The sequence below is a fragment of the Solanum dulcamara genome, chromosome 5, assembly GCF_947179165.1.
Source record: "Solanum dulcamara chromosome 5, daSolDulc1.2, whole genome shotgun sequence".
NCBI classification, from domain to species: domain Eukaryota; kingdom Viridiplantae; phylum Streptophyta; class Magnoliopsida; order Solanales; family Solanaceae; genus Solanum; species Solanum dulcamara.
In genome coordinates this window covers 3,268,464-3,340,552 of record NC_077241.1, presented here as the reverse complement: position 1 = coordinate 3,340,552, position 72,089 = coordinate 3,268,464, and the positions used below count along the sequence as shown (strand labels likewise).

General features: G+C 34.1%; 5 protein-coding genes across 6 annotated transcripts; 2 read left to right on the top strand and 3 right to left on the bottom strand.

The window, feature by feature from the left end:
- Positions 1-1,598: 1,598 nt before the first annotated feature.
- Positions 1,599-7,501, bottom strand: LOC129888802 (growth-regulating factor 4-like). 2 transcript variants are annotated; one of them, XM_055963815.1, is made up of 5 exons: positions 7,224-7,501; positions 6,751-7,051; positions 3,634-4,012; positions 2,126-2,563; positions 1,599-2,024 (listed from the first exon to the last, which is right to left on the bottom strand). In XM_055963815.1, coding segments are annotated over exons 2-5 (1,047 nt in total). In that variant the 5' UTR covers positions 6,980-7,051; positions 7,224-7,501; the 3' UTR covers positions 1,599-2,023. The 2 variants fall into 2 exon arrangements, with proteins under 2 accessions (XP_055819790.1, XP_055819791.1); XM_055963816.1 differs by lacking the exon at positions 7,224-7,501 and having other exon boundaries at positions 6,771-6,871.
- An 828-nt stretch (positions 7,502-8,329) lies between these two features.
- On the bottom strand, positions 8,330-11,399 carry LOC129890336 (cell division cycle 20.2, cofactor of APC complex-like). Its single transcript, XM_055965901.1, has 5 exons — positions 11,139-11,399; positions 9,890-10,159; positions 9,476-9,751; positions 8,762-9,340; positions 8,330-8,661 (listed from the first exon to the last, which is right to left on the bottom strand). The coding sequence occupies exons 1-5, from the start codon at positions 11,220-11,222 to the stop codon at positions 8,521-8,523; spliced, it is 1,350 nt and encodes a 449-aa protein (XP_055821876.1). The 5' UTR covers positions 11,223-11,399; the 3' UTR covers positions 8,330-8,520.
- Positions 11,400-19,949: 8,550 nt separating this feature from the next.
- LOC129889854 (protein ENHANCED DISEASE RESISTANCE 2-like) lies at positions 19,950-28,272 on the top strand. Its single transcript, XM_055965320.1, has 22 exons — positions 19,950-20,087; positions 20,530-20,604; positions 20,748-20,801; positions 21,743-21,808; positions 21,918-22,012; positions 22,560-22,627; positions 22,676-22,792; positions 22,935-22,975; positions 23,201-23,301; positions 23,520-23,615; positions 24,170-24,234; positions 24,337-24,408; positions 24,487-24,642; positions 25,325-25,548; positions 25,629-25,668; positions 25,749-25,903; positions 26,135-26,236; positions 26,499-26,543; positions 26,641-26,781; positions 27,442-27,537; positions 27,781-27,882; positions 28,022-28,272. The coding sequence occupies exons 1-22, from the start codon at positions 19,950-19,952 to the stop codon at positions 28,133-28,135; spliced, it is 2,163 nt and encodes a 720-aa protein (XP_055821295.1). The 3' UTR covers positions 28,136-28,272.
- A 1,470-nt stretch (positions 28,273-29,742) lies between these two features.
- LOC129888801 (DNA (cytosine-5)-methyltransferase CMT2-like) lies at positions 29,743-50,978 on the bottom strand. The gene is made up of 21 exons (XM_055963814.1): positions 49,850-50,978; positions 47,186-47,220; positions 46,964-47,066; positions 39,096-39,200; positions 38,869-38,988; positions 38,644-38,737; positions 37,513-37,703; positions 37,364-37,429; positions 37,037-37,285; positions 34,366-34,424; positions 33,688-33,754; positions 33,258-33,587; positions 32,969-33,037; positions 32,757-32,843; positions 32,552-32,639; positions 31,321-31,442; positions 31,146-31,247; positions 30,975-31,018; positions 30,801-30,870; positions 30,619-30,722; positions 29,743-30,107 (listed from the first exon to the last, which is right to left on the bottom strand). Exons 1-21 carry the CDS (start codon positions 50,870-50,872, stop codon positions 29,939-29,941), a joined length of 3,297 nt encoding a protein of 1,098 aa, XP_055819789.1. The 5' UTR covers positions 50,873-50,978; the 3' UTR covers positions 29,743-29,938.
- A 3,895-nt stretch (positions 50,979-54,873) lies between these two features.
- Positions 54,874-58,336, top strand: LOC129888800 (pentatricopeptide repeat-containing protein At2g22410, mitochondrial-like). The gene has a single exon (XM_055963813.1). It carries the CDS (start codon positions 54,897-54,899, stop codon positions 56,874-56,876), a length of 1,980 nt encoding a protein of 659 aa, XP_055819788.1. The 5' UTR covers positions 54,874-54,896; the 3' UTR covers positions 56,877-58,336.
- Positions 58,337-72,089: the final 13,753 nt, after the last annotated feature.

Here is a 72,089-nt window from a genome sequence, read left to right as displayed (position 1 = left end):
CCATCCAAACAGGCTCTTAGTGTGTCAGTTGAATACTCGAACTTATAAATTGATCATCTAGAAGTTTTCCATTAGACAGAAGACGAATTGAAATGTTTAGTTGTCAGTTGAAATGTGTAAATATGCACTCTCAAAATTATAATGTTTACTTGTCATTTGAAGCTAACTTTGAGTGTCCGTTCATATGTGCTTTAGGTCCCTTTATGTAGGAAATATGTTATACGTATTGTTTGTCTATGTGTGCCTTTGGTCCTGTAAACACCTAAACTTGAAAATAAATATCTAGAAACCTTTAAGGAGTGCATTCTCAAAGTTGGGATATTTATGCGGCAACTTAAATCAAGTTAAATATTTAGATGTTCATTTTTAAAATTAAGATGTTTAGTTATCAGTTGATATCAAGTTAAGATAAATATATATTATGCCGTATTGATTATTCAAAAAAAAAAAATACCATTGAATATTAAATATCAAATGTCGTAATTATTAAAATCAGACTTTACCAATAATTATCTAAAGGAACAAAAATGCTATTAACCCCACAAAAAAAGAAACCAAATTTAGAAGAAAGTGAGAAAAAAAAACAGAGAGAGAGAAAGACGTCAAAAAAGGGAAACCATTATTGCAAGTTTGACAAACTAAAAAAATAAATAAGAGTTTAACACATACATAGACATTATAAAAAATTATTGCACTGACCGATCACTCAAATTTTTTTTTATAAATAACCGTTTATAAAAATAAAATAAATCATAATCTTGATATCTATAAATAACCGTTCATAAAAAATATTATAATCTTAAAAATAAAATAGATTACATATTATATACCTGAGAGTACATTTTTTTTTATATTATCCGTATATTATAAGTTAAATTCGAAAAAATAAAATAAAGTCAGAGTTAGAAAATTTGCAAGCCATACGTACAAATAGAAAAGCATTATGAGAAGTTAGTAATCTTTTGGACTTTGCATCACATGGTGAATGATTGATTCTTTATTTGTTATTACTAGAATTTCCATATATGAAATATCTTATTTTTTTCCTTTTTATTTAAAAATGAAAAAATTGTTGTTCCGGACAATATTAATTTACTATAGTTAAGTAATAAATCGAAATGGTGCTGAAAGTACTGAATTCGAATGAATTTGGCACTGACATGCTACCTCCCACCAATACAAGTACTTCTCATAGTATCTTAATAAGCTTGCACACATTTCAACTAATTTTATAGGGTTTTTGCTGCCTCCCACCAACACAAGTACCAAGTATCTTCGTCCACCAAAGCTTAGACAGAAATAAAAAATCAACCAGTTTTTTTTCCTTCTGATAATGACATTCAGACCAACGTGCACGTACCTCGACAAATTCCACACGGTACCTGCTAACACTCACTAGCACAAGTACTTCTTAAACTCGACTTGCTTTCCATCTATTTCTATTATGCACTGATATAACAAAGACTAGGGCAATGCAAAACATGTATGCAGCAAGAGTACTCCATGCAACTAAACATCTTACATTTAACCTATGTAGCTCTGACTCTTTCAAAATGTCTATGACTATCTTTGGAAGAACCAACATGGATGCATCAACATTTTCGAAGAGTGCAAGTAACAAAACATTTAACCACAAACTCCATGAGATGATTTCCAACACAAAATTGGTGACTCCCACAGCAGGAGCACACAAATTGATCATCCCACCCAGCAACTTACTTGAATAAATACATTATTTTTTATGGCAAACTTGTGAAGAACACTTGCCATGTAAGCCATATATTTTTTGCTTAAAAGAGTATTGAAATTGAAGCACAACTACAAACACAATGCAAGGACTAAATGTACCAGTAATATAAAAAGTACATGTAGCTCATACAAGAAGAGGGTACAACTTGATGAGTCGATCCACCTACACTTCTTTCTTTTACTGTTATGTCGGGAGTTTAGCACTAGGCCAACCGTTACTCTGCATAGCACCAGAGATTGCTTAGAGTTAGCACAGCAGCAGCTTCCTCAAGCATCTGCACCCAGGGAAAAACAAAGAGTAAGAATAAGCTTGCTAGGAACACTTACTTGCAACTATAATGGGACAAAAAGGTAGATAAAGATGCTAAAATTTCACCATTTGGGGGAAGAAGCACTCCTTGAAGAGTATCCAGAAGGAGCATTTGGGATGGATATGGACAGCTGAGTGGTAGAGAAATTATTTTTGCTGGATCCCTCGTCAAGATTGGACCATGATTCTTTGGATGTAGGCCACTCGTCAAAGAATGAGCGCATTGGATGTTGCGGCTCCTGCTTTACTGTACTAGGTGAACCTATGTCGCTGCTGAAGAAGCAATGTTGGGGTTGCTGTTTTGATTCAATCACAGACTCAAATGGATTAGGTGAACTACCCAACAGCTGGGAATCATTTTTCAGATTAGGCTTCGACAGAACTTGTGATGGCATCAGACGCCACATGTTGTCTGTGTTAGAACCCGTCCCTCCTAGACCCCTCACACTCGCGGAAGCTTCTGGCAAGAAATTGTGGTCATCAGCATCAGGAGTCATTCCATACCTGTGTAGCATTTCATGAAACTGGATTTTATGCCATTTACACCAAATGCAAGACCAACAATACACCATATCAGACATATTCACTGAGCAGTAACAAGAAAACATACATGGAACTTCAAACAGTACCCAACCCCCTAACACTAAATGTGAAGAGTGAACATTGTCTTAAGAAAGGGCTCAAAAGAACAAGATATAGTTTCGTTAAATTAATGAGATTTTATTGACAACCATCAGTTCTTTCTTTTTTGATAAAGATTAACAATATCATGCTTGTATTAAGAAGGGGATCGCAGGGGAAACTTAGTCATATTTTGCCCTCTTGCATAACATTCTTGTCCTCCTTATAAGAATCTGACAAATATTAAAGGATTCTAACTATGCAAGTGGATGATGAGATAAGATTTGAGATAATATCATGATTCACTAGTCTTTCACCATTCTATGTAAGATAATTTGGACCTCAACTAATTTTACAAAGGGAAGATGGTAACTGAATATAGGAGAAGAATAGCTTCCCTACTTGACAGTTTAAGTTTCAAACAACTGGGGAAAAAAAGGAGGATTGACAGTCACCCGTGTCGTATTTAGCATCTGTCCAAATGTAAAAGATTTGAGCCAGCAACTCTATCTTTCATCAGCAACCGAAAACACAGAATATAGGAGCAGAAGACTTGCCACTTGAAAACAATATTAAACAGCTATGCGGCAAAACACCAAGATTTTATGCAAAGCTGCGCGAGAATTTAGATGAAAGTAACAAAAATGACATGCCAACTACTTGAGAACTCTTTATAGTGTCACGTAATCAAGGTGCACTACCAGTGAAGGGCAGGCCAATGCAGAAAGCATCCCACGACCCACGTTTACGCAAGGTCCGGGAAAAGGGCTGCACCCCAAGGGGATGTAATGTAGGCTGCCTATCCTAACACAAGTACCACTGTTTGAACCCGTGACCTATAGGTCACACAGAGACAACTTTACCATTGTTCTGAGGTTCCAAGTTGCATTGACAGTATAAGAAAAAAATCTATTTAACGAGAACATGAGCCATAGAGGACAAAGTGGATGTACCTATACTCCTTATTATTTATCCCATAGGAGGAGGGCTCCATCTGCAGTTTCGTGGTGGTGCTTCCATAACTCATTCCATCTGAATTAGCAACGGAATATAATGGCATATTTTGGAAGCTTCCACTGCTATTGCTTTGGAAACTTCCGCTTCTATTGCTGCTCCCAGTAGCAATGTGTGATATACTTGTCGACAAGGACTGGGAAGTAGTTTGAGATTCCACAGGCTTTCTTGAACGGTTACGGCCTCGATGCATGTGTCGTTCACAATATTTGGAGTCAGGATGAGCATCTTTGGAGCACCTCCACTTCTTTCCATCTGTCCTTCTACATCTTCCTGGCTCAGGGTCAAACTTCTTCCCATAATAGGAACAATAACCCACTGCACATGTAAAATACATTACCACATTTACATAACAAGCCCCTCATTCACCAATTAAAAAGAAAAGACCTTTATCATGCAAAATATATATTATTATTTTTGGAATTTCAGTGGCAGTGTAGCCATTTAAATCTAGCAATTTATAGTTTTGCAAAAAAAATAAAAAAAATAAATATATATTTGAACGGCTACACTACCATCAAAACTCTATGAGACTGGAATTTGTGTAACAGACATTGACATTGAGGCACAACCTTCATAGAGTATATGAGGAAGCATTGAGATTTAATACAGATGTAAGCTATGAAATTATTTGTAAAAGAAAAGAGAGAAGCAAGAGCATGCCAACCCTGGGTTTACCGCCATAATGAAACACAAAGCTATAGCCCACCAGATGTCAAGGCGGTGGATATATGTTAAAGTAAGCATTTTGGCCAAAAATTGAACTATTTATATGTGCAAATGACATTTTTACAAAATAACCTACAATTTCAAACCAAATAACAAATCCACCTGACAGAAACTATTGGATTTATTACACTGATGAAGGCTAGTATCCTTTTCGATAAGGTCAAGGTTGGTCCGAATCACAAAACCCGGGGTATTCTCATTTTATCCAAGACAATGTTACTTTCACCCAGCATCTTTTTAGGAAGTGAGCATGGATCATTTTGCCCATTCTATTCAAATGAAAAAAGAAAAGGAGCACATGTTCAAGTAAAATCAAACCCATGATCTTAACCTATAAGTTCACTCCTTTGTGATGCACCAGCGTTTAACTTCCGTTTTAGGTATTGCATGAAAAAAAATATTTCTTAAACTCCATGCCCAATCAAACACCATCACATGAAATGCGACAAAGGAAGTTACTTTTTGTTGCTGTTTGTTTTATTTACTCTACAGATTTTGTAATCTTCTATTATGTAATCTTGTTTATTTATATAAATCACAAAATATTGATGTATTTGAATACTAAAAATAACAAAAAATAAGAAATTGAGAACTTTCAAGCAAAGTATGGAACTTGAAACTGTGTATAGATTGAAAGTTTACAGTAAATAGTTAAATTCATTAAGTTATTAGTGTGTCGATATACACATTTGACTAGTTACTATGGAATATAAATTTGTCAATGACTCCGTCAAATTTAACATATCTTGGTTCTCTGCTTTACTGTTGGCCTGTCATTAGCCATCGAACCCTCTTGTGCAAAATCCCAAGTAGGCCACAGAATGCCACCCTCAACTAGATTACATAAGATTTATTCAATACCAAAATCAATTCATGTGACAAATATTTTTAGAAAAACTAAAAGAAAAATGCTTTTTTCTATAACAGAGAAACCCATGAGGGACGCACGATTCGGAACTAGATGGATAATGAGCCAGACCCTCTATCCTTCTCTGCTGAAATACCAAGCTTTTGCACGGCAAGGTTCGATCTTGTGATGAGCACCTAAGCCACACATCATCATGCATTGCACTCTTACAACCAGACTTCAGGGCTAATAGATGAATCATGAATGCTTCTAGACTGATAGAAATACTTTTAAAAACAAATACATGATATACTTCCTAGATGGATAATGAGCCCGACTGTCTATCCTTCTCCACTTAAATACCAAACTTTTGTACAGCAAGGTTCGATCCCGTGGTGAGCACCTAAGCCACACAACATTACGTGTTGTTCTCTTACCACTAGACAACATGGCTAATAAGATGAATCATGAATGCTTCTAGCATGGATAGAAACACTCCTAAAATCGAATGCATGATATACTTCCAACCAAGATTTTAGAATCAAAACAAAAGAATGACAGTTCAATATTATGCTGCCATAACAAAAAAAATTCTTTTTTTCTTTAAAAAAGATTAAATATAAAGGGAAAAAAGCTATGAGAAACAATGTCACTAGATCTGCATGATCCAATTTCACCATCAAATTATGGTAAGCTTCCCATTCTCATAAATGCAAACACTAAAAAGTGCTCAACTACAATAAATTACAATTAAGAAAGCAAAAGAAAAAAGAACAATGTTTTCTTGTAACCAAGAAATCCCCAAGGGTAGTGGCAGCCGGTTTGAAACCAGTTGGATAGTCTCCTCTATCCTTCTCTACTCTAATCCCAAGCTTTTGTACCGTAAGGTTCGATCCCCTGATGAACACCAAGTCACACATCATGCATTTACGCTCTTACCACTAGACAGCAGCACTACAAAGATGAATGCTTCTAGTGCTTACAGAAATACCTCTAAAAACGAATGGATAATATACTTCCACCCAAGATTTTAGAATCAAAAACAAAGGGATGACAGTTCATTATTTTTTCATCATCTTAAAAGGTATTACTCCTTCCATTTCAATTTGTTTGTCTTAGTTTCCTTTTCAGTCCATCTCAAAAAGAATGTCTCTTTCCCTTTTTGACAATTCTTTAATTTCAACTTTCCACATATCATGTTTAAGACACATTTTGGTACATTCTATTCTTCTTTAGTTTCTTAAATTCCATGTCATGTAAAAACCAGAAAAATAAATTGAAACAGAGAGAGTTACAGAAAAAAGCCTAGATCTGCATGCTCAATTTTCACCATCAAATTACAGTAAGCTTCCCATTCACAAATGCAAGTACACCATAAAATGCTCTATAACTACAACAAATCAATCTAATTAACAAACAAACCAAACAACAAAAAACTTAAAACTGAAAAAAGTGGGGAAAAAAGAAAGAAGAAACATACAGCTAGGATGATTGAAGAACCTGGCTGAGATAGCATCAAAACTCCGGCGAATAGGTACTACTAGGTCCGGTGGCACAGGTAGCCCAGCTACTAAATACTTATAAATCATCGCTTGATGCTCCAATTCCTGCCACTGCACCGCCGTAAACGGTGCCCTGAATCCATAATCATTATACCCCACCTCCCCCCCACCTCCCCCCATCACCGATGTTGTCGAGGTCCCACTCATCTCGTCCAAGAACCAAAAAAAAATTCACCTTTTTGCTTAATTTACACACCCTTTTCCTTTTTCTTCCAAAAGCTGCACCCAAAAAATGAATACAAACATCAGTTAATATACAAACATATTGTAAATGCTCAAACAGAAATAGAAAAAAAAAATCAAGAACAGCTTTTTTTCTTGTGTTTCTTGTGTGTGTGTGTGTGGTGGGGGGGCGGGGGGAAGAAAAGAGAGCAGAGGTTGTTGGGGTTACCCAAAAGGGGGACAGATCTAGGGTTTTGGATAAACCTGCAAGAAGAACAGAGAGGAAAAAAAGTGAAGAGAGAAAGTGTACTAGTACTGCTTGTTAATGGGGTTTTATGATTAAGTGGTGATTAAGGACTAATCAAATGGAGATTTGAAGGTTGACATTGTGTATTAGCAATGGAAGAATGGGGAGTTTAAGGAAGGGGGAAGTTAATGAAGAGTGTTTTATGAGTGTTGAGGTTAAGGGAAGCATTGGGACATGGGAATAAGGATGTAGGGGACCTTGGGGTATGGGGGGCCATGTCTTTGTTTTTGTTGTGGTCCAATTGATGTAAGAATATCTTCTCCTCTTTTATCTTTCCAATTTTTTTTTTTAATAATAATGATAAAGTTAGTTTTGTTATAAAATAATAATAAAATATATAGACTATAAAAAGTCACCTTACTAGGAACAATTCACTTTTAAAATATTCTTCGTCAAATAATTTACAATCACATAAATATCAAAAAATTATTTTAGATCATAAATTTGAAGTGTTTTTTTTTTAAAATATCGTATTAAATTAAATAGTGTCATATAAAATGGGACGAAAGAAGTAAGAAATATAGTCAAAGAAGCTGAAGTAAGAAAGGAATTTTATTTATGTCCAAACTTTTCTTCTTGTAAAATGAACTGAGTTAAGTTCCTATTTGTTAAAAAAAAAACAGTAGTAGTTAACAAAATTACTTACAAGGTGCTTGTAGAAAGCTATCTGCAGAAAATTGCTTACAAGAAGTGTAAGAGCCTGGCTTAAAAAAAGTAGTTTATAAGTCAAAAATAAAAAAATCATAACTTAAATGATTTTTAAGTCAAAGAATAAAAAGTAGGGGAAATCTACTTTTGATTTTTAACTTATTTTAAATCATTTTAATTTATTTTAAGTTATTTTATATTTGTCAAACACTTTCAAAAATCAAAAACTGACAAGTAAATTTGATCAAATTTTAAGCCAATTCATGCGCATCTTGGTTAATTCATTACATACTTTATTAAATTTTAAAGAGTACTTAAGGCAAAGTTGTGAACGCATAGGTTAAGCAAAAAAGGGAGGTAAATCACTTTTTGAATCAAGATTTTCACTCCATAATATGTATTGACTGTTAAATTATCAAATACCTAACTCCTGTAAAAGAGTAAATACACAATTCAGTTTATTAACTTTCATAAGATCATACTATAATACATTTAAATGGCTTCCCACAAACTGTCTTTCTATATATATAACAAAAATACATTTTCTACTTTCTCTGTAATAACTCAGCACTTATCTAATCTGAGCCAAGTCAAAAAATGGCTCTAGCTTTCTCTTTAGCACAGGCTTTGTTTCTTTTGGATTCCCAAAAACATTCCATAATCTTAGTGTCTCATCAGCTGCTGCAGTCGCCACGGTATAGCCATCCGGGCTCTGAAATATGTCAAGACGAAAAGTCAGTAAACTGTGAAAGCACCGTGAAAACATGAGCATAAACGAACATAATGTGATATTTTTGGTTAACCAATCATACTTGAGCCATATGAAGAACTCTTGATGTGTGACCGAAAAGTTCTGAAATTTTTGTCATAGAAGGATATTTCCAAACAGTAAGCTGGTTGTCAGTAAAGCCATGAGAACTCAAAAGCTCACGGTCGTGTCTGTTCCAAAGCAAGGAACAGACTTGTGAACCTGTATTGACAGAGTTCAAGCATGCCCCGGTATTGGTGTTCCAAAACTTTATGCACTGATCTCCAACGCCACCACCCGAGGCAACCATGTTACTCTGGAAAGGACACCAGGAAAGAGCCTTTACAGCAGCTGTGTGATCTGTCATACGGTGAACCCATTGGTGTGTAGTGTTAGCAGACCCCATCGATATGCTCCATATATGCACCAAATTGTCATTCCCTCCACTAGCCAATTGCTGGCCTGAAGCAGACCACTTCAATCCACATATCTCCTGATTGTGTCCCCTGTATGTTCCAACTACATGGGATCTTACACGCACGTCATTGTTGATGATCATACTGTCCATGCCTCCAGTTGTCAGTATGTGGCCATTCCAATCAAGTGAGCCAACCCTTAATCTGTGTCCTCGTAAAGTCCTCATCTGTGTATAAAGGCAAGATGTTAGACTTCTGACGAAGTATAGTAAAAGATAAACTCTCTGCATAACTTGGATTTCCATGTAACTTGCTGTATAATAATTAGACTAGAAGAAGGAAGAAGAAAAAAAACTACTCACCAATCGGCTAGACCCCTGCAAGATGTCCCACAGCTGAACGTGCGAATTATTCAAGGCCACTGCAAGGTGTTTTCCATCTGGTGACCAGCTAACAGCAGTCACCGGCCCAAAATCATCATCAACCGTGAGAAGCTCAGTAGCAGACCCATCAGAAGCATCCCACAGATAGACAGAATTTCCTAAGGCAATGGCAATAATGTTATTGCTTCCCCAGTCTACCAAATTGAGATAAAAATCATCTACGATGTCAGGAGCATCCAGGGTCCTCTCCGAAGACTGTTAACAAGCAAGAAATTCTGTAAGTTGTGAACAAAAGCCAAGATGAAACATTTATTTACACTAATACAATAAGTATGGTTAGCATGGGCACACACAAAAAAAAAATAGTAAAAGGGGGGGGAAATAAAAACTCACTTGGGGAATATATCTCCTCTTTTTAATGGTTTTTGACTGTTGAATAGGTGATGGAGATTCAGAAATTCTATCAGCCGAATGTGGAGGCTTATTCTTAAAAGCAAGGATCCTCGCTCTATTCATGTTGAAAACTTCTGCTAACTGCTTCGAGTAAGCTTCTTTAGATGAAGAATTTACTCCATTGTGTTCCTTTTTAACCTTCCCACCACTCAGCATGTAATGTGCATAGTCAAAATCCATCGCAGAACGATTGGGAATAAACCTGTCCAGCTGCATTTCACAAACGTATCATTTAAAAGCCAACCTTGCAACAAATTTCATATATATATATATCAAAAACACAACTCAATGCTGCCACGTTAAAAACAATGAAAACAATCACTAAAAATACAACAAAAAGCAGGATGACGTGATGCAAAGAGCTGACATCCGTACATGTTAAAACACCTAATCCAAAATTTTCTCTATTTTGACTAATGAAAGCTCAAAAGTAAAATCGTAGCCTTTTACCAATCTTCCCTGTTTCAATTTCCTAAGTTTAATCAAAATATTACAAATAAATTTTCAACAGCTTAGTCACCTAGCCTCTTTCTGTTAACAACAACAACATCATACCCGATGCAACCTCTTTCTCTTAATCAAGAAGTAAAATCATCATCAAAATTTGGTACCCGAAAGTAGAAGTCATCAATTAACCACATTGACCATACCATTTAAGATGTATAACAAATAAAACTGGAAAATATATAGTGAAAACCGATCAAAAGACACTATATTCGTAACTAAGTGGAAACCTAAGTTGCTCAGACTTTCCAAAAATGTTGTCACACCCGTATTGGATCCTCAAAAAATGCACTACTTTTGAAGGATCCAACACACCCGATAACATTTTTTAAAGAGTCCGAACAACATAGGTGTAAACCCCCAATTTGCAAAATTTAAGTGAAAATCAAAACCCACACAAACAAAAATTCAAAAAGAGAATATATTAATCAATCAATCATCATTTACACCTCAATTTGGCTCGATTATAAAAACCCCAATTTACAAAATTTAAACAAAAAGCAAAACCCACCAAAACCCACATACAAAAAAATCAAAATGAGACACTAATTCACCGAAATTCAAAATCTATCAATTAATCACACCTCAATTTGGCTCGACTATAAGAATCCTATAAACCCAGTCCAAGAAATTACTACACAGAATGAAAAAAAACAGCAAAATAGAAAAGAAAAAAAAAACGTACATCCTCTCGAGTTCTTTTCTTGTGAGACATCTGATTATTAATGAGAGGAGGTCGAAACTTGTTGTATCTACTTCCTGCATCCATAGATACAGAAAATGGGAATTACTGTGTCAAATACAAAACGGCAAAATTGCGAAACAAGAACAGAGAGAAATTAAAGAATAGCGTTAATGGCGGAGGCGGCGTCTTTAGCAGATCAATTTGAGAATTTCTTGATAAAAAAGCATCAATGGCGTATTGAATTTCTTCAGTGAGTTGCTACTGAATATTTTGAGAGAAAAAAAGGGGAAACTACAACGGCTATATATATACATTTCGGAGTCGGGTTATTGGACCACAAGAAACGGGTTCTAATTCGGGTCCGTTTTTGTGCTCTGGTGGGAAAGGGATGCTATTTGATTTATTTATTTATTTCTCTTTTCTTTTTTCTTTCTCTAAATTTTTTTATTTTTATTCATAAAAAACTACGGTGTGTTTGGTATAGAAGGAAAATATTTTCTGGAAAAATAAGTGAGTTTCTAATTTCTATTTACTTTTTAGTATTTGGTGAGGTGGGTGGCCTAGGTTCGAATTCCAGCGAAGACAAAAAATAGTAGGCGATTTATGTCATCTAAACTAGTCTTGGTGGACAGAGTTATCTAGTACCTGTTTCTGGTGGGAGATGATAGATATCTCGTGAAATTAGTTAAGGTGCGCAAAAATTGACACGAACACCATGATTATAAAAAAAAAGGTATATATGAGAGTAGGATGTGGGTGTGAATGGGGGTTCAGGGGCGACGGAGAGTAGGATGGTCAAGAAGCGAGAGTGGGAGCAGTGGGTGGATGGGAGGAAACAATAAACTTCCTGATAGGAAGAGCCTTATAATGGAAATAAGAATGATACTAATTATTTTGATATTACATAGCTCAACGAGCTAAGTACTTTAATCAACTAGAATAGGTTTCACTCAACGGATGGTATTGGCTGGGTGTCAATCACACTCTTATCTCAATTAAAGAGTCGATAATTGTGATTTTTATTAATTGAATATAAATATATTGAAATGCATGTTAAAAATTCATGACCCACCAATTTAACCTTAATAGTCAAATAAATATAATAAAGCATAAGAGATAGATAAACTATAGCATAAACTCAAAAAATTCTACATTTTCTCTTATATAAAAAGAAAAAGAAAAATGTTCAAATTTGTGTCTAAACTTTTCAAAATTATTCATTCATGCCCTCCATTAAAAGTTCACAAGAAATTAAAGGATCTAATCATTAAACATGTCATATGTATCCTTATTTCTAATTTACTATCTTCAAATAAGTAACAGTGGTTAAATCAGAAATTTTAATCTATATGTTATGTTTTGGATCCTTTTTTTGTTGTTACTTTGTGGATTCTGGATAAATTATTCGTGCATATTAAATAATCTTTTAACACACATATATATGTATATATAAATATATACAAGATTTGACCAAAGACCAAAGTTAGTAAATTATGTCGAATTATTGGCAAATTCTCGTATGGTAAACCTGACATGATGAAGTTTAGGCAAACAATACCGAGTCAATGTGAAATTAAAAGTGAGAGTACGATTGGCGTTTTGGACACAAGACATATCTTAATCAGACTCACAAGTTTGGAGGACTATGTGCATCTGTTTTCAACATCAGCCTTCTATGTGAAAGCGAGAGAGAATTATTGGCAGATGAGAACACTAAAATGGGACTCTTGGTTTGAACCAGATGTTGAAACAACGATAGAAGTAGCATGGATATCCTTTCCAGATCTTCCACCTAACTTTTTTGCAAAGGAGACAATTTTCTCTATAGCTGCAGTAATAGGTAATCCACTAACGGTAGACATGGAAACAAGGAATCAGACGAGACCTAGTTATGCTAAAGCCAAAATAGAGGTAGATCTGACTATGAAGTAACACAAAGGGTTAGAATAAAAGAAGAAGATGATATGACAGGGGTTATAAAGTTTAAGTGGATTAAAGTGCAATATGACTACATGCCCAAATACTATAAGGAATGTTGCTTACAAGGACATGACGAACACAGTTATTGGGCAATCCATCCAGAACTGTATGAGTCAAGGATTGAAGAAGAGCAGGATCAGGAGAAAAAAGAACTCAAAAATAAGCAAGGAACGAAAGGGGAAGAAAGAAGAATGTTGACGAGTGGAAAGATTGTAGAGCCAAAACACAACAAACAGGAGTGGATGATTCGAAGGAGGAACAAATATAAGAGAGATAAATATGGGCATATAGAAGGGAGGAAGGAAGTACAAGATGACAATTCTTTTGCTGCATTGATAAAAGAGGAAGAACAGCATGACCAAACTGATAATACAAATAAGTTTGACGGAAGCATGAAAGAATGGGTGATAAGGAATTTTAGGAGACAAGAAGAGGGGCATCAGGTGATAATTGTAAGGAACAAGAGGAAGGGGAATCTGATACAAGGCAAACTGAGACACAACCAGAAAACCAAAATGACAAGGAGACAATTGCAGAAGAATAAGAGGAAGGGAAAGTTGATGCAAAACAAAATAAAGAAGAACAAGATGTAAAAGAAAGACATAACAACGGAAAAGAGGAAAAGACTAGAACCATGGTGATTTATGAACAAAGTAATGAGGAAGTAATGCCCCTAGCAATCTAGAAGGAATATCAGGAGGGACATATTGAATCAACAGGGTTGAATAATGAAAAGGAAGATATGGCACAAAACATAAAGAAGGTAGATATAGAAGGGGATTTATCCCCTAAACAAATAAGCAGGCTAAAAGGATCACATACCAAGCCAAAAAAGAAAGGGGGAAGAGAACTCAATGCGACACAAACTTCTTCAAGGTCTAAGAGAACGATTATCAAAAATATTAAATATCAATGAGAGCTCTAATTTAGAATATTATATCAGTAAACACTCAAAAGGCATTTACTAGGCTTATTAATCTTAATAAAAGAAATCAATTTTACTTTGTGGATCTTTCAGAACTGTTTGAAGAGAAGCAAGAACTAGAGGTTTTCAGAAAGAAGCTAGGGATGAAACATGCAGTGGCAAATGTGAATGGCAAAATTTGGGCATTCATTGATGAAGCATTGGAATACTCTATAGAAGAAGATGAAGAGCAGATGCTAACACTTAAACTTTAGAATCAAGGGCTGGGCACAGAAGTTGTGGTATCAATTATATATGCTAAATATACTCAAGGTTAAAGACAAAGGCTATGGAAATTCATGAAGGAGTTGGCAGATAGTATCAATGCCCCTTGACTGATAGGAGGAGATTTCAATGTAATAAGCAATGAAGAGGAGAAGCTAGGGGGTCTACCAGTATTCGAAAGGAAAGTCGGGGACTTTAATAACTGTATTAATGTGTGTAATCTGGAGGATAAGGGATTTAAAGGAGGAAATATACTTAGTGGAATGGTAGAACAAATGCAAAGTGCATTTTTAAAAGGTTAGATAGGGTGATGGGCAATGACAAATTACAAGATTTTTTCCCAGTACTAGAGGTAGAGCACTTAGTGAGAAACAAATCAGATCATACACCTCTTCCAATTACCTTCAAAACCACTAAGGAGATAATAGTGAGACCGTTTAAATTTTAATTTCTAGTTAAGAGAAAGTTCTTTTAAGGAGGTGGTAAAGCAACACTGGAAAGCAGATTTTGAAGGGGATCCTTTTATCTTATTCCATCATAAGCTAAAAAGATTAAATAAAGCTTTGGCCAAATGGAGTAAAGATACTTTTGGAAATATATTTCAGGAGATAATCACTTTGGAGGAAGTCATTAAAGTTCAGAAAACTCAATTTGAAATAGACCCATCAAAAGCCAACAGGGAAAAGCTTTACAAAACTCAAGCAGAGCTTAAAAAATAACTTTCTAGGGATGAGGAATTCTGAAAATAGAAAGCAGGGATAGAATGGTTCAAGGACGGGGAGAGAAACACAAAGTTCTTCCATATAATAGTCAAGGGGAGAAGAAACAGACTTAGAGTGAACAAAATCTAGAATGATGATGGGGAATGATTAGAGGATCAAGAATACATTGCAAAGGCAACTGAAGAGTTCTTCATAAAGCAGTTTACAAAACAAGTAGATAGGGATGAATTTGAAATGCTAAATGAACTATCAGTCATGATTAGTAAGGAAGAAAAAGAGCAAATTCAGGAAATGCCTTTAGTAGATGAAGTCATGGGACTAAATAAGGATAGTGCAGGAGGGCCGGATGGAATGACAGGAGCTTTCTATCAACAAACATGAGACATCACTGGAGAGGACATTTACAGTATGGTCAGATCTTTCTTTAGAGGGGCAGAGCTTCTGAGGTTTATAACTCATACAAACTTAGTGCTCATTCCTAAGAAAGTTAATGTGAATACTTTCTCAGATCTTAGATCTATCTCTTTAAGTAATTTCGTGAATAAAATCTTTTTAAGAATTATTCATGAACGCCTTAAGACAGTGTTACCTAAGATTATTTCTCCGAAACAAGCAGAATTTGTGCAAGAAAAGAGTATAGCAGAGAATATGCTATTAGTGCAAGAAATCATTGCTAAAATCAGAATGAGAGGAAAGCCACCAAATCATATCCAGTTATAAAACTGGATATGATGAAAGCTTATGACAGGGTAGAATGGATATTCATGACAAAGGTATTAAGAAGAATAGGTTTTGGGGAAAGGGTTATTGATATGGTGTTCAGACTAATCAGTAACAATTGATACTCGATTCTACTAAATGGACAACCAAAGGGATTCTTTAAATCATCTAGAGGACTTAAACAGGGTGATCCTCTCTCACCTACCCTGTTCATATTGGTAGTTGAAGTTATGTCTAGATCCCTAAATGCTCTTATGGAGAAGAAGTACTTTAAAAGGTTTGGAATGCCAAGAAGTAGTCTCAAAGTGAATTATTTAGCATTTGCAGATGATATGATTATAATGTGCAAGGCAGAAGTGAGAATAATGCAGATGATTACATATACTTTGAAGAGATATGAAGATACTTTTAGGCAAAAAATAAACAAGGAAAAGAGTGTTATTTATATGCATCATTCTGTAGAAGAAGGAGAAGCAGTGATAGCTGAGGTAGCAACAGGAATCCTAAGAAAGGAATTTCCTTTCACTTACTTGGGATGCCCTATGTTCTATAAAAGAAAGCAGAAAGCATATTATCAGCAGATTTTACAAAGGATTTGTTCAAAAATTCAGGTATGGAAAGGAAAATTACTATCCTATAGAGGAAGAGCTATTCTAATAATGTGCTCCAAAGCACTCCTATTCATTTCCTGTCAATCATGAATCCTCCCATGAATGTACTGAATCAAGCTCAAAAAATGATAGCATAATTTTTTTTAGAGCAATTGTGTTGGGGGGAGAGGAAGACATTGGACAAAGTGGAGCAATTTATGCTTATCAGAGAAGGAAGGGGGACTAGGAATCAGACTAATGGAAGATGTATCAATGACCCTATTTTGTAAACTATGGTGGAATTTTTGAACAAAGACATCACTATGGAGTGAGTATATGAGGAATAAGTATTTTTGAAAGGAGCATGCAAATGAAGTGGTGTGGAGAATAGGAAATGGAGGATCACAAGTATGGAATAAAATGCTACAGGCCTAAGATCTTATTGAGCATTAAATCTTTTGGCTTCTAAGAAAGGGATCAGCATCAGTGTGTCATGATAACTGAACGAGAATGGAGAACTTGTATACCATTACAGGAGAAGACTATGAATGGGAAGACAATTACAAAAGAGTTGATGAATTAGTAAAGAGGGAAAAATGGGACATAGAAGTTTTGAATGATATACTATCACAGGAGCTAGTAGAGTATATCAATCATAATATTCAACCTCCTGGACAAATGATTGAGTCTGATAAGATAGTATGGATGATGGAAAATAAAAGAACCTTTTCTGTAAAATCAGTTTGGCAGTATATAAGGTATAAAGAAGGAAAAAACAAAATTTATAAATAGATCTGGACAAAAGGCATCCTTTTTAAAGTGGCATTTACTATGTGGAGATTATGGAAATTCAAACTACCTGTAGATGACAGAGCGAGAAGATGGGGACTGGAAGGTCCATCTAGGTGTTGGTGTTGTGAAAAACCTACTCAAGAGACACTTGCTCATGTGTTCCTGAGATCTTTTTTAGCTAACAGGACTTGGTCCTATTTTTGTTCTTTTGCAGGTTTTAACATTGAAGGACTGCACTTGAGGGAAGTGATGATATGTTATGGTGGGAGACAGGTGTTAAAAAAGGTATGAGACCATATTATAGAGCTATCCCTAGCTTTATAATATGGGAACTTTGAAGAATGAGGAATAGAATGAAACATGAGGGAAAGAAGACATCAATTCAGAGAGTTATTCATAATATTACCAAGAACATTTTTATGATGATACAAATGAGGAAGCCTAATATGAAATGTCCTAGTAATTGGCCCGATATGATTAAAGAATTGGAAGGTTACAATCCAAAGATGAATGTAACAAGAGTATTGTGGGATTTTCCACTAGTAGGCTAGCTAAAATACAATACAGATGGGGCTTCGCAGGAAAATCCAGGTATAAGCTCCTATATTTTTTGTTTGAGGAATGAAAGAGGAGATTTACTATATGCAGAGGGAGCTACTATTGAAAATACCACTAACACTGTAGCAAAGGCAAAGACGATTCTAGAAGCGTGTAAACATAGCAGGCAAGAACATCACAATAATATAATCATTCAAATAAATTTTATGCTATTGTACATGATTCTAGAAGGAAAATGGTCATGTCCCTGGATAATCACAGAGCTGGTGACAGAAATCAAAACATCCTTACAAGACAAACAACATACATTCCATCACATTCTCAGGGAAGGAAATCAACTAGCAGACTACTTGACAAATATTGCAATCGATAAAGGAGGGTGCAACTATCAAAATTTCAGCAGTTTGGAAGTAGCAGAAAGAAAGATCATTAATAGTGATAAACTAAAATGTCCCTATTTGAAAGTAACTCCAGCAAAGGGATAGAGAGGACATGGAGGTTCAAAGTGTTAGGTGTTTTGTTTTTTGGTTGTTTGTTTATTTCTTTCCTAGTCGATTGGGTCATGTAGGGAATGAGATTTGCCCGGGGTGGTGTTAGGTGGTGTTTATACTCATTAATTCATCAATAAAATATCAAAATTTAACAAAAAAAAACTATACTTTTGGTAAGCTGACACATGTAATTAATGAGCCACGTCAGCGAGCACGTGAAAAAACAAAAAAGGAAAAGAAATTACTAAAATTTGTCGTCACTTTGTTAAAGAAGAAAAACAAGAATTTTAAAATTGTTATTTTTATTTATTTTATTTTATTTTTAAAAAAAAGACAACAAACTTGTTATTGAATCTAGTGGCCATAGTTTCTCTCATATTATTCACCAACCATTTTCCCGGCAATTTAATGGCACAAATGTTTCTACTTCACACCTCTTCCTTCTCTATACCTATACATACGTATTTATTATATTTCACACATGCATGCATGTGGTTACGTTAATTTACGTTCTTGGGAGCTCTTACGAGGACATGTATAGCAGAAGATTCAAGTTTGAAATTACTGATGAAAATATAATGGATATGGTCGCATAGTAATGTTATTCTAGTAAGTATTTAATTTCACTCTGAGCTTTTTTTGGATGATTTTCTGAAAAGATAATGTATAGAGGGAGAGAATTATGAGAGATTTTGAAGCAAACACGAGCTTAATCTTATAACATATGAAGAATTAATAGCATTGTGTTTTTATTAATAAACAAGCTAATAAGGAAATGTATGGAAGATCGAGTTTTCTTTTGTGGCATTTGAATTTACTAAAAGTATAATGGATATCATCGCGTAATGTTATTTGAGTAAGTATATTACTCTGAGCTTTTTTGGATAATTTTATGAAAAGATAATGTATGTTTGTTATTAGATAGTATAGAGGGAGAGAGATTTGAGAGATTTTGAAGCGAACAAGCTTAATTTTCTTACATATGAAGAATTAATAACCTAATGTTTTTTAATTAATTAATAAACAAGGACATGTATGGAAGATTATTCGAGTTTTCTTTCGTTGGCATTTGAATTACTAAAAATGTAATGGATATAGTCGAATAATGTTTGTCAAGTAAGTATATTTCAGTTTTGAGCTTTTTTTCGTATTTTCTGAAAAGATAATGCATGTTCATTATTGGGATAGTACATATGGAAAGAAATAGGAGAGCTTTTGAAGCGAAAAAAAGAGGTTAAATTATGTACATATATTAAGAATTAATAACCTAGTGTATTTAATTTCTTTTGGATGTGCTCATGAGGTATCGAGATTTCTTTCGTTGGTTTTTAAATTTATGAAAAATATAATGGATATAGTCGTGTAATGTTCAATCAAGTAATATGATTTTTTGAAAAGATAATGTATGTTCGTGTTGGATAGTATGGATGGAGAGAAATAGGAAAGCTTTTGAGGCGAATGAGCTTAATTTTGTACATATGAAGAATATATAGCCTCATTATTTAAATATCTTTTGTATTCGTTCATGACGTTACTATCTGACTATCTGAATAGAAGATTGGTGTCTTTTGTATATCTTTCAAGAGATTCTCTTTTATTTTGTATACGTCTTGTATACAGGAGCTTTCTTATTATCAATAAAATTACACTTCACTTGATTAAAAAAATACTTGTATGTATGTTCGTGTTGGTGCAGTATAGTTGGTGAATTTTTGAGGATCAAAAGAGCATATTATTAGAGACGTATACGAAGGAAAAAGGTAGGAACCATGTCGAAGGTGGTGCACGAGGGATGGATGGTGAGGTACGGGAGGAGGAAGATAGGAAAATCATTCCTTCATATGCGTTATTTCGTTCTGGAGACTAGGTTGTTGGCCTACTTCAAGACGAAACCTCAGGGAAACGCGGTGAGTACAATTTATAATGCATTTTCAAGAAATATATTTTCGAGAATTTTTTTCCAAGAACATAATGTTTAATTTTTACGGGGTTGATGTTCTTTTGTATGGAAATTATCTAAGCTCAGTGGGGGGATTCGAAACGTGAGTCAAGAAGCAATGATTCATCAGTTGTTTGTGGTAGTGCAAGCAGAGCCAGAGCCAGAATTTGAAACTAATGGGTTCAGGATTCTAGTTTTGTAAAGTTACTTGGTTCTAAATGATTAATTTTGTACATATTTAATGAATTTCACAAGACAAATACAGAATTTGGACTAAAACAACTAAGTTCGACTAAATTAACTCATAACTTAAACTCTAGCTCCGCCCTTGAGTGCATGACTGATGGAAAAATGATACTATGTTAGTAACTTTAATGCCCTTTAACTTATGATGTTACAATAATTGCTAGACTCCAATCAAGACTCTTGAAATTGATGGTAATTTTCGAGTGGAGGATCGAGGCTTGAAGACTCATCACGGACAGGTGAATTGTTCTTATTGTTCATAGTTGAAGTAATATCTTACATAAATCTTCTTGAATGTGCAATGAGATAAGCTTGATGAACATTCATTTAACATATTTTTTCTGTTGAGAAATTGATGTTATGTACGCTTAGCAATTTGCAGATGGTTTACGTTCTATCAGTCTATAACATGAAAGAGAAGCATGATCAAATCACGGTACACGATCTTCTTTATTCCTTCTTATTTGTTCTCTTGCCTCAAAGATTTGATTCACAAGTTTTCAGATGCATTCTTGCTAGGCATAATATATAAACAGACACTCGAACTTGGACTCAGTTGGCAAGTAAGCACTCCAACTTTGAAAATTAACATCTAGACACTTCAACTTGGTGTCAACTCATAACTAAAAACTCCAACTCGTCCTCATTGTGTCTCGTGGACACTCAAAACACTGAAGTGATACATAAATATTGGAGTTGTCTAAATAATCATTTGTAAGTTGGAGTGTTCAACTGACACAAGTGGAGAGGAGTTGAGGTATCTAGATGTGCACTCTCAAAGTTAGAATGCTTACTTGTCAGCTGAGGTCAAAGACATGTTAGTTTTGAGACTTTTGTCCATAAAAGGACATGTTATGCAAATTTTTCGAGAGGTTTCACCGTCAAATCGATATAACTTACCATATACAAAGTTAAAAAATGAAAAAAGAAGAAGATAGATATATGACACGAGAGACACTTCCGCGTAGTTTCTGGAAGACTTTTAAATATATAACTGCAAATTTTCAACAAGTTCAAGTTTTCTTCAGGTTTGGCATTTTTAATTTGAGTTTCATTGGCTGGACGAAGAACTAGTTAGTCATTTTGGGAGATTAGTCCACATTTGGATATATTATTTTGGCAAAGTGAGAAAAATTTTGGTTGCTTGTTGCTGCCAGGGCGGATCTAGTGGGAACGAACCAGAAAAAAAAACATTGTTATATATAGTGGATGTTGTATCGACTTAACTTCTTCTTCGTATGTTTACTTCTTTGTGTTTTTGAAATCTCCTTAGTCAAAATTATGGCTCTTCCACTTGCGACTGTGCTTTGCTGCCTGCTCTGAGTTTCTTGTTTTGTGAGAGAGAAATTATTCGTGTTAATCAGAATGTTCTTCCAGATGGCAGCTTTCAACATTCAGGAAGCACTAATTTGGAAAGAAAAAATCGAATCCGTGATTGATCAGGTTCTTTTCCCCCTTGTGTGTGATAAATATATTTCTTGTTATTCTCTTCTTCCCTCCTCGTACCTAGACACCGATGAAGGTACTAATTAACATGTTAACTGCTATGCAGCATCAAGAGTCACAAAGTGGCACTCGTAACAAATACAACGATTTCAAATCTGGGACGGAGAGTACTGGGAGGACTACTTCAGATCAGGAAAGCCCGTAAGTATTGTGCTTTCCCACTCGAAATATAGAAAGATGAGAGCATTGCACTTGATCTCTAACTCTTGACTAGTACTTCTTAGACTGGGGACGAGCATATCACACTATAAATTAAACATTTCTCTAGTCAAAGATAGTATAGTATTGTTATCGTCTCCACAGGATAGTTATCGTCTTCACACTATATAGCAAGAGAATAAAGTATGCTCTTCATCATAAAAGAGTAGAAAAGCTTAATACTATACTTATATTGAGTGTGACGTAGAGATTAAAAAAAACTCTGTGTACTAAGTATGATGGACCATAAAAACATAAGCGGAGCCAGGGTTTCAACTTTAGGGGTTCTGGATTTTAAAACGATGACTTCAAGTACCACAAATACATTGTTTGAATAAAAACTACTTGGTTACTTGTATGTGGGCTTCTACCTCCTCCCCTGACCATAAATTGTAGCTATTACTTATATAGGCTAAACTTCATAGTGCAAGTATAGGAAATTTTTATTATAGGTACAAGCATTTTATTTAGCTACTCCATCATTTTATAGATTCAGTGCTGCTGAGGATGAAGAAGATTCTCAACAGAACATGCTACAAGGAACAACAATCGCAAATGGTTTGCTAATTTACCTTGTGCTTATTTGATTTCTATACATGTTTTAAGTTGTCCTTATTTCTTCTTCAGCGGTAGGTCCTCCGGAGTCTGTGGTAGACTGGACAAAGGAATCAGAGTCAGATTTGGCAAACCCGAAGTATAGGCGTTTACTTTACTGCCAAAATGGTGAGTCTAATTCTCGATATTTCTTCTTTTTTGTTTCCTCCGTCATAGCAATTGTTTGGATTTTAGGCAGTAGAATATGTGATTACAGACATTTTCCTGGACCAGTATTGACGATATTTCTCCACTTAACGGGTGTTTGCAGGGCTTCGCATTTTTGAGGAGCTACTCAATGTTGATTTACTAGTATGAGCTCATTCTTATGCTATGTTGCTCGGACTCTCCAAAAATGTTGCTACATCTATGCCGGATCCTTGAAAAATACATAGCATTTTTAAGATCCGTCACATATTGACAGTATTTTTGAATAGTCCGAGCAACATAACTATTTTGTTACAAGCTTAGCCTAATTTATTAAAGTAGGTTGCTTTCGGGTATTTTGAATGACGAATTTTATCGTTGTTCCTGTAGCCAAAGGGCTGTAGTAGAGCTATGAAGGCGGTTGGCGTAGTGGAGGCTACTTGTGAAGAAATATTTGAGCTTGTAATGAGCATGGACGCAACACGTTTTGAGTAAGTTTCGTCCACTTTAGCCAGAGGTGGAGTCATAATTTTCACCAAGGAATTAAGCATCTATAATATATACATAAATTAAAAAAATTGACCTTGTATATACTGTATGATCCTCTCATGACCCTTCCTCCCCTCTAGCTCCGCCTCTGACTCTAGGCTTTACTTTTCCATCGCAATGCTTTGATTGCACGAAAAACATTCTTTTTTTGGCGTAATAGGTGGGATTGTAGCTTCCAGTATGGTAGTTTGGTTGAGGAGGTAGATGGACATACAGCAATACTCTATCACAGACTTCAACTCGACTGGTTTCCGAGGTAATATTTTATCCTAATCACAAACTTTCTTTGCTTAAATGTCTAAATGTTTATCTGAACTATTTTGTAGTTATCATTTGACTTTTGTTTTAGTTGGTTAAATAGCTCCATTAGCAACATTGGTTGAGTCACAATAGCAAAGGCAGGATTTTTCCCGAGGGAGTTCAACATCTAGTATATATACAGTGCGATTTTCCCAGGAACCCCAATCCTCCCCTCTAGCTCTTCCCTCGGTTGAGTGGGCACCTAAATGCAAGTTTGCTTGTTTGGTGCTCCCAAAATGTTGTTTCTTCTCAACCATAATTCTAGAAGTGATATAAAAAAGTTATTATGTACTCGGGACTTAAAATGCACTCTGCTATATAAAGTGAACGGTGGTCAGTTGAACACCCGTCATCGAAAAATTATACTGCGTATATGAGTCAAAAATTACTTTTTATACATAATATTAAACCTTGAATTGTTGACCCCCTTAGTGAAATTCCTGGTTTTGCTACTACCTACTATGGAAATACCTGATTTTAGTCACAAAATCTCTGGTTTACGCTGTGCAGGTTTATTTGGCCTCGTGATCTTTGTTATGTACGATACTGGCGTAGAAATGATGATGGGAGTTACGGTAAGTATAACCAGAGATTCCTGTTTATTCTTGTCGATAATCGTTTCTCTTTATCTAATTAAAATTCTACTTGTTTTTTCCTCCATCATATTATGGTTGCAGTTGTGTTATTTCGTTCTAGGGAGCATAAGAATTGTAATCCGCTACCTGGATATGTTCGAGCTCATATTGAGAGTAACTTCTGTTTTCCTTTATAGCTTTTACAGAATGCATTTACATTTGCACAAACTAATCGATCTTTTACGTGCACAGGTGGTGGATTCAATATTTCACCCCTCAAACCACGTAACGGGAGGCCAAGAACTCAAGTACAGCAACTTATGCAGATAGATTTGAAAGGGTGGGGTGTGGGCTTCATTGCGTCATTTCAGCAGCATTGTCTGTTTCAGATGTTAAATAGTGTTGCTGGTATGCTTCTTCTTATGTTAAGCTAAAGTTACATTCCTGTTAAACACTCCTCGAGCTTATTGTATCATATCTTTTTTAATTGCATCAACTTCTCATCGAACGATCCATTTAATATGCTGAAGCATCGGAGTAATTTCTTTTATATCAATGGCATGTTGTGACTTCATAGGAAGCGTATGCTTTCCTTTGTGTGCGAAATAGTGGTCGTATTTAGTGGCTATTTGGTCCTCTTTTATGTTAAAGTGATAAATAGCAAAGCAAAGAGGAAAAGATGGTTACTGTTGAAAATATAATTAAGTAAATAAATGGTACGTTCTTTCTAATAACCGAAGATTTAGATGATGGTCACACAATTTATCATGGCACGTAACAGAGTCATACCCGTTGCAATTCACTGTTTACTCGACGTTGGGCCCATAATTTTTAATGTCCACACTCCAGATGTCCAGTCCTGGGCGTGCAGGGGTTGTTGAGTCCCAAATCGTCTGTGGGAAACGAAATTTGACTCTTTATGTATTCTCGGACAATCCTTAGTTCATTAGCTAGATTTTGGTGTTAAGTTCAGCCGAAGGTTCATTTCTTATCAGTAACTAAGTTAATAAGGCAACCTAATGCTTTCTTTCACGATGATTCATCGATTGATGCTCGATGTGGAACTTATGTCTACAAAATCCTACATTAGGACTTCGTGAATACTTTTCTCAAACTGATGAGAGGGCAGCTGCTCCGAGAATTCCAGTTATGGTTAATATGACTCCGCCATCTATCTCCTCCAAGAAGAGCCAAAAACAGTCTCATCATCGTACTCCGTCTTTAGATCAAATACGTGCTGCAAATAGAAATGCAGTATCGATGCTAGACGAGTACTCTGATGAGGACGAAGATTTTCAAGGCACTGATCAAGAGGTATGAACTATATATATACTTTTTTCGTATTATTTTCTCATCATCTCCTTCTGAGCATGTGCTTGGAATCCTCCTTGTAGGTATCATCACCCAGTCTTGAACACGAAACGATTAAAACTGGTAGGTGTTGGACCATAGTTTTATTTGTTATTGGTGTTTCACGATTTCTTTTACAGAAAATGTTTTCTATACTTGTGAAGTCCTTGAAGAAGAACCTATGGAGCATATTGATATGTCAACTTTTTCGGGTAATCTACGACACGATAACAGTGATAATGGCCGTGACTGCTGGACAATATCTGATGGAAATAACTTCAGAGTTCGTGGCAAGAACTTTTGCAGTGACAAAACAAAGGTCCTTATCTCTTTGTTTCTTTAATATGTCTTTGGTTTTAGCCCTAGTTGCTCGGACTCTAAAAAAATGTCATCAGGTGGTGTTCATGTAGAATCCTCCAAAAGTAGTGCTTTTTAGGTGGATGATCTAACATGAATGCGGAAACATTTTTGTAGAGTCCAAGCAACATAGATTTTAGGTGGATGGTCTGTGTCATTTGGTCTGATATCACTTTGTAAATTGTATATGAAGGTTCCAGCTGGTAAATCTCTCATGGATCTTGTCGCGGTCGACTGGTTCAAGGATACTAAACGAATGGACCATGTCGCTAGACGCCCTGGTTGTGCAGCACAGGTAAATAATACGTTCGGATAGTTTCAAGGGAATGTCAAATCATTTAGGATATTTCTCCCTCCGTGTGTTTTATATGACACTCTTTGACTGGACATGGAATTTGAGAATCAAAGAAAGACTTATTGAAAAGTGTCATTCTTTTTGGAACAGACTAAGAAAGTAAGTGTATCACATAAAATGGGACAGAGGCAGTACTAGTTTCTAGTTTGTCTTATTTAGTAGTGGCACCTTTTCACTTGTCTTTATACATCTTTTTTTTTAGGTTGCTTCAGAAAAAGGACTTTTTACTTTGGTTATAAATTTGCAAGTAAGTTAATTCCTCCCCTGCTTTGAATTTTTTTATTCAAATGTTTAAAGTTCTACAGAAAATGTATAAGTAGACAATTTTTTTTGTCTTTCTGAAGGTACCTGGATCAACACACTACAGCATGATTTTCTATTTCGTCATGAAAAAGTTGATACCTGGTTCTCTCTTGCAACGGTTTGTTGATGGAGATGACGAGTTCCGGAATAGTAGAATGAAGCTAATCCCATCAGTGCCAAAGGTATCTTTTTTTATTTCTTAAACTATATATCTCGATGAGCGATTTCTGTTTTGTAAAATGTTAGTTGTCATAATACATGAACAATTACTCGAACTTGGCCTCAGCTAGCAAGTAAACACTCCAACTTTGCGTATACACATTTAGACACCTCAACTCATCTCCATTATGTTAGTTAAACACTCCAACTTACAAAATGATCACTAGAACCTCCAAAATTTATGTGTTATGTTAGCATCAGGTGTTCATGAGACACAATAAGCATGAGTTGGAGTGTTTAGTTATCAGTTGAGACCAAGTTGAGGTGTCTAGACGTGCATTCTCAAAGTTGGAGTGCTTAAATGTCAGCTGAAGGGAAGTTTGAGTGTATGTTTATGTATTATGTCATGTTAATTAGACAACTGTTGTATTATGAACAAACTCAAAATGTACATCTTTATCATCCAAACTTCCTTTGCTGGAAAATTACATTATGCATACAAAATCAGAATTATTTTTTTATGTATATATATAATAGATATTGAATCCCCTTAGCTTCTCCGGGTGTTCACCTTTTTTCCACCAGTGGTAACCATCTGCTATGTAGTCATTTGTCTTCCTTCGGTAACTCTCTGGCTGTTTGCATTTGTGTAAAATCTTTACCATTTTTCATGTATCATACAGGGTTCGTGGATTGTGCGTCAGAGTGTTGGAAGTTCCCCGTGTTTACTGGGAAAGGCAGTCGATTGCAACTATATCCGCGGTCCAAAGTATTTAGAGGTGAAGACTCATATCCGTTTTCCTTCCAAGAATAGCAAATAGAGATACAATACATATAACAAGGACTATACCTCAATCCCGAGCAAGTTGGGGTCTGCTACATGAATCATCATTGTCCATGTCGCTCCATATAAGCCCATCTTAGTTCAACATCATAAAAAATGAAATCTGTCTTACACTTAGCAGTTCTCATGCCATACATATATATATTTATTTGATTCTTGTGTTGCTTGCACTCTGTAGATTGATGTTGATGTTGGTTCTTCCACTGTTGCAAATGGAGTTATGGGACTTGTCATCGGTGTAATCACAACACTAGTCGTTGACATGGCTTTCGTTGTACAGGTACATGGATATACCTTCATCCATAAGATTACTATGGACAGTCACATGTAGTCTTTTAGTAGACAATATAGTATAAAAATTGTTATACATTGTTTGTATATGTCACAATGAATGATGTATTTGTAAAATTTTCTACTAGGGAAACACCCCTGATGAGTTACCGGAGCCACTTATAGGCGCTGCACGCGTTTGTCATATAGAACTGTCATCTGCTGTTGTACCAAAGCTGGAACCCGAGGCATCGCCAGAGTAGGTCATATCATGAATTGTCAATTTTGCAGATGGTGGTTTTTTGAAGATATGTATAATTATACTTACATCTATTTTTACATTCTTTAGTCTCTTTTTGAGTATTTCTTAAGCTCTGAGAAAAGTTAAAAGGAGCCAAGTTTTGTATAGTGGTTGTAAAGACTTGATGATTTTGTATTTCTATGGTCTTTCACTTTTCTGATTAAAGTTATGATTCTTTTGTGTTCCTTCTGTGTATTTATAAGTTGAGTTATGGTGTGCAGTTTTTACCAAACATAGGTGTTTAGTTGGTAAAAATTTCACGGGGTACCCCAGTGTTTTGGATGGCGAAAGGCAACAAAAGGCGACTAGGGTCTGCCACAAGGCGAGGCGCTCGCCTTTTTGAAGTGCGGTGCCAATTAACACCAAAAAATTAAAATATTTAATTGCATATACAAATAATCATAATCTCAATAGCAATAACATATTAGCAATTTTTTTCAATTGAAAAAGTGAAAATAGATAGTCATACTAAAAGTTTAGAACTCGAATGAGAAAAAAAAATGGAACAAAAGTCAAAACAATGAGGAAAAAAAGAAGAGGTAGAAGTAACTCTGAAGTGTGAAGAAGAATAAGTAAAAACAAACCAAGGAAGATCTGAAGAAGAAGAAATACATATTGGTTGGACTTTGGAGTCGCCGGAAAAGTCTGAGTGATCACCGGAGAACTCGAGTCGAGTCGATTGGTTGGAGTCTCATTCACAATCTAAGAGTGCAACTGTGCAAATTTGGAAAGAAAACCCTAAAATTACCTTTTAACTTTCAAAACGGTCGCCTATTGTTAAGAAAATACAAAAGGTGACGCCTTTCTTGCCTTTGTCGCCTCTCGCCTTTGTCGCCATTATTGCCATGGCGTCGCCTTTTGAAGATCGCCTTGCCACAAAGCTAATAGGCGATGAAAGGTCGCCTCGCCTCTCGCCATTGGCGACGAGGCGATCGCCTTTCACAACACTAGGATACCCTATTTGAACGTAACTAGTTAACCTCTATCTAACCTAATAACAAGTATTGCCTCCTCACCCAGCCTCTATCAGCGGACCTTTTCTTTTTCCATACTATAAGAGTCTCCACTTATTAGACTTTAGATACCGCATGTTTGTGTTGTTTTGAAGTGGGTAAACTTGCAATTTTTCGCCCACTGTGGATATGGCTTAAATGATGGTCCCAAATCGGATATTTGTACACTTTGGTTGAGATAAATCTAAGTCCGGAGTGGACTTAACAATAATCGAGGAATTCCTGAGGGTCAATGGCTCTTCTTGACTTAATACCTATTTTTTGTTTGCAGCAAGGCTTGAGCTTTGAACTCATGACTTACGTCTAACCTACACATCATAAGTTGCACTCTTACAATTAGACCAAAAATCTAGGGCAGTAGGGAGGGGGAGGGCATGTTTGAAACCTTGTGCTAGTAGTAATGTTCAATTATGTATTAAGCCTTTCATTTAATAGAGAATGAAGTGTAGACATGCAGTCTCAAAGTTAGAATATTTACTTGTCAGTTGAAGCCAAATTTGAGTACATATACACATATTATGCCAATAAACTAATACTGCAAACTCCAAAAACAAGCTGTTCAGAAAGGAACATTTATAAATGTATGAAAACAGGTTCACATCAAAGGAATGCCAGTTCATTGATCAATAAGTTAATCAACTGTGTATCTGTTCTGTTCAATGACAATTCATCCTAAAAAATGGAATAATCTGATAATGATCAACAGTAGCTCCAAAATCGCCAATAGAGAAAAAAAAATGATGAATTTGCTCTCAATTTTGCAAGACAACAATGTCATCAATTGGAGGCGTTAAGAATGAGAAATTTGGTGGCAATTTAATAAGAGGCTCATTTCCAGCTAGCCTCTGATAGGCAAGTCCAAGAGCGTACCCAAGCGCTCGCCCAACAGGAACTGCTACAGCATTCCCAACTTGGCAATATCTACAGCAAAGTGAACAACACTATGTAAACCAATTTATAAAGGCAGAAGATACAAGGAATATCTTGAGTAGTTTTGACTCGTAAGATCATGTAAATGGCATCAAATCAACATGTGTTAGTAGAAATTAATCACTAGTTTTCTTAAAATGGTGACTACAGTAACATCATTACAACTTTCGAGATGTACATGTACGAGGAAGACAATGGCTTCAACTACTTCAAAGAGATTCAAAACAGATGTGAAGAATACTCCACAATTTAAGGTTAGTGCATTTACTGCAAGGGTATATATGCACCATTGTTAAACAACGAGGGTATATATGCACCCCTTTTTTAACGAGGGGGTATATTTACTCTAAATCGCAAAGTTGAGGGGTATATTTGCCCCTTTCCCTATAATCAAAGATCACAAAGATATTTTCTCCTTTTCCCAATCCTGGTCTTTAAGATCTTTAATTAGTGATCAAAATCAACAAGCTACTAGAACTATTTTCATCAGAAAGCGAGATACCTTTCCTTGAGAGTACCAGTAAACCTATAGAAATCTGGAAAACCTTGCAATCTTGCATACTCTCGTATGGTCAGAACTCGATCTTGCTCTGGGTGTAAGATAGCCTGAAAAACTATCGAAAGCTTAGAAAAGCCTAAAGTTCTTACCGCATAATTGATTGTAAGATCAACACAACAAAGTACCTGGGCACGATGATTAGGAAATGTCACTAATGTTGCTACTGTTTCATCCCACCACAATCTCCCAAATGGCCTAAAATTTTAAAAAAGGAATTAATTGTCTATTGGATATTATCAATTAAAAGGAGAAACAAGAACAGAGTATGATAAGCTTATAATAAAACATGTATAACCAACCTCTTAGACTTTCCTTGCTCAAAGTTGAAGGCACACTCAGGAACCTATATTGCAGAAGAATGATTCCGATTAGCAAGAATGATACATTATTTGTCTAAGTATCATAGGATACAAAACTCATCATTATAAGTCAAGTACTTTTTAACAGAGCAACAGTAACAAATTGCCTACCATGGGCTTTCCATTTGGTAGGACCTTTGGATCTTTAGTATCACGACGAGCCACATTATCCCCTCCGACAATTACACCGGGGAGGTCCCTGAAATTTGCTCCCTACAGTGGAAATATGTTACAAGGGGAAAACATCTGCAAAACTCAATTTTCAGCAATGTTACAGCCGTCAGACCTTTCTATGTGGGACTAGACAAACTCGCAAGTAATCGTCCTCGTTTAGTTGGCAAGGCCGATGATCAGACAAAATAGGTTCTTTTGTTTCCTTAACTCCAGTTGATGAACAACTCATTATCTCTGAAGGAATTAGAAGGAATCATTAAGGATAAGCATTCAGCTCATAGAGTCTAGCATAAACTTAAAATGCACACTTCTCATGTGTTTAAATAGCAAAAATACAAGAAAAAAAGAGGTACAAAATATATGATCTATTTTACATTAGGCAAAATTTACCCCATTTTTTGGTTAGGGTGAGGAGAAAGATAGGAGAAGACGTAAAAGGGATGACAAGGTTATTTCTCTCCTTTGTTAAGTAATAGAGGACAATGCGAAAGCCTTTGATTAATTTTCAATGCCAAGCTAGAAAATTGGCATGGCAAACATGTATAAAATGATAGTCTTTGACGAAAGAGTAATATAAACACACAAACACATAAGAAGAAATTGATTTAGAAGCCAACGCGACCAAATCAAAGTTCTTAGAAAAAAATTAGACACTAAGTAATATGAAGAACTACATCCATTCTAGTTAGCGGCAAGCAAGTTACAGAGTCCCTTATGGTTGAACAATAGATTTCTTGTACAGGATTCTTCTTGCTTCTCAGTTCTCATTTAGTCTCATTAAGTTTTGTTAATTCCCGCACCCAAGGGTATATGGCCTAGTGGTCAACGAAATGGATTGAGAACCATTAGGTTCAAATTTCGGCGGAGGCAAAAACACTAGGTAATTTTTTCTCATCTGTCCAAGCTTCGGTGGATAGAGTTACATGGTACTTGTGCTAGTGGAAGATAGCATACTCATGTAATTAGTCGAGTTGTGCGCAAGCTGGCCCGTACACTAAGGTTATCCCAAAAAAAAAGTTTTGTTAATTCCCGAGAAAAGACTTTGATATATTAAGTGGCAAGGTTTGATTTTTACCAATGCATGCAAATTTGTACTGATCTGGAAATGCAGTAAATTTGTTAAACGAAAATCCTCTCTGTCTTGTTACATTGATAAGAACAGTTTCTCTTTACCAAAGACTAATAACCACTTATCACTCTATGTTTCTCGAACTTTCAGAACAAATCCCAAGATTGGCAAATGCAGCTTTTGATTACAAATTAATACAAACAGATATAACAAGAGAAAAGAGCCGTAGTCCAACAAAAAAAGTCTTTAGAATTAGTGTGCAGAGAGAAAGTACCATGTTTAGATAATCTTATGTATTTCTGAAACTCGGTTTCGGGGGGCATCTCATATGGCATTTCTTCACGAGTTTCATGCCATGTCACCTATAAAAAAGCATATCAATTATTCCGTCCAAAAAAATAATTTTTAATAATTTTTAAATAAACACATAACATATACCAAAATTGAAAAAGGGTCTTTAATAAAAACAACAATCATACAGCTGGCATATCAGATATAGCATCACGAAGAACAAGAGCTTCCTCAAGGTCACGTGGTTGTCCTTCCTCATAAGCAACAGTATTCCGCTGCAAGAAGAAAATTAACTGTAATAAATGCAGACCAGCAGTATAGAAAGCCTATAACTTAGAGAAAATAGAAAGAATGTCACAAGTTCTCAGGTAGTAAAGGCAGTGTAAATGTAAAAGGGTACCTCAAATTCAGGTGAGGGCCAATATTTGACAATCACGTCATGCGAAGGAAGTGGAAATGGGGGCAACCTCTGAACAAAAGAGGGAATGATTGAGATTAATTGGACATCACAAAGATATAATCACCAAGTATGCCCCGCAATATCAGCGTGAATTGAAATTTTTCTACCACATCCATTTTAAGATCTTTAATATTCTTTTAGAGAAGAAATAACGTTCCTCCTATTCAGTAACTCTGATAATAATAGGCAACACACCAATCCTTTTTTAACGTTTAGTGAATATACTCACCTCACTTGGAAGTGCACCCCAAAAGAAAACTCGCAATCGAAATTGGGGGAGACCATAACAACCAGCTGCCATAGTTCCAAGTCTTGCTTGGTATCTCATATGTACCAAACGACTTAAAGCATATCTTCCAAGAGATGCTTTATCAAACCTCAATATGTCAGCAACATTTTCCATCAACACATATTTAGGCCGTAGGAATTCCACAACATCCATAAAGATAATAATTTGACGATTTTTCTCATCAGATAATGGGTCATCAACATTTCTGTGGCGATTATATCCACTGATGCCCTGGCAAGGAGGACCCCCACATATCATATCAACATCACCCTGCAAACATAATTAGTCAGGACCGGAATTAAACAGGGATGATGATTCCAATGTCATTTAGTGATAATCATTGCAAATGCAATGGGGAGAAGTAACTTACAGGTAGAGGCAGAATTTTCAATTGTTGCCCCCTTCGAACAAAATCTTTTATGCTGTCTCCGCAATTTCTGAGACAAAATAATTATTGCAAATGTAATTGAGGATGTGATGAAAATACAATGTTAAGATCTTCTGAATTTTCCCAATCTCAGAAAAACTCCTTCTTTTTCAGTATTCGCAACCATAGCTAGTTGACACTCAAAACATGCTGTTGTCAAAATTCCACAGGTATATTGCATTATGTCAATACCTAGAATTAGTTTCGTAAAATCAGAAATCCTTTAAGTTCTTTAATGTCAAGAATTACACTTCCTGCTTGCTCTAAACAAGATGATTCGCCAGCAAGTGGCCCTCCAAGGAAGGGCTAAAGAAGGTAACGTAATTTCTGGCACTTTTATCCACTGAACCATCTCGTTTCAAAAATTAACTAATTTTTCATGGTTTCCAACATTTTGTGAACATCAGTGTGAAAATCAACTTGTCTGCTTGTTATCTTTCAAAAGCTAATGGTACTTGTAAGATTCTTCGAAAACCAAATATGATAAAGGAGAGTGTTAAGAACCTTGATATTCAGAAAGAGAAATAGTGCTTCTAATTTTAGCTAATAAAATTTTTTGAGCAACCAAAACTGAAAGATACTATTAAAAGACGGAAGGAGCAGCATTTAGCAAATACTTACTCTAAGTTCTCAATTGGCTCCCAAGTATCTTCATTTGGACTATAACCTTTCCATCGCACCTATAAGAGTACCGACAAGAAGAAAGCATCATCCCCAATATCAAAACTAAGATCAAGAATCAAGTTTGTAAAATAAAGCCGTCAAAACATAAACAATACACAAAATCAAGAATTAAACGTCACTTCTCCAACAGTTAAATCTCATAACTTCTGACGAAATCACTTCACCACATTAACATACTTCCACTATGGAAACTTCTAGCGATGGCTTTTGGTTGTTCGGATAAATCAATTTGTTTCATTGATGATACACCAAGGTGGTGCCAAATTTTGTATAAGTGAATGAGTGGCCCAACCACATGTAACAAATAGGTCATCCCAAAGATATTGGTGTCCTCTTTTTACACCAAAAATAAATGAAACGGAAAAGGACTTCTTAATACATCTAATCTCCTTCGCTATGGAGAAGTTTGTTGTTCCTTTCACTCCATATTTGCCAAAAAAAAGCAGATAGTATTATTTTCAACTGCACTCTTCTCCTAGTTAATTCACCTCATGTCCAACAAAAACGAGGAGATAGCCAGATTCCAATGCTGAGCTATGTTGCTCGGACTCTCCAAAAATGCAGTCGTACCCGTGTCGGATTCTCCAAAAATGCACTACTTTTGACGAATCCGATAAGCACCCAGTGACATTTTAAAAAGAGTCTGAGCAACATAGATGCTGAGATGTGTACCTGCAATGCAGAAGAATAGGATCTGCATCTGATCTCCACCCCTTGCACAAGCAACACCAGATTTACTGCAGCTCTCTTTCTCTTCCTCTTCCTCTTCCTCAGTTTGTCTGTCGTTAAGAACTTAAGATAGAAACCTTCACCATGCACCAGGTAAAAAGAAAAACTCTTTTTTGGTACTTTGGTATCAACCATACTCTCCTGCATATCTTCATCCTAGCTAACTTTTCCAATATTTTATGTAAAATTCAAAGCTGTGGCAAAACTGGGGGCAGCTTTCTAACCTTTTTGATCAACCTGCCTCTTCGTTTCAGAGTACAAACTTCAAGATTCTCTTGATAAGTCCATCAGAACGCGTTCCACACTGCTTGGGTCAAACCCCGACTCACATTCCTAGAACTTAAGAGTCCATGTGCCATTTTTTTAAGTCCTCCAAAACAAATTAAAAGTTTACAACCTTGTAGTCCGACAGAATTTGAGTCCACATCAGCTTCTCAACATTTTCGAAATTCCCTATGGCAAATTTACATAAGAAGAGTGAAGTTCTTCTCTTTTTTTTAGAAGGAAAGAAGAGTGAATTTTAGGTGAGATTAGATAGATTGGGCCCATGGTTTTTGATGGATTGTTATATTCTTCTAGCACAATATGTTGTAGATAGCCGAGAGAGTAACTCTTGATGTGTAATTGCTACATCACTTGTCCTTCCAGAAATTGATTCTATATCTGTCCCTAACTTCTAACATGATATTGCCACTTAACTCTTCATATTCCTTAAACATATTTCTCCTAGGTCAAAATCTATAAGATAATGTAATACTTCCGGATCTCCATCCCCAACCTGTTTACCGTACTTGTTTCCGACCACTGTCCTCCACAAATTCTATATTTAACTACCTGCCAAACCTCCAAAGCTACTTTCCTAAGAGTGCTTTATTGACTCTCAGATCTTTCACTTTGAGCATCCACACTTTATTGGGGAGGTGACCACCTCCCAATAAACTAGGATTCTATATTTTTCCTTTAAATTGTATCCTACAAAAAATTTCATTGAAAGCCCTTCCGTTTTTTCACAGAACGTGCATGCACAAGAGATAATTAATAGTTTTTAAATGGTAAAAAGAGTAACTTTTATTTATGTAGACCCAACAAAAAGTTAAGACTGACGCAGTTAGAACCAAAAAGCACAGTAACCATCACAAGTTATATAGTGTGGTAATGAAGTCAATCAAGGCACAAGAGATGTAATAAGGATGCTTGGAAACGTGTTCTTAACCAGTACATCCTTGACCCCTTTTTGTGGCACTAGCTTGCACATGCAAATGTTCTTTCTCTTACAAGTTATGATACTCAGCTTACAAGATGTGAAGGACGAACCATGTCAGATTTACTCTGGTAAGGAGTATAATTTTGAACATAAAAAATTTTGTCCAGACTAAATGTTTGGCTAGAATAAACATTTAGGCAGGATAATGGCTGGAAAAGTGAAACTAGAAAAACAAAAGAAATGAAACTTTAACCGGACAAGGCTGCCTGTAGGGAGTAGCGACTTTAAATTAGTAGAGAGAACAAATGGATTTTGTACCATAATGAAAATCTTAAGTGATGGAAGAGAAGTAGAGAACTAAATTTGTATTACTAGGAACTTAATACATGTTCGTACAAGATAGGTGAGAAAATATTCTGAAAAATACAAATACATGGGTGACATTATGAATAAAAAAATGCAGTGCATTTACTGCACCACTTTTGCCCAGTTTGTTAGGTCAGTAGTGAACGTTGATCCGCAAAACCTAAAGAGTTCAATTTTGTCAAAATGTAACCTTTATTCATCAATTTGGGTTCATTTCTCTTTAAGCAACTCATGGTTTTTAACTCTAGGATTTAATTATTAGTGCATTAAACTAGGACAACCAACATAATATGAAAGAAAAGCTTATACCTTAAAATGAAGTCCAGATTTTCCTTCGTTGTTGGGATCCCCGTAACATATGTCAACTAATCTTAATACCTCATATTCTCCAGAAGATGCATTGGAACCAGCCTGGGAATCATCATTGTTTTCACCTTCATCTCTATCGTCTAGCTCACCATTTGAGCTAGTTTTGATATCACTACAGCCGTACGACTCAATTAGCTTCTCCCATCTTTTCAGTAGCTCCAGAAAATCCTCAACACCTTCATTCCTAACCTAAGAAAAATGTTAACTATGATTGAATATTACACACCGATAGAATATATCATGCCTTCCACAAAAATAAAAGCTTACATGTGTCTGAGGATGATTCAGTTTCAGGCTATCACAGGCAGATCTATTAAAATCAACTGCCCATTTCTAGAAGAAGAAGAAACAAATGAAATTTTAGACGCATAACTTAAAAAGATAACTAGACATGAATAGGATTTTTATAAAATTACCGTCACAAGATTAAGACCAGAGAGTTTGGTACCAAGGCACAATCCCATTGACATGCCGCCACAACCAGCGTATAGATCCAATAATGACAACTCCACTTTCATAGGTTCACAACTTGGTGATACCTCCAGAGGATATGTCGTGATAGGCTTATATGACGCATCAACTAGCGAAGGGGAAACGGAACTTTTGACTGAATAGGCCAAAAAAGATAAAGTGAAGTATTAACAAATATTGGTACAGAAAATGTAGAATCAGATTAGGTACCATTACAAGCTTCATGTAACAAACTGCTACAAGAAGTCCATTAATGATAACAACATGGTACCCATATGAACGGCAATGAAAACTACAAAATTTGGACTTGTTTTAGTGGAAAATATAGATTACCAGCCATAGATACATGTGGAAAATAGGATGTTTGAAATTTCTTATGTCACCTACAAGTAAGCTACAAAAGGTAACTATTTTTCTTGAAATTGGTAACATGATAAGCCACAAAAGACAACTTCATGTTCAAGATACAACTCAAATATCATAAGAAAGAAAAACTTGACAATCATGGACACTTTGAAATGCTCCTTTTGCACAAGAGTAGCAACTTGCAATGACAGTAACTCCTTAAATTGTAGAGAGTCTGCCCAATTTAACTAGCCACCACATGGCATCAACTAATGCCATCCATTCTCTGGATCAACTATAGCAGATATTTTTATGTCGTCTCTAAATAAGCCCAAATACACACAACGTCTCAATCTGACTTGTTCTGACTGAATATGTTCTTTGTAAATCTAAGATACGATTCTCTCTTTCTCATAGAACTTGTTCTTACTCATTATGTCAGAAACAAATGGCATTTATGCAGCTCACGTCTCATCCTTAACCAATAAATTAAAGTATAAATAGATCCATGTCAATAGAAATTTTCTTATGAAAGCGTAAGTTTAAAAGCAAAATAATGGATAGAACGGTCATGTTCCTGAACAACTGGAAATAGAAGTCTTGAGCATTGTATGCTGCCTATTTTAATAAGAGTTACTACAGAAGTATATGTCATCAGGTGTTTTCTCCAGAAACTACGTTGTTTGAACACACAGGGCCGTTACAAGATTATCTGTAACAATATAACTTACCATTGTGCAACGTACGGAATGTGGAATAATCAACACAGTATTCCATGTCGTAATAAAAGTGAGCAGGTGGAACATCCTTTTTATTTAAATCACGCTGCAGAGGTAACAAAATTGCAGAAGAAACAGTAAGAGCACAGTAAATCAATATAGTGAACAATGGAACAAACAAGAGTAATCACAAGCAATTTTAACAACATTTGAAAAGAATATCAAGATGGAGCATACCCTGGTTGGTAATTCTACCACATTGACTTTGGAAACTATGCAGTCTAGCAAATTATCATTCTCTAAAGTAGAATAAAATATGCGCTTTGGGTCATGGAAAGAAGCAGCACCTTTCAACACCTGCAAATATATTGTAGACAGAATATCCAAATGAATAAATTAGAAAAAGGGGCTTCAAAGTACACAATACAAAGTGAAAAAAAAAACACTCTAGCAATAGTACAAACCGTATCTTCAGCTCTGAAGAACCATTGTACCCTAAAATAATCTTCCCCCTCTGTTGTCTTGAAAAACTCCAAGATCCTGCCGATATGTTTTTTCTTGCCTTCACCCTAAAGGAAGTGCTCAACATTTTTCAAGACATAGCCAGATGAGTGATTCATAAAGGTCACATAGCTGGCAACGAAATTTCATGTTTTGCATCAGTTATGAAAATAATTTTTTTCTTAGACGAAAACTTTAAAACCTGACCCTAATTGCCCTGTGAGACGTATTGGAGATAGATCCACATTGAAGAAACGATTTGAGTTCATACATCAGGTTGTTTGATCAAATTTAACATCACGGAGCATAATAATACCAAGTTATATCTGCTCATATCCAACTTCTCATTCTAACTATGTTGCATGAATCCTTTTGTATTATAAAAAGAGAGGATCGGATAAGTTGAATTAGTCAGCGACAAAATCACATTATGAGCAGCAGCAAGAACTTCCAGAGTATGAACTTCAAATGAGGAAACACTCGAAAATAGTATAGATCCCAAGTCATGTATGTTTTGCTTATGCACCTAAGTTTACTGTTGTGCATTTTCACTGACTATTACATTAAAATACACAAAAAGATCAGTAGCACTTTCCATTTAGCTCTTCCCTACAAATTTCAGTAGCTACAAGACTGAAACTTGTGTACAATCCAATGTGATGCCTATTTGGTACAAATTGCTGAAGATAAGCATGTTCCATAGACCATTGGCAAAAATAGTGGTTATGATTCAATAAAAAAACCTAACCTAAATCAAATAAAGAATTCCCTGAGTAAGAATCCTCAGATCATCACCTATTCCCTAAATAAATAGAATGACTAAAAATTCAAAGAAAGGTTTTGCTTTTGGTCAAAATATAAATTGGGGTTGAAAGAAAAGAATCTTTCGTATTTTCTCGAAAAAGTGATTCTATTGATGGCATTTGGTATGAGATCGATGATCTCGATGAGATTGATATTCCAATCTTTCTTCTTAGAACGTATTGATTTGACCCCATAAGCGGGACCAAGCATGTTGCCGCCAGAAGCAAAACCCCGTATAGAATATCCTAATATTCTAGAGCTACTAGAAAGGGGAATTCAATTCAGATGGAGGATACCTATCCAGTTTTCGCAACTCAAGCATAGATGATAGAATCATTAAAGATTTGACCTTTTCGAACTCTATCTCTAACTCACTAGAGGCACGGAAAACAAAGAGAAAATGTGTACGAACGAGAGTTGTTAAAAATAGCAAATTGAAAGATCAATCGCCCAAAATAAGCATGAGCGGCTACGACATTCTAAGTTTCTTCCTCTTGCCCGAATCGGTAACCTTCATTAGCAGATTCATTTATGTGATTTCCCTGATCAAACTAGAAGTTACCAAGGAATCATGCATAGCACTAAATAGGGGGGCGCCTTTTACACCAGCTAGGCCTAAGATGTGAAATGGGTGCATAAGGACGTTGTTCTCAGTCTGGAATACAATCATGAAATTGAAAGTACGAGCTTTACGTTTAAAACTTCAACACAGTCATTCCTTAGTAGCTAGTTGCTACAACTTCTATTTAGCTCGTTCCGTGCTTACTCACTTCACTCGCTCTCGTTTAGTAGCGGTTCTCAGCACACTAAAATCTAGTGGATGGGGTTCCATATTCATGTAAGAACATGTTTAAACCATGCTATGAAACCAAGATACTAATAAAAATAGGGTTACAAATAAAATAATAAATGAGAAAAGGCTTCCAACATCTATAAATAGAAGTCATTTTCTCTATTTGGCAAAGCAAAGGGAGATATGGATCCAACTACTACTGAAAGACTTACTCAAATAATTCTAAATACTAAAAATGCAATGCGCGAACGACAACAAACTCTGCATGCCTTTTTGGAACACGTGCCTACTATTTTTCCAGAGCTGGTGGAACAACGCATTCAATAACTCTTAAACCAAATTAAAACTTTGGAAGAAGAGGGGAGTACCCTTTCCCAAGAATGGGAAGATATTATTGTCAGGATGGCCTCCCGCATCAGCGGTGGAAACAACTAAAAGTCAGTCGACTCTTTGGAGTTTAAGAAGGTTTAAATAAGTGTTTGCAGACGCTTTGTAATGTGTTTTTATTTTTTGGTATTCTTTTTCTTTGTTTAGTGGAGATCTACTCTAATGCCTACGAGAGATAGGCTCTTATCTATGCTAACTATCTTTGCTTGACTTTATTTATTATGTTTGCATGTATGGCAAAAATCCTAGTTGAAAATGTTGACTACTTATGCTAGTATAATAATAAAGACTTATTCGTATAAATATGTTGAAAATGTAGTTCTTTACTTTTTTTCTTTCTATAGTGGAGATAGTCAAACGTAAGGACAGACATACTCCACCTTTGCTTCCTTATCCTTGCTAACTAGAAATGAACCTTCATGAGTTGAGTAAAAACACCTAGCTCATCTTACTCCCCCATGCAAAATAGAAGTTCGTCCAACCGTTTTCTAGCTTCGACCAACCAAAAGGATTTCTTATTTAAATATAAAGGAAGAAAGTTTCTAGATTGATCCTGCACACTCCAACCATTCAAGTCTATAGCCATCGAGATCTTTTTCCCACGTTGACTTACTTTGGATCTGCAACTTTTAGATATTCATATAGGCATAGGTAAAGGTATGGTCAAAGGCAATCGCAGTGATTCTTTCACCCTAGAGTAGATTCACTCATAGTAGATACAAAGGCTGGAGCAAACAGCTAAGTAAAAGCAAGAGAGAGTCGCTATAACGCACGAATGAGGAGAGAGCTTCCAATATGAGAGAAAGACTTCAGAAATCCCTTCCATTACCAATAGTGAGATAGCTAGCATACCCTAAACCCACATTATAGTCATATACTTTCTGTTCTAGTCCTGCCTTCTTCCCGAATGGGTAGATACTTTCTCTGGGACAGAGGTGGCACCAATGCCTACGTGCAAACATAATAAATAAAACCAAACAAAGATAGAGGTTTTGGGTATGCTAGCTTAGTAATTATATTAGCATAAGTAGTCAACATTTTCAACTAGGATTTTTGTCATATATGCAAACATAATAAATAAAACCAACAAAAATAGTTACCATAGATAGGAGTCTATCTCCAGTAGACATCAGAGTAGATCTCCACTAAACAAAGAAAAAGAACACAAAAAAATAAAAACACATTAGAAAGTGACTACAAACACTTATGTAAACCTTCTTAAACTCTAAAGAGTCGACTCACTCTTAGTTGTTTCTGCCACCGGTACGCGGGGGCACCCTGACAATAATATCTTCCCGTTATCGGGAAGGGTTCCTCCCCTCTTCTTCAAAGTTTTAATTTGGTTTAAGAGCTATTGAATGTGTTGTTCCACCAGCTTCGGAAGAACAGCAAGCACGTGTTCCAAAAAGACATGTAGAGTTTGTTGTCATTCGTGCTTTGCATTTTCAATATTTAGAATTACTAGATTAATTTAAGAAAGTCTTCCAGTGGTAGTTGGATCCATATCTCCCTTTTTTGCCAAATAGAGATAGCGGCTTCTATTTATAGACATTGGAAGCCCTTTCTCTTTCTTATTATATTACTTGAAACCCTATTTTTATTAGGTTGTCTTGGTTCTATAACATGGTTTAAACCTGGCTTTTCATGAATATCGAACTCCATCCACTAGATTTTAGGGCGTTGAATAATTGTCTTTTCCTCGTACACATTTGAGTACTCGAGGCTCCCTTCTTTCGGTGGGAATCGGCATGTGGCTTAGTCCCGAATCACTCCTTAAGGAATAGCACACAATAATATAGCGCACATCTTATTATAAGACAAGCCCCCCGCATCCTTTCTTACCAGTACAAAACCATATGATCAGTCCTCATTTACGTACCCCACTGGCACAAGCCTAATGCCCTGCCTACTCATCTTCAATTGGCTTATTTGTACCCAGCTACATGATGAAAGTTCCCTCGGCCAATCAGCACTTGACAACTCAAAGTTGACAGGTACAACCCGCATGCTCGCCTACTCGTCTTTTATCGGCGTATTTGTACCCAACTACAATCTCTACCCTTATAAAAGAAAAAAGGGTCCCTTGGCCAATCCTCAATCGATAGCAGACCAATCCTCGCATGAATTGCTAAGGATCCAATAAGTCAAACATTGATTCCTTCATATGTGTCAATTGGGAAAATATGTCCATAGTGACTAGGATGGATATCTCATATCTGAAAACTAGCAGTGCGACCTATCAGTCCTCCAGGGTCCAAATAACTTAATTTTCTCCATGAACTATTTGGGTCAATGGATTTATACGATCCAAAAATTGAGATAATGGGTGTAAACCGAAAAAGGATTGATATGTAGTTGTTGATGGGGAACCACACAAGTGGAGCATGTGGTTTAATTCAATGCAAAGCAAAGAACCTTACTAGGGCTTAACATGCAGTGAATCCTCTTGAAAGAGAGGGGTGCCTTCGAGAACGCGATTTATTCTAGGGATAGCAGGTTGATCTTCCTCAAGAGCTTGAATCTACAGGAAGGTTTGGCACCTCGATGTTGGCTCTTCACCACCTGGGTTGTAGTATGTTCCAAGGGTTAAAAGACAATAATAGAAAAATTTGAGTCTTAATTTTAATTTTAATTTTGATTTAGTTTTCTAGATTTTGTGTTTCAAATCTTAGTCAAAATATATGCAATAGAATCTTAGTTGAATTCGGCTTAATCCTTTTAGTAAAAGATTGGGCCGAGTTTAATTACAATTCAATTAAGAGAACGACAGATAATTAAGTTATTTCTCCTTATCCTTCTTAATTTCCTACTAATTTATCTGCTAATGTCTATTGTTTTTACTTATCCAAAACATCCACAAGTACAAAAATTAAATGCAATCTCTTTCTATACCTCAGAAGTAGCAACTAGTTTCGGGCTATATTTGCAAGCCTTTTGAATAATCTCATTACCTTCTCAAGCAAGATCGTTGCCATCCGACTATATCGAAATTCAATGTATGAATAAAGGGGTTTTTACATCTTAGAGAAAAAAGTGAGAAGGATTTGTTGTCGTTTAGAAGCACAGCATGATGTATATCCGCTCATAGTACAAAGACGTGCAAGACTTTTGCCACAAAGAGTCCTCTAGGCTAGAAGGCGACAATCTAGCTTCTATTGAAATAAAACGAAGGAACTTCCGAAGGGAAGGTTCAGACTTGACGCTAAGGCAGCGAGTGAGCTGAGGAGAGATTAAGTGAAATCAGCAACTTGCCTTTTTGGAATAGGAATGCCCGATGTTCTTGCACTGGGCTGTCAAGAACGGGAGGAAGTAGGATGTGCAGTTAGTCAGATCTAGTATGGATCATACATGGACGGTAGTAACTTATATATTTCATGTTGTGTTGTTTCTTAACTTTTCTATAATTCATATTATTCAAGCTTAAAGAATATTTCAAGTTAACCACTTGTGAGCCTTTCTTTCAGGTATTACCAATAGAGGTGGGACATTCCAAATTGCTCTTTACATCCATTGACTGAATAGGAACTCAAACACTATGATTTTGAGGTCATCTCTGACAGCCTCCATTTGTGCTCCTTCTTGGCATTAGCATTCTTGTTGTTGTTCCATTGCATGTTAAAGATTAGTCATGTCAGCAACCCAGCACTCCAAAGCATCTACTATAAACTGTTTAAAGTAATTTTTTGTAATAAAGACATTGATTATCCTTCCAAATACTTGTACAGTTTGTTCATGTGATTTGTATTTTTTTTGAGAACAGGTAATATCAAGTTCGTGTCAAATAGTTCATGAACAAATTGTTAAAATTAACAAGATTCTAGATAGTCTTAATGTAGCAACTTGGTAGGTAAAAGCTTGGTAAACTTGGTAGGTGAAAGTTTGGTAAACTTTGATATCTTGACAAAATATGATGTCATGGATGACATCAAGAGCAAGAATTTATTCCTATAAATAGGTAGCTCTTGATTCATTTGAAACACACCTCAAAAACATTTCTCTCTTGTCTTCTCATATTCTAAGGCATTTGCAAAATACATTAGAAGAGTAGAGAATTGATAGAGAAATTCTCTTAGTTGTATTTGGGATCTCTCCCCTTTATTTGTTAATATATAGGCAGTTGTTCTCTGGTGGACGTAGGATCATTTTAATCCGAACCATGTTAAATATTGTTGTTCTTCCTTGTTCATTATATTTTCACGTTTCCGCTAGTTGTTACAAAGAAACCTTCAATGTTGTCGCAGACCTAAATACAACTACTACTACGTCTCAGTCCTAAACACGTTAGGTTCAGCAATATGAATCCTCAACAACCATGCTCTCAATTTAAATTCATCTTATGCCAACATTTACGGGGAAAAATGAAATGTACTAGAAGTTCTTTATATTTCCTACTTGTATAAGAATCTCTAAAAGGGCTTAAAGATCCTAGAAAGCATGACTAAAATAAATTCCTAACTAATTAGTATTGCCTGTATAAATCTTTTCCCTTTCAACACCTTCACTTATTATGGTTACACTTCTATGAAACAGTGCATCTGGAGGTCGACGCAGAACATGATCAAACCATCTCAAGCGACCTTCTCTAACTTTATTCGCAATGTTGCTACTTGCACCTTCTGGCGAATATGGTCATTTTTAATACTGTCTAATCTTGTATGACCATATTTGCATCTCCTGAGACTCATCTTTTGGAATTGATGTACTTTAGCAGCCGAACATTCATTCTCATATAATATTGGGCTTATAACTATTCTATAGAAATTACCTTTTCACGTTGGTAGGCATCCTATTATATAATACCTGGTAGCACTTCTCTATTTCGAGCATCCTATTTTGATTCTCTCTGTAATATTTTGAGCAGCCTAGATTACCACATATATTCAGTCTTATTCTGCTTATCCGAAAACCTTGCTCTCAAGAGAGTTTCTCCATTGTTCAAGCTTTTGGTTGACAGCATAGTTAATTTCGTCAATTAGCATAATATTGTCAGCAAATGCATAAACCATGGGACCTCATCTCGTATTTGTGTAGGTTAGCTCATCCATAACAAGGGTAAATAAGTATGGGCTCAATGTTGATCCCTAGTCTAAAACCACAATTATGAGAAACTCTGTTGTGTCACTTACTAACAATGATGGCTCCTTCGTCTTTTATGATATTTATAATAATTTAACATGAATTCCCTTTTTCTTCAACACCCACCAAAAGATTTTTCTTGGTACTGTATCACATGCTTTCTCTAGGTCAATAAACACCATGTGTCAATCTTTCTTCCTCTCACGATAAAATTCCATTGATCTTCTTAGTATAATCTGTTACAAAATCTACTGGCCATAAATCAAAACTGATACTTAGTCATCCTAGCAGTGTCCCTACGCTTACATTTAATCACTCCTTCACATAGTTTCATCATATGACATAAGTTTAATACAAACTTAGCAAGTTTAATACCACAATTGCTCATAGACCTAAAGAAGAAACAAAATTCTCCTTTAATGAGTTTTACCTTTAGATAACTTTTAGATGAGATAGTCACACAATTGAACATAATTTTCAAGTAGACAGAAGTTCTCAGTACAAATCTCACTATCACTCATCGACAATATTTTCAAATGCTTAGCCACAAAACGAGAATAGTCTCATACATGATAAATAAATAGAAGTATTCCTTCTCTAACAGTTTTTAGATTTTAGATGATCCCACAATTTCAATTTCAACCGATGTCATGTTAGCCACCTTGATCTAAAATATAAGTTTTGATAAAAAGCATAAACCAAAATATAATTGTTGAGACTAATTTCTTATAAACGGAAGAAGAAGCTATATAGAGAGAGTTAATAACTTACCTTTACATATGCACAATCTCCAATATTGAAAATGAAACCAGCAACCTTAGCTTGAGCATAATGGCATTCCACATTTAATATGATTTCATCTTCTTCACCAGAACTACAATAATAAGTAAGCATAAACTTAAGGAGTGAAGACGTGCTACAAATTTATAAAAAGGTTAGAAAAGGGAAACATTTTTACCACCGAAAACGACAAGTTCAGATGGTATCACTCACTTTAATTTCCAGCCTTGACGCTGCGTTTTCCGATTCTGCAATTGCCAATATACATTTATATTCAGAATGAGTAAAGTTTTTTTTACACGTATTAAGAATGAGTAAACTTTAATGACATGTATGCCAGACACAGAACTAAATGTTGCTCAAATATTTAACATAATGCAGCATCACCACTAAGAACACAATGTAATCAATAAAAATGGCCAACAAATAATAGTTAGCTTATAGGAGCTGATGGAAGGTTCCGGTGATTATTCAGATTTTTTGGCTTATGACATCCTAAAGCCACCTATTTTTCCGCTCTGTATAATCTTATACATTGCAGTAAAATTTCTATGCACGCATTCCAATAAAGAGCCGGGAAGGAAGGTTAAAAAGGGCAGCCCGGTGCACTTAAGCTCCCGCTATGCGCAGGGTCCGGGGAAGGGCCCGACCACAAGGGTCTATTGTACGCAGCCTTACCTTGCATTTCTGCCAGAGGCTGTTTCCAAGGCTTGAACCCGTGACCTCCGGGAAGGAAGGTTAGATATTCAAAATAGTCCAGCTAAGCACTGAGCACAATATAATCAATTAAATGACCAATAAAAGTAATTAGTTTATATGAGCTGATAGAAGGTTCAAGTTATTATTCACTTCTTTGGCTTATGAAATCCCAAAGCCAACTACTTAATTCATATATAATTTTATACTTTTCAGCGAAAATTCTATGCATATCTTCCTAAAAAGAGCCAGGATAGATATCTAGAGTGTTATGTATACAAATAAAAGGATATCTACCTGTAACGATCCGACATTTCTTTTTTGAGAAGAAGAGTTACTTCATTAATTATAGCTTATGAATTTTAATGGGTTTCATATCGAATCGGATATACGGAATATATTCTCATAGTATGTACGTATATTTAATTATTCTTGAAAATATTATTTATATCATATAATGTATAAGTTAGTGAAGTACTTAAGTGGTTAGTTCGCCTAATTTAAGTGGTTGTTGATAATGACATCCTAGAACTCAAAAACAATGTAGAGTCCAAATGGAGCAGTGTGAGCTTAAAGAGAATCAACACATCTGTAACGATGGTCACATCCATTTTCCAGCCATGTAACTGCTTTATTGGTTTTTTTGAATATGTTTTTTTGTAGTAAGAAATGATATGGATTTAATGATTCAATGATGGTGGTAATGATTAGGGAACGAACATATGATCGAAGCAGTGATGATGGAAATCATGAGCTTATTAGTCTTTTTAAGAGTTTAGTAGCTATTAGAAGCCACTGTTTCAATTTTTATTCACATACTATTAGGATGTTTTACTTTTGAACAAGAATGTTAATATATTGGTATATAAAAAATTGATTATTTAGATGGTTTGTGATAATAAGTTATGCTTTCACCTTTAGATTTATGATTTGGAGATGTAAGAATATTGAAATTTAGCCCTAAGTTTGACATTTAGCAAAATTGAGATTTGCCCCATCATTTGACATCAAGATTGAAACTTGATTATAGATTTAGACTCCATCGCTTATGGATAGCGCATCCATGTAATCAATTTCAGATTTCAGACTGTTGATCCGAGGGGCCAATTTGAGTTGACCAAGAGTTGACATTGACCCTGAGGTGTCATAAATTAGGGGATTAGTTTCCCTAGACTAGTTTGAACCTGTTATTTATTTTGGATAGATTGAGGCTATTGGAGGTCGTTTGAAGAGAAGTTGGCATTTCAAGAGAGGTTTATGCATCGATTATAAGGCAAGTAAAGGCTTAAACTCTTAAGAGTACTTTTTTTTCATAAAAGGATATGGTTTGTGTTGTATATATGCATTTAAACCATTTAGTTTGTGTGAGAGGGCAAGCATGATCTAAATTGGATAAATTTTCAAGTGTCTAAAGCAATTAGCGTTTGAGTCCTTTAGCGCAATTTCGCTTATGCTTTAGACATAAAGTCTTGACTTGGTATCGATTGGACATTTATTCCACTTTATCACTCCGTCAGGCCCCATTAGTTTGGTTGGAGGTAGATGCTAGAGTTATAAGTGACCCGGGAAGGATTGTAGGTAAATAATCCCCACTCCAGAAGACGGGGTAAGATATGGACAAATACGTACAGGGGCGGAGTTATAGTTCAGTTTAGGGGTTCGTTAGAACGCAGTAACTTTGGACCAAAACCTTGTATTTTTGTTTAAAATCCACTCAATTTGCATAAATAATTAATTCAGACCCCCCAATAAACTCAAAATCCTAGCTCCGAGGATAATACTGGTGCAAGTCTTCCAAACAAACCTAAGTTTGATTTTCACTCTTCCCAGTCTCCTCTTCTTCCCTCCCCTCCTCTTCCTGTTCCGTTCCTCTCCTCAATTGGATGCTCAATAGTTTTGCTTATAGATGTAACAGCCAGAAACATCACTCAATTGAGCCATCCAGGACAGACATATCCGATATCCGCGCTGGTTGGCTGCTTGCTCAAAGGATTAGCTGAAGTTGCACCCAAGCTTTCCAAGATAACTTTTTTTTTAGATTGGGGGCGGGGGAGGGAGAAATGGTGGAGGGGATTACGAGGTGGGGAATCTAACTCTACCCAAACAACAACTGAGCTACTAAGATTTCTTTCCGTTTTCCCAAATGAAATATAATAAGACAATATGTATCAAATTACCAACCTTCAACTCGTACCGCCATCGCCATTTCTCTTGAGCTTCCTCTGTATCAATTGGCTCCCCAATAAAACATGCATTACTCTTCTGTTTCCTTTCACTTTTCTCTGATGAATCTGATGAATTCTTCCTTTTCATTTCTGACCCTTTACTAACACTCTCATAATTAACAATCCCTTGTATTTTTCTTGATCTTAAACTCTTTTCTCCCACCGAATTACTCCCAGCCGCCGACATTTTCTCCGATGTTCCCGGCGATGTAGGAAAAAATAAATCTTTCCTCCGATATCCTCGGGAATCTTGCCTTACATTTACTGAATAACTTCCCCTGGTAGCTCGTTTGCTGTTCTTACCCTCCGGCATAAGCAAAGCCAGCAATTCCCTCTTCGTACCCGTTCTTCCACCGGCGGCGCGTGTATCCCACACGCTCTCCTCCGGCAATGCGGTACACGCGCTATCCTCCGGCAATGCCAATTGTTCTAATTTAGCTCCATTAGAATCGGAATCGAACCTCGGAGATTTTTTTCGAGTTTTTTCATCCATTTTTGAACCAATCAATTCATTCTTCCGTTTCCTCGATAATTCCACTTGATCTATACCCTTTGATTTCCTCGAAATTACATTTTTCCCCTTACCCTCAACCTCTTCCTCCGTCGTCGTCGTCGTCTTAGCTGACAGTGACGACAATCTCGGCGACCTCCTCGTACCTTCCGCCGGATTTTTTTTTCCGGCCAATGCAGGAGAAGGAAGAAGAAAAAGTTCATTTTCAGGAGAAATGCACTTCCGATTTTTTTTCTTCATGAATTCTGTAGCAGTAATAGCACTAGTACTGAACTTGTTGGTAGTGAATCTAGAAGATCTCCTTTTTAATGGGTAACAGACTATCAATGGAACTGGCTCTTCGTTTTGAGGGAAAGACAGAGCTAATGCATCTGGATTTGATGATGGAGATGAAATGGGTTTGGTTTTTTGAGGTGACGGAGTTAAATTTGTAGAGAATCTTGAAGAATTGTTGAACTCTGTTGCCATATTTATTTGGAAATTGCCAAGAAAAGGACTTGTTTTACAGAAGAAAACAGAGGAGAGGATTGGTCAAAATGGAGGTAATAATCTAAATATGGAATTTTAGTTAATAAAAGGGTATAATGGTAAATATGTCAGATTTTTAGGGTAATAATAGATATTTCATTTGGTATCTTCGTAGTTAGATTTCGATATATGGTATTTGTACTTTGTAGATAAAACCTGAAAATAGATATCAAATATAGAAGTTTCAAAATTTCATTAGATACGATAAATTTTTACTTATTTGATTCGATTTTCGGTGATTTATGCTCAGGCCTAATTAGGAGTAATGCAAATTTGCAACTTTTTATGGCATAAATATTTGTATCACTCAAATTGCGCTATGTTAAATGTGTTGGACATTGGTTAATGATTTTGATCTAGTCATATTTGCGTAGAGCCTAATGGTTTAGTTTAGTGTTATGGCAATGAGGGCTTAATGCACATATGTGTTGATCGACTTGGTTTAAGACTTTAAAAGTTGTTATATATGTTTGGATTAACTTTAAGACATAATATATTAACGTAATATTTAATTTGATTCAACTGATACTTATGTTCTTCAATTATAAGTGCGTATAATTAGATACATAAATTTATATAAAATTGAACAAATAATTACACGTGGCGTCCTACATGCTAATGTGAGTGAGATATACTCGAACAGATTTATATATATCCAATAGAATGCATATATTTATTTATTCAATTTTATATAAATCAATTATCTACTTATGGACATCCGTGCACATCCAAAATTGGATGATATAAATGTGAGCAAAACATAATTACTTTTAACTTAATGTAAAACAATTTTAACCCTCCAAAAAAGAAAAAAAAAATTTTAAAAAACATAATAAAAAATAAAAAAACAAGACGCTCTCCCTAGAAAAGCGTGCAAGTGGAAAAGTGGAAAAAGGCAGTTAGTGTCAGCAAAAAATCTCACGTGTAATGTAAATATTTGTTGTGACTTGTGAGAAAATTTACTTCAAAATTCAATTTTTAGTCTGTATTCTGACTGAAACTGAATTATCAAATCTAGTCTACTTTTGCTTTCAAAAAATTTCGAAAATCAAATTATGGCTCCATTTTTTTATTTTCTTTATTTTTTTTAAAAAAGAAAGTGGGGCCAAAAAGATAGTTCCTCTGTTCACTTTCATGGGAGATGAAATTATGATATGAAATTATATTAAATAAATTTGAAATTTTGTTTAAACATGTAAATTAAATTTTTAAGTTGTATTTTTTGCTCATAAACATAAAAAAAATTATAAATTGTAAAAATTATCAAAATTATGTATTTCCTTTATGCAATCTTACCAACTAATAAGTAAAAGTTCATACAAAAACATAATACAATATCACAAGGCTATTTTAAAGAAAATACAATATTTATTGATCGAACTATAATTTAATAAAAAAAAAAGTAAAATTGAATATGAGTTATAGAACCCGTTTGGATGAGCTTAAAAAATAACTTTCATATATGAAGTGCTTTTAAAATTTTGAAGTGCTGCAAGTTATTTTTATAAATAAGCAGTTGGTGTTTGGATAAAGGTGCTTAAATGAGGAAAATGATGTGAATTTTAAAGTTAAAAGAATAAAAAGGGTAGTTTGGAAATTTAGTTAAAATATAAGGGATATAAAAGTAATTTCCATGGTCAAAGAAAATGACTTTAAGCACTTAGAAAAAAAAATAGGAATCCTAACTTTTTATTTTTGACTGACTGTAGGAACTTTATGGATTAAAGTTAACATTAGGCAAACACGTTCAAAAGCTAAAAAGGGGCTTTAAGTTGATTTTGATCAACTTTAAATCTCATCCAAACGGGCTCATAGTGTACTACTCTTTGAGTATGTGTTGGTTTGGAGTAATAATAAATTTGATTGGTGAGAGTAATAGTTATATCCGATATGTAAATAATTTAAAGATTGGTAAAAGTAATAATATCAACTATAAATTTTGTTTACATATGAAATAAATGGTTGATAGATATAAAATGGTGGAGTTCTTTTCACAAGATATAAATTTGTGGGTCAATTTTTGTATTTGAAAATGTGAAATCACAATATGAAATTCTCAAATCAAGTTTTTTGGATAATTCGAGATTTTTATCTCATAATTTTAAATAGTAAAATAAAATCTCATGTCCAAACACTCATGATTTCAAATCATAAGATGAAATCGCATGTCCAAACATCTATAAAGATTTCCCAATTATGACTCTAGTTTACTCGAGATTTCGATTATTTTATGAAAGTCACATTCAATTTGTTTGAATAATTTTGACTTGACACAGAATTTAACAAAATACATACAACATTTGAATATTATGTTTTGAAATTGCTATGACTTGACACAGAAAGTTGGATTAAAAGATCCGTTTATATATGTGATATAAAATCATGATTTAAAATCAAATTGCTATGAAGTTGAAGTTTTGTTTAGACATGAAATTTGTATATTTCAAGATGATTTTTTTCGTAAACATGAAAACTATTAAAATTTCATCAATTCTTACACAATATTACCAAATTAACAAACCATAGTCATATAAGATATCGAAATATCCTAAAGTACCGCATTGATAAATCATATATCTTCATGTTCTTTTTATAAATAAATATTTGTGATTACAAATTTTTAAATACATATAATTTTATAAAGATCTAATCGTCAACAATATCAGTAACTAATAATTTTAATATAATCATTTCACACAATACAAAAAATCTCTTCACGACGAGCAAGAGTCTTTTTACAAAATTTAAAATGATCAAGTCTTTTTTTTTTCCAAAATATTAACTTATAAGTCGAGCTTTATATTAAAAAAATTGAAATGGTGATTTGGAATCTCAAATCATATTTTTTGAGAATAAGATTTAAAATCATGGTCTTAAATCGCACATCCAAAATGTTGATTTAAAATCACAACTACACATCACATATCCAAATATAAACAAAGAGTTATTAAAACGACAAAATTGAGATTTAAATTTATGATCTTAAATTGCACATTCAAATATTGATTTGAAATTACAATTGCATATCGTATATTCAAACGCAAGCAAAGAGTTACTAAAAATGTAAGTATTTTTAATCGAAAAAAAGTTAGACAAATAAATTAAAATAGACAATATATATATAGAAGCAAATGTTGAGGAGCTTAGGTTCAGTCAGTCAGTTGACCGATTTGCCCTTCTCCTTTAATTCCCTCTATTTATATACTTAATATTTTCTTTTATTTTAATTTATCTTACTTTTCTTTATATTATGTTATTTATTTAAAAATTACGAAAAAATAGTACTATAATGTGTTATTTAAAAATTATGTAATTATGTTAAGAGTATTATATATCACAATAACTAACAACATAAAATATTTGAAAAATATATTAAAAATTTGATTAACTCTCAAATTTCACACGTACCATATAAATTGGGACATAGTGAGTAACATATATTACTTGAAAATTACGTTTTGATTAACTTTCAAAATTTCAACTGTGCTACATAAATTGGGACATAGGAATAATAAATATTATTTAAAAATTACATTAAGAGTATTATAAATCATAATAATTAATTAACAACTTAAAATTATTTTTAAAAATATATTAGTTTTGATTAACCATCAAATTTTCACATGTGCCCCGTGCGCGCGAGAGAGATGACCATATATTGTTTGAAAATTACGTTAATTAAAAATATTATAAATGACAATAATTAACAACTTAAAGTATTTAAAAAATATATAAAAATTTGATTGACTCTCAAAGTTTCACATGTGCCATATAAATTACGATAAAGTGAATAACATATATTATTTAAAAATTACGTTATACTGCAACATTTAAAAATTATATAGAATTTTGAACAACTCTCCACTTTTATTCGTGCTTGTATGGACTATTGTATATATAAAAGTGCTTTAATAAAATTCTTATAATACAAATGAATGAGTCAAATTCCCTTTTTTGCTTCGTTATGAAATTCCCTCAGTTTCCATTTTCCTTCAAATTCCAATCTTTCCCTCATTTTCACAGACAATTATTTTCCTCACAACCCAAATGGAATTCCAACAACAACCCAAATCTTGTAATCACCCACCCAACTCTTATACTCATAGAATCTTGCAAATCAATTTCACAAATAAAGCAAATTCAAGCCAATATGATACACTCTGGCATGATTTCACACATTTTCCCTATTAGTAGACTGATATCCTTTTGTGCTTTGGATGTCAATGGTGATATAAACTATGCAAATGCTTTGTTTTCAGAAATTAATGAACCCAATGTGTATATTTGGAATACTATGATAAAGGGTTTTGTTAAAAATCAGTTCTTGGAAATGGGTTTTTGTGTTTTTAGGAGAATGGTAAGGGAAAAGGTTGAAATGGATAAGAGAAGTTATGTTTATGTGTTGAAAGGGTGTGGGGTTTTTGAGGGAGTGGGGGTGCATTGTAGGATTTGGAAAGTTGGGTTCTTGAGTGATTTGATTGTGAGGAATGGTTTGATTCATTTTTATGGTGAAAATGGAAAAACTGTTGATGCACAGAAGGTGTTTGATGAAAGTCTTGTGAGGGATGTGGTTACTTGGACTAGCTTAATTGATGGGTATGTGAAAATGAATATGGTTGATGAGGCATTGGGGTTGTTTGATTTGATGTGTTTAAGTGGTGTTGAGTTTAATGACGTTACGTTGATAATGGTGTTTTCTGCGTGTTCGTTGAAGGGGGATTTAAGTCTGGGGAAATCGGTTCATGAACTCGTGAAGAATAGAGGTGTGGAATGCAGTCTTAATTTGATGAATGCCATATTGGATATGTATGTGAAATGTGGTTGTTTGCCTGTGGCTAAAGAGATTTTTGATAAGATGGAAATAAAGGATGTCTTTTCATGGACAAGTATGATCCATGGATATGCCAGAAATGGGGAGGTAGACTTGGCAAAGAAGTGTTTTAGTGTGATGCCTGAACGAAATGTAGTTTCTTGGAATGCCATGATTGCTTGCTACTCGCAAAATAATAGACCTTGGGAGGCCCTTGAACTCTTTCATGAAATGGAGAAACGAGGTTTGGTTCCCATGGAAAGCACTTTGGTCTCTGTACTCTCTGCTTGTGCTCAATCTGGTTCTTTGGATCTTGGTCAACGAATTCATGATTACTATATTAAGCAACAACGGGTTAAATTCAGTATGATTCTGGCAAATGCATTAATAGACATGTACGGAAAATGTGGAAGCATGGATGCAGCTGGTGAGCTCTTCCACGAAATGCCAGAAAGAGATTTGGTCTCCTGGAATTCAGTAATAGTAGGATGTGCTTCTCATGGTCTCGCCGAGAAGGCTCTCACTCTCTTTGAACAAATGAAATGCTCGGGACTCAAGCCTGATAGCATCACATTTGTGGGTGTTCTATCAGCTTGCGCTCATGGTGGATTGGTCAATCAGGGCTGGGAGTACTTTAGGAGCATGGAATTAAATGGATTGATTCCTGGGGTGGAACACTATGCATGCATGGCTGATTTACTTGGTAGATCTGGGCATCTGAAAGAAGCTTTTGAGTTCATAAAGCAAATGCCGGTGGAACCTGATAAAGCTGTTTGGGGTGCTCTGCTTAACGGTTGTCGGATGCATGGAAATGTTGAGCTGGCCAAGGTTGCTGCTGAGAAACTTATAGAACTAGATCCTCAAGATAGCGGTATTTATGTGCTTCTTGCAACTTTGTGTGCTAATGAGAGGAAATGGGCTGATGTTAGAAATGTTAGAAGTTTGATGAGAGCTAAAGGTGTAAAGAAGAATCCAGGTCATAGTTTGATAGAGGTCGACGGTAACTTCTATGAATTTGTGTCTGCTGACGACTCACATCCCGAATCTCAGGCAATACATAAAATGCTTGATGAGATTATATTGCTCTCTAAGTTAGAAGAATGTGTCTCTGATGCACAGCCAGAACAACCATGACAAATACACTGTGGTCTGGTCGAGTAAGTCTTGACAGGCATGGAAGCACTTCCAATTCCTCCGGTCAGTAATTACTAACTCGTGATTGATCCATTTAACAATGAAGCTGGTAAATACGAACACATTGGTGAGTTTCCCTATAGAGCTTGCTGCAAGTTTGAAGGTGGAATCAGCTTGCAAATCTTTGAATAATCAGGATGTTGTATGAAGAGGATGAAGCACCTTCTCAAAGCATTGGACCAAAAGATTACCGGGACTACTAGAAGAGGATAAATTTAACATTATCAACCAACAATTTTCAGGTATTGGACACCTTGTTTTAGTCCTAGTAAATGCTGAATCACGCAAAATTTGTTCTCTGATCTCGATGAAAAGAGGTCTTCGTACATTTTAGTTGTTGGGAGGAATGAAAACATGTATAGGGCAAGCTTGGACACTTAAATAAATTTTCTTACACCGTTAAATATGCACATAACTTAAATTCAATAATATGTAACTTGATGAGTACATTTTTAGACACAACTATTACCATACAGAACCTTGCTCACTTACCAAGTCGCCCATTTGATGAGTACATTCTTGGATACAACTATTACCATACAGAACATAGCTCGCTTACCAAGTCGCCCATTTGATAAATATATTTTTAGATACAACTATTACCATACAGATCATAGCTTGCTTACCAGATCATAGCTTGAGTCTGCCAGGAAAGAAATGAGGAGGAAGCGATGCTGTCCATGAAGCTTTTGAATGTCCCTGAAAGGGCCCTCCTTAGCTTCATCTATTTACCTAAAATCTCAACACTAAGTATACTACTTGTCTAAACTACATGTCATACTAAACATTAGTTAGCTTTTTTTGACGAAGCATTCTGATAGTCCAATCAAGTTAGAATCGACTATATATAGATTGTTATGTTCAGTTGACATAATACCCTTTGATAACTCCTCCTCTAGTAAGAGACTCATAATTCGGGTTATATTCATGAAGAACCCACTCTTTGTCTGTGGGATTATAGCGATACGTGAAGTTCTCATCAAACTTCCATTCACAAGGCACCGAATGGCTAACGCACTCGTAGTCGGATTTAAACGCCACGAATGTTCCCATGTTTGTGGAGCAATTGAACATTGTTGAAGTGGGGAAGAATTTTCTGATTTTGACAGTGATGTTGAAACTGCCCATGGCATTTAGGTGCTTAACGACACCATCATCATCGAAGGAGAAGCAACGGATGCTAAGGTAATTTGTATGGTTGTTAGTTATGACAACAGTTTTTTGGTCTGGTAATCTTGCTGCAACATTTGAGACATTTATATTGATCATGAACAAGAACAATAGTGTTGTTGAGGTGATAGTTGCTACAATTTTAGCTTCTTCCATGGTATATTGTATATGTTCCTTTTCTTTTCCTATTTTCCTCCTGAAATATCAAAATGTTAATAAATGTTAAAAAGAATCACGACGAATGGTCACTCACCGTTTATTTTATTGAACTAAGGTTAAGGATTGTGCATGTCATTTTAATCATATCTGGAAATATTAAAAAAAATATCCGATGTGAATAAATATTTATTGTTTAAGGAGGGGTTAAAGTGTTTCCTTTTGTAGTAATTCCTCGTATTGGAAGAATGTAATTTAAGATATATTTCTGGTAATGATTGTCATTGGTCGATTTTATTCAAACACATCAATTAAAGATCTTGTTTATAGGATAATTTTTCTGGTGAAGAAGAGAAAATTTGACATACTAAGAAAATCTGTTAAAAGTGTTTAAGAAGAATTTCATTGCACAATATGCATGTTAAAAGAGAAAATGTACCTCCAAAGCTATTTCCTTTGATGATGAGATGATAATGAAAGAATTAACTAAGATGTTTTTTTTTTCCTTCTATTTTCTTGAAATGATTAAGCCCAAGGTTTAGTGATGTTTTTCTATGAATTTGGGTTTTGGAAAGAAATCTTGAAAATGGAGAGAGAGAGAATTCTTTTTTTCTTCCTTCTTGTTTTGTTGAATGGTTAAAACCTTTCTTGCTATAAATTTATAGATCAAAGGGATAGAGTTATTGTAGGAGGTAATAAATCTTTTTATACTATTTTAAAGCTTTTACTATTTATGAACATTTAGAAAGAATAAAAGAATATCTCAATTGGATGCAGAAACTTGTGAATAATTCATTACTTAAAACAATTAACATTATTATAAGACATTCTTTCAAAAAATTTCGGAAATAAAATAAACGTATTTTTGAGTAACGTTTACATAATATTTTATTCAAAAATTCTAACAAACAAAAAATTATGATTGACAAAGTAAACATGATGTATTTCGTGAATGTCTATATTGTCTCCTTGGAGAAAAGTTAGAGTTAGTAACTTTGGACCAAGTTAGTTTTTCCTATAAATAAAAGGGGTTCTCATTCATTGTATTCTATATCTCAAGAGAAATAACAACCTTTCTCTATAATCTTCTTAAATCTATTAGTACAAGACTGCCTATTGAAGTCAGAGACTACTTATGCTTGCGGAGGGATGTAAGGACTATAGGAACCCGCCCTGCCTCTTCAAGAAAGCTTTGCTTGGTAGGCACGCCAAAGCGTTCTATATCGATCGTCTGAACAAAGTAATGAAGTCGATCAAGTCTCTCCGAGTTTCTACTACTAAGTAGCACTTCTGCTATTCAATCATAGAATCGATTCCGATCAAGCTGAAAAAAGTGAATCGTTATAGATAGACTTTGAGATGCTTGAATAGCTGCAGCCTCCCCTTTTACCTTTCATGATAAATTGGCTAAACTCATAAAAAATCCTAGAATGAGAGGCTAAAGTGTTGGCCAGTCTGTCTTGTCTCGGATACTTAGGAAAAGTAACTGCATTGTGGTGGAGACGACGCCACACCGAGATGGAGAGAGATTTTTGCTTAGAAAGGTAATAAAGATAGGAGGTAGCAGTTCTTCCGTGATCAATCTCGTTCCTTTCGCTTTGCTTAAGCGACTACGTACCAACAATTGTTCTTACTCGTTTAGGTCAACTCGTCACGTCAATCCGTATCTAATAGCCGCGCCAAAGCTTCACTCCAGGTCGAACTCACTTCCATTTACAATTATCAAAAATCGTGTAGGGGATTTTGGTTTATTATTGGGAATTTTAGGTTTTTATCCTTGTGGTTAGTGGAGAACAGCCATCGGACCGGATTTGTCGTAAAATTGAGATTATTTCGTTTCCTTCCTTATCAGAGAGGGGCCCGCGGGGCTTATTTATTGAAAAAGGGGGAGTGAGGGGGGGGGGGGAGGAAGAAAGGAAAGCCTTTTTAATTTATTAAGTATTTTAGAATACATCATCAGTACGAGACTCTATCATCTCAAGAAATTATTTTGAAAACCAAGGTACCATCATGAGTATTGCATGTTGAAATCCATTTGTATGCATGAGTCTTGGAGATATCATCAAGAATATAAATAAAACATCAAATTAGGATATATTGTGCTAAAGCAATGATTTTCTTTCGTTATCACCTTGATGCAGTTTTGAAATTTGAATATCTCATCATTAAGGATCCATTCATTTTGTGGAATAACTTGAAAGAAAGGCATGACAACTTGAAGATGGTCATCCTCTCAAAAGCATTGTACAATTGAATTCATATAAGGCTACAAAACTTTAAGTTTATTTGTGATTACAATTCTGCTAATGATTAAAATTATCTCTCAGTTGAAATTATGTAGAGATAAGATTAGTGATTTTGATATATTGAAAAAGACATTATCTACCTTTCATGTCTTGAATATGCTCCCACAACAGTAATATCAAGAGAAAAGTTTCAAAAAGTATTTTAAATTGATTTCTCATTTTCTTGTGACTGATCCAAACAACAATTTGCTAATAAAAAAATCATAAAAAATTGACCTATTGAATCTACACCCTTCCCTGAAGTGAATGTGATATACGTCCACTATTCTAAAAGTGGAAAAGATCGATGGTGTTATTCTAAAAGTGGAAAAGATCGATGGTGTTAAATCATTCATCAATGAAACATCACTATCAAAAAGGAGAAATGGAGGATGAAAAACACTTAGTGATAGAAGTAAGTGGCTTAGAAAATAAATGTTATCAAAGTGGTAGAAGAGGACACTGGTCATGTACATATCGTACTTCAAAACATTTAGATTGAACTTTATCAAGGAATACAAAAAACATAAATCAAAGATAATTTATTTCCAAGAATCAAGTTGACATCACACACTTGAACGTGATTTATTTTCTTAAATATCCTGAAAAAAATAAATCACTTAATTGATAATGGATCTATTATTAAAAATGATTGATTTATTTAATTTTAGTTCTTACTAACTAGTAGTAACAAAGATGATGTAATCCTATATTAGTCTATGTTATTTTTATGTCTATACCCATTTTTATTTATATAATATTTTGTTCTTCAATTGAAAAATCATTAATAGTGATAAATTAAAATGTCTCTATTTGAGAGTAACTTCAGCAAAGGAATAGAGGGGACATGAAGGTTCAAAGTATTAGTTGTTTTATTTTTGATTGTTTGTTTATTTCTTTCCTAGTGATTGGGCCATGTATGGAATAAGCTTTGTCCGAGTTGGTGTAAGATGGTGTTTTATACTCATTACTTCATCAATAAAATATCAAAATTTAATCGAAAAAAGGTAAATGTTACTATGGTTGATGGTACTACTAATTTAAATGAAGGGTAAATTATCCTTTTACACATATTCCCCTACTATATTTACTTTTATTCCCTATTACACCAAAAAAATTCCAAAATCCCTCTTTTTCCTTTAGCTCTCTCTCCCTCACGGATACATCCGCCTCCTCCTACATCCTCGCCCTAATTTGCTCTACTTAATTCGACCCTCTTCAATCGTTAATCAATTTCAAGGTTCCAACTAAGGTATATTTTAATCTTTCCTTATATGGAATTTCACTTCATCCCCATTCAATCTGATTTCTCCTAAAATTTGTATCTTTTGATTTCTTCTATAAATCTTTGAAAAATCTTCTAAAATTATTATCATTTGCTTTCTTCTGTAAATCTTTCTATTTTTGTTTCTCATACCTTCAATGATACATATGGAATCCGTTCATGGTCTCAAACAGTCCAATAAAAATCAAGGAATTCTTGTTTCACCTGGTTCTGATTCGTCTTAGAAAGGTTACGACGAGGTTAGATCCAAATATCGTAACGATCCAGCAGTGATGGATAAGCTACGTGAGAAATTGAAGTCGAAAGCTACGGTTAAACATGCACCCAAAGAAATAGACAACAAGATTGAAGGGGTTACAACACGCCCTAATCTCCCAAAGGTATGGGTTCAATTAAGTTTTTTTTTAGAATGAAAATTTTGTGAAGGTTTTTTGATTCTGATACATATCATTTATGTATCAGATTATCATGTATCAAGCGCTATCTCTTCTGATACATAATGTTTTTTTCAAATGCAATTTTTTGGAGATTTACTATTTTTGATACATCATGTTTAAGTGTCAGTTTCTATTGTTTCACGTTTTAATGATTCTGATACATCTACATTTATGTATCAGATTATCATGTATCAAGCGCTATCTCTTCTGATACATAATGTCTTTTTCAAATGCAATTTTTTGGAGATTTACTATTTCTGATACATCATGTTTAAGTGTCAGTTTCTATTGTTTCAAGTTTTAATAATTCTGATACATCTACATTTATATATCAGATACATAATATCTTTTTCAAATGCAATTTTTTGGAGATTTACTATTTCTGATACATCATGTTTAAGTGTCAGTTTCTATTGTTTCAAGTTTTAATGATTCTGATACATCTACACTTATGTATCAGATTATAAGATATAACTGCTTCTGATACATCTTTTGTATGTATCAGAATCTCATCTCATGTATCAGATATTTTAATGCATATGATACATCGTATTTATGCATAAAGTTCAAGTTGTATTTAACCATTTTCATGTCAATGCAGGGAATGAAATACGTCATCAAGAAGATCCCGTCCCACCCATTGAGATTCGAAACTGCATATATGGCTATTCTACATCTAAAGTTGATGTATCAGATACATAACTTATGTATCAACAAAACTGAAAAAAAGATTGAAATCGAATTTGGTTTGAATTTATGCTCTGTTTTTTGGCTTGAATCTTCATGTACACAACCGTTATTTTTTAACCAAATTAATCTCATTAATTAGATCAGCAATTGATTTAAAGAACTAATCATACCTTATATTAAGATACTATCCATAAATAGATGATCTTCATTAATTATTCTATAGATGATTGATGTATCAGATACATTACTAATGTATCAAAAAAGTTGAAAAAAGGAGATATCGGGTAATTTTGGTACAATGAGGGATGTATAGTAATTAGACTTTTCCATTACGGGATTTAGGTAAAGTTTACTTAAATGAATGCTTTGAAAGAGCCATTATAATTTTACCTAAGAGAACAAAATTTATTATAAACATTGTCATATTCTCTCCCAAGTTTCGAAGAACTTATTGAATTTTAAAAATATCCGCAAAATGGACAACATATTAAGAAAATGGATGAGACGAACCATGAATATCTTTGTATCACAAAAAATGTCTCTAGCCAGAAATATGTTATACAAAATTTTCTTGCTTAATATTTTGGCTTATCTTGGACAAAAATTAGTGCAATTGAGACACATTTTATTATAAATCATAAGCTTATTGATGCACATACTTTCATACTTTGGCATGATCGATTGAGACGTTCTGAAACTATAATGATGATATGAATTATAGAAAATTTAAATGTACATTCATTAAGAAACCTAAATATTCTTTTAAATAATGAATTTTCTTATACTGCTTGTTATCAATGCAAATTAATTATTAATCCATCACCAATAAAAATTGACATTGAACCCTATGCGTTTTTGAAACGTATACATTAGGATATTTTTAGATACAACTATTACCATACATAACATAGCTCGTTTACCAAATTGTCCATTTGAATAGTCTTAAAAAAATAAAATGAGGAGAAAACGAAGCTATTTACAAAGCTTCTTAGTATCCGTGTATGGGCACCAACTTCACCAATTTTTCTAAGATCTCACACTAAATATTCTACTTGTCTAAATTACATGTCATTTAGGTGAAGGAGAAGCAACATACGCTAAGGTAATTTGTGCGATTGTTGGTTATGACGACAATTTGAGACATTTATATTGATCATGAATAAGAACAATATTGTTGTTGAGGTGATAATTGCTACCATTTTAGCTTCTTCCATGGTTTACTCTACGTGTTCCTTTTCCTATTTTTCACCTGAAATATCAAAATGTTAAAATTTTAAAGATCATGTTTACCGAATAAATTTTCTGGTGAAAAAGAGAAAATTTGACAAATTAAGAAAATATCATTAAAAACGTTTAAAAAGAATTTCATTGCACACATATATATGGTCGATGTTATTCAAACATATCAATTAAAGATCTTATTTACCGAATAACTTTGGTTATGATAGTAGGCTAGGTGACTTATCTATCCACCATAATAGTCGTAGTTTTGCTCATTTGTTTATTAACTTTGGATTTCTGCAGTTGATTACTGCTTACATATGCGAGCCAGGTATACTTTGGTTATCCTATTCATCTATAGTAGTGAATGCTTCTTTCTCTCCGATCTGTCCCTGACTTTCTCGATCTCAGTACGCATATTTTTATATTATTTTCGATATGCTTGGTTCTATCTGACTTTGGTTTTTGTTTTCCTTGTTTCTTCTCTCTTAAGCCGAGGTTCTTTCGGAAACAGCCGCCCTACCTTTCAAGGTGGGGGTTAGGTCTGGGTACACTCTACCCTCTCCAGACCCTACATGGTGGGATTATACTGGGCTCGTTGTTGTTGTTGTTGTTGTTGTTGTTGATTTACCGAATAACTTTTCTGGTTAATTACATATCATAAATCTTTTATACTATTTTAAAGATTTTACTATTTTTGAACCTTGGAAAGAATATCTTAATTTAGATACACAAACTTGTAAACAATTCATTATTTAAAACAATTAACAATAATAAGACATTCTTTTGAATTTATTTTTAAAAAAATTTAAATGTATTTTTGAGTAGCATTTTACATGATATTTTGTTCAAAAATTCTAAGAAACAAAAGTTAGTGATTCACAATAATTTTCAAACTTGAATTTTTCAAACGGAATCGAAAGCTAATGAAAGGCAGGAGGATATGGCCCACTAATTCCTCTCTGTTCATCTTGGAATTTCCAAAATTCTGCAAATAATCCAACACAAACAAACTTGTCACGACCCGAATCCAGGTCTGATGACACTCATCTCAACCCACCGAGACAAGTCAACCTAATACCCAATGGAAAGTAGATGCGGAAGAAAAGAAAATAAATTAAATTTAACTTAACCGAAAACACGTAAAACAAACTCAAACTCCCCCAAGATTAGTTGTCATGTGTACAAGCCACTAATACATTAACGAAGTACGAAAGATAAATACAGTCACAATGTCTTTGTCTCTAGAATAGAACTAAAAACATATTAAAAGAGTAAGAGGTATCCTCTAGATGGATGTAACGGTTATCTCAACACTCGAAATGATAGCCTCGGAAGTGGTATAAAACACTGGAGATTAAGCAAGTCCGGGCTCACAACCTACACACGTGTAGAAGCAAGGAGTGAGTACCAAACAATACGGTACTCAGCAAATGGATAACTAAAACTAAGCAAAGCTCGATAGATACAAGTACTCCTGTCATCCCAACCGAACCTCCTCAACTACAACCTGCATAAAATCATCCCAACTCTACACTCTACACAAAATTCACAAATATCAATAAAATGCGATGCAATGCAATAAGATGATGCACGCCTGTCCTATCGATACATATCCACTGAATTACAGTCCGGAACCCATGGGGGACATTTCTGTCCATGTTACCTGCCACGGAGCGTGTGACCCATCCCCTCAATATACATATCCTACCATGGAGCTTGTTGCCCGACCCTTTTATTTCATAATACCTGCCACGGAGCGTGTGTCCCGACTCTTTTTGTCTCATATCATTTTCAGTCTCAACACAATATGTCAGAACCAATGCAATCAATTCATGTTCATATGATTCACGATAATAACATGAAAACAACATTATTTTTTTTCTATCTCACATCAACAGTCATTTCCCATATCCAAAATAAACCCATAATCACAACATATCAATTCCACCAATACATGTCATTAGATTACCATTTTATACCCCTCATCTCCATTTTTAAGGTCAATCATACAGTCAATAACCTAGTCAAATTCTCATTACTCTCCAGTACACATAACACGAAAATACAAGCATCTACAAACTTAAACTTAGGTTTAGAAATTCACTTACCTCAATTAAATTAAATAATCACTTTAAAACTTGAGTCTTTCTTAACGCTTCCGAACGATCAAAATCTGTTCAAATACATAATCTTTATAAGAATACGAATCCAGTGACACCCATATTGCTATATTTATTTTTGGATTAAAAAGTCTTCCCGAGTCATTGAAGTCAAATCTGAAATTTTCTTTTCGATTATGTTCACTCATGATAAAATAAATTCACATGTCAAATTTCAGCTAAAACGGATCGTTATTCGACCCCCAAATCAAGATTTTATGTGAAGAACCCTAGGGTCATATTTTCTTATTTTAGCGTTATTTCTCCACCAATATACCCTAAAAATATGTTCATAATCACATAAAAATTTAATGGAAAGAATGAGAATAATTACCTTGACGCTTTGGAATGAAAATCCCTATTTTTCTCTTCTCCTTTATTTTTCTTTTCCCCTTTCTTTTCTTTCTTCCTCCGTATTTTTTTTCCAGTTTCTGTAATCGTTTCTCGTTTTCTCGCTTTCTCGCTTACATCTGTGCCATCAGATTTTATATATATATATATATATATATATATATATATATATATATATATATATATATATATATTTCTTTATTATTATTTATTTCCTTCTTTTTCTTTTCTAAATTAATCATATACTAAAAGTGGCAAATTCTACTAATCTAGTTTATTAAATATAAGAAAAGTGGTATAAGTATTAAATAAATTAACACTTTAGCCCACCAATTAAATTAATTCTCTAAAATTATCCCTCAACTAATTAATCGAAGTTACCGAAAGGTCCAAAATTTTCAACTTAAATTTACGAAAAGGATCTTCTATGAAAGGAGGAGGACTCGTTCTCAAAATGACCTAACGGGTCATTACAAAACTATTAAATAATATGGATATTTTTTTACCAAAATATTAATGATAAAGTTATTTTTTGGATTAAACTATTAACATAGTATATTTTTATTCAATTTCACATAACTTAAGGACATTTTGATCCTTTTCCGTTGAATGATAGATATGTTCTCCCCCCTCCCATGGCTCCAGTCCTCCCTCCTTCTTATGGGATATCTATTTTACTCATAGCATTTCAATTATTCGCCTATGTAATACTTTTTTTATATCATATATAATTTTTTTCGATCTAAATGATTTACTTATAGTTTAAATAATTTTATATGTTAGTGTATGTTTTTATTGGCATAATACATAAATATATCCTTTAACTTGACCTCATTTCACATATATGTCCTCCAATTTTGGGTGTCCATAAGTAAACACTTAAACTTGCATAAAATTGAACAAGTAGACATGTGTATCCTACGTGACACAATACACATAGGAAGCCACGTAGGACACAAAATTGCCATATAGGATGCCATGTAGGATGAATGTGTCTATTTATTCAAATTTTGGATAGTTAAAGTGTCTACTTGTGCACTAGTAAAGTTAGACGTCATAGTTGCCATTTGAAACCAAGTTAAGAGTCATATTTATGTATTATATATTTAAGTTCATGAGCAATACAAGTAGAAACCATTTTATGAATTTGTCACATAATTTAATACCAATTTTATAATTTTTATTTTTATTTTAGCTGCATTGTATGCATATATGTACATAATAAATATGTGTGTATGCATGTATGTATGTGCATTCATGCGTGTGTGTATATTTAAGTCCAGGAAAAAGGCATAGATTACTCCTAAACTTGTTTCGAAAAGTCGAATCATGCTTAAACAAATGTTTTTTTCATCGCGAATGTTATATCGAAAAAAGACGGTTTAAAACAACTTTTTAGAGAAAAAATCAATTTTTAGAAAAAGGGAGTCGCCACTTAATTTTTTAAAGAAATTAAGAAAACTTAATTTAAAAGACCCTAACAAATTTAAGTCTTAAAAATTCAGAGAAAAAGGTACGAGGTTCTTATTTCCACTTTGAGAAGGTGTTAAGCATTCAAAGTGGCCGCTAACGCGCGGTTATCCGACGATTTGAAAATTATTTGACTAACTTTTGAAAATATTAATTTAAAATAAAATGAAGACTTTAGAATTATTTTTTTAGAAAAAAAAAGAAGATTAAACTTAAACATTGAAAATAATATAGATGTATATATAAAAAAAAGTAAAAGTTTATCAAATAAATAAGTAAAGGTAGAAAATTATTTAAAGAGTAAACTTAACATGAATTGGTTTATCTTTAGGGGAATCTAATTAGGTTAAAATAAATTAAAATTAATATCTAGGAAAGTATAACTAACATAAGTAACTAAATTATTACAACCCGAATCAATATTAAATACAATAAATAATACATGAACAACAATAATAATAACAACAATAATAATAATAAGAACAACAATAATAATAATAAGAACAACAACAACAATAATAATAATAATAATTATAAGAACAATAATAATAATAATAAGAACAATAATAATAATAATAATAATAATAATAATACTAATAATAAGAACAACAACAATAATAATAATAATAACAATAATAATAACAAGAACAACAACAATAATAATAACAAGAACAACAATAAAAATAACAACAACAACAACAAAAATAATAATAATAATAATAATAATAATAATAATAACAACAACAACAACAATAAGAAGAACACAATAATAACAACAACAACAACAACAATAATAAGAACAATAATAATAATAATAATAATAATAGTAATCGACAACAACAATAATAAAAACAACAATAATAATAACAACAACAATAATAATAAGAACAAACAATAATAATAATAATAATAATAATAATAAGAACAACAATAATAATAATAAATAATAATAATAATAACAACAACAATAAGAAGAACACAATAATAACAACAACAACAACAACAACAACAACAACAATAATAAGAACAACAATAATAATAATAATAATAATAATAATAATAATAATAGTAATCAACAACAACAATAATAATAACAACAACAATAATAATAAGAACAAACAATAATAATAATAATATTAATAATAATAGTAATCAACAACAACAATAATAAAAACAACAACAATAATAAGAACAATAATAATAATAACAACAACAATAATAATAAGAACAAACAATAATAATAATAATAGTAATAATAATAATATCAAACTACTTGGAAAAATAATGAACAAAACTAAGTGTTTTAATGAAATAATCCTAACATATTCTAGCTAATTAACTCTAACACATGCTAGCTAATTAATCCTAACACATGCTAACTATAACAAATTTATATCATTAATTCTAATTATTCTTATATACATACTAACTAAAAAAATAAGACTATGAATCAACTAAATATAAAACGTGAAATAATTAAGTAAAATAAAACTGAAAAAATATTTTACCTCTTTCCGGGCCAAGACAACTTTACCACCACCCAATAGCTTGATGGAACTCCAAATCTACAAAAACAAAGAAAAAGATTTTTAAAAAAAAGTTTAGACTCGAACCTTCGTGGGTTCTTAACCTAAATTTCAACTTTAATCTCCTATTTTCCGTGAAGAAAATATAGATTGAAAGCTAGAAATTTTCACAACTTTTAGGCTGGGGACAAAAGTCCAAAATCCTAGCCAAGTTAAGAAAATTTCTAACTTTGGGTGGTTAAAAAACCTCCTCCTTCTTCCTCTTCTTAATGAAAATATGAGCCTTTATATAGGCTCCAAAACCCCCAAGTTTTCCATGTATTTTCGATGTGGGAGTTTGGGATTTATTTTTTTTTTAGAAAAAAAAACTAAAATTTTCAAAAATGCAAACTATAATTAAACTAACCTAACTAACATTGTATTTAGTAAAAAAAAAATCTTTTAAGGTAATATTTGCATAACCACATAAATATTAATCAAATATATAGTTATATAGAAATATGTATATTATATTAAAATTTATAAAAAGATAAAAATAGTTAAGAATAATATGAAAATATTTTTTTTTTAAAAGCTAATTGTTTCAAAATGTTCGAATTCAAAGAAACTCGATAGCTAATTTGCGTTGTGGATGGTCAAAATTGGGTGTCAACAGCGAACTAGTAAAACATTTGTGTTATTGAACATAATTTTTCCATTGAACCAACTCACTCGAAAAATATTGGTGGAAAACATATATATATATATATATATATATATATATATACACTAGTGTACGTGCTTTGCACTTGTATCTCACGTCAATCAATTAAACTATATATGAGAAGAAAATAATTATTTAAAAATAATAATTGATGTAAAATAAATGTTATATCTATTTAAGTTATGAGAATTTCATATATGAAGGTTAAAATGTTATTTAAAAATTGTGAATCTCTTTCAAAGAAATCAAAAAATAAATTAACTAGGCCTTTGAGTTTTCGGCTATATTCAGGGAAACATGATTGTTTCGTCCAATTTTCGATCAAAAATTTTAACTGAAAGAAAAACATAAGAAATTATCAAAAGTGGAGATTCACTGTCAATTTTTAATCATGTGTATAATTTATATATAATCTTTAAAGCTATTCACTTAAAAAAAATAAAGAAAGACAAAAAAGATGATGATGGTGAATGCAAAAAGACTATTTGAATTAAAATCAAAAGAAGAAGAAAATGTAGAGATAGAGGAAGCCTATGTTTCTTGTAAAGTTTGTAGGATCGTATTCTAAAAGCCTCTTCAATCTTTAAATAACACATATCCCTTTGTAACACGTCAACGTTTTTCGTCAAGACCCGAACCATTCTTTATATGCGTATTTGCTCGAACTCGATGAATTCTGACTGTATATATGATTTAGGATCAATTTTTATCTATTTAAAGTGCATTAAGTGTGGTTTAGGGTCATAAGAGATCTCTAACACCAAGCCCAATACAAATGATTTCTATAGGCTAAGTTTTCTTATGAGTCCATATAAGGGTCAACTTCAAATGATCATATCTCCTAGCATATAATGAATTAGATATCCCATGACCTATCAAATTAAATGTATTTGAGTCATCTTTCCAACGCCACCTAAATCGTATTTTTTGAAGTTCAGAGTAAAAGGTTATGTCCAGTTAACCAAAAGGGTACACGACTATCCGCATCGCGGACTTGGCCAATCTTGGTTCAACTTAAAACTTCGTAAAAAAATGAACTATGGGGGAGCAACTATGCAACGCGGACTTGTTCCACCCTAGTTCAAATTTCTGCCCGTTTTTAATTTTTGTGAGGGGCTTTTTGGTATTTTCCCCACCTTTTCCAACCTAACCCACTACATTTTGGGACAAAAATTCACCCCTTATCAGCTCCCAAAGAGGTTTTTCTCTCATTCACTTTAGGAGCTTTGAGAGAAGAGACTAGAAATTAGAAGAAGAGCTTAGATTCAAGATATACAAGTTAGATCCTTGATTTTCGGTGAGAGAATCTTCATTTCAGGTATGTAAGGCTACTCATAACGTTGGATTGAGTTCATCCTCGTGACCTACTTCTTTATTGAGTTGAGTTGATTAAGTTTTGAGGTTCCATGAAATGAGTTCTTGAGTTATCTATAATTTCTATTGAGTTTTGTTTATAAATTCATATGTATTGAAGATGGCTTTGAGTTGAGAATTTGAGGTATACATTCATGTCTTCATTTACATGAACCCAAATTGAGATTTCATTTTTTTTGTTATATTATGAAGTGATGGAGTTTTTAAAATATGATTTGTAAAGGATTTTGAATGAGAAAGAGTTGAGTTTTGAGGATCCCATAACTACCATTTTGAGTACGAAAGAGTTGAGAATTTACATATGTTCTTTATAACATATATTT

Excerpts from the sequence above, each read along its gene's own strand:
- LOC129888802 (XM_055963815.1), bottom strand. The coding sequence starts at position 6,979 with ATGAGTGGGACCTCGACAACATCGGTGATGGGGGGAGGTGGGGGGGAG. Across the intron at positions 4,013-6,750 it reads GTTCTTCAATCATCCTAGCT|TGGGTTATTGTTCCTATTAT; the intron begins GTATGTTTCTTC and ends TTACATGTGCAG. Across the intron at positions 2,564-3,633 it reads ATAAATAATAAGGAGTATAG|GTATGGAATGACTCCTGATG; the intron begins GTACATCCACTT and ends AATGCTACACAG.
- LOC129890336 (XM_055965901.1), bottom strand. The coding sequence starts at position 11,222 with ATGGATGCAGGAAGTAGATACAACAAGTTTCGACCTCCTCTCATTAAT. Across the intron at positions 10,160-11,138 it reads AGAAAAGAACTCGAGAGGAT|CTGGACAGGTTTATTCCCAA; the intron begins GTACGTTTTTTT and ends TGTGAAATGCAG. Across the intron at positions 9,341-9,475 it reads TGCAGGGGTCTAGCCGATTG|ATGAGGACTTTACGAGGACA; the intron begins GTGAGTAGTTTT and ends CTTTATACACAG.
- LOC129889854 (XM_055965320.1), top strand. The coding sequence starts at position 19,950 with ATGTCGAAGGTGGTGCACGAGGGATGGATGGTGAGGTACGGGAGGAGG. Across the intron at positions 21,809-21,917 it reads TCGAATCCGTGATTGATCAG|CATCAAGAGTCACAAAGTGG; the intron begins GTTCTTTTCCCC and ends ACTGCTATGCAG. Across the intron at positions 26,544-26,640 it reads CTTTGGTTATAAATTTGCAA|GTACCTGGATCAACACACTA; the intron begins GTAAGTTAATTC and ends GTCTTTCTGAAG.
- LOC129888801 (XM_055963814.1), bottom strand. The coding sequence starts at position 50,872 with ATGGCAACAGAGTTCAACAATTCTTCAAGATTCTCTACAAATTTAACT. Across the intron at positions 31,443-32,551 it reads CATAAGATTATCTAAACATG|AGATAATGAGTTGTTCATCA; the intron begins GTACTTTCTCTC and ends TAATTCCTTCAG. Across the intron at positions 30,871-30,974 it reads GAGCAAGGAAAGTCTAAGAG|GCCATTTGGGAGATTGTGGT; the intron begins GTTGGTTATACA and ends TTAAAATTTTAG.
- LOC129888800 (XM_055963813.1), top strand. The coding sequence starts at position 54,897 with ATGAAATTCCCTCAGTTTCCATTTTCCTTCAAATTCCAATCTTTCCCT.